General features: G+C 40.3%; 1 protein-coding gene across 1 annotated transcript; it reads right to left on the reverse strand.

The window, feature by feature from the left end:
* Positions 1–14,919: 14,919 nt before the first annotated feature.
* ECI2 (enoyl-CoA delta isomerase 2) lies at positions 14,920–36,223 on the reverse strand. The gene is made up of 10 exons (XM_021696966.1): positions 36,127–36,223; positions 33,026–33,179; positions 31,071–31,169; positions 30,628–30,816; positions 28,557–28,626; positions 22,983–23,085; positions 22,028–22,148; positions 18,092–18,181; positions 16,427–16,570; positions 14,920–15,765 (listed from the first exon to the last, which is right to left on the reverse strand). Exons 1-10 carry the CDS (start codon positions 36,186–36,188, stop codon positions 15,610–15,612), a joined length of 1,188 nt encoding a protein of 395 aa, XP_021552641.1. The 5' UTR covers positions 36,189–36,223; the 3' UTR covers positions 14,920–15,609.
* Positions 36,224–72,089: the final 35,866 nt, after the last annotated feature.

A 72,089-nucleotide genomic window follows, 5' to 3' on the forward strand; every position in this document is an offset into this window, starting at 1 on the left:
CTCCCTGATCACTTTGAGGTGCGATTCCCAGCCAGTGCACGGGCCAGGGCAATGACAGTGAACCTGTCTCCTTGGGTGGAGCATGCTGAGATTAAGGAGTAGCTAGAACAACCCTTATTATTTGCACGTTTGCCCCAAATCTGGGAGTAGCTCTTGGCACCTTCTATCTGGCTCAGGGCTGTGCCATCGAGTGTGGTGGCTTAAGATGATTTAGTACTTCTGCTCAGGGTCCACGGTGAAGAATGGCTTCTGCTGCTCAAGCTAGAATTGAACATTTTGTTTCCTTTGTCAGTTTGGATAAGAGAATACGCAGCAGGTTGGCTTCTTACCTGTGTTAATCTGGACATTTCCGCAGTTTTGGGCGATGGAGCTCTTTCTTCAGTTCTGCTCGAGAACTGTGTGGATGTAAGCGCCCTCCCTTAGGGCCCCGTGGGTCTGTGGAGTCTGAATTACATGCACCCAGGGTGCATGGCCCGTGCGGAGTGCCAGCCGGAGAAAGAGCCCTGGAGGCACGCACACTGGCTTCCCCTCTTCCCTTCGAGAAAGCACCTGCTTTCCTCAGGTCTTGCTCATGTTCAGACAGGAAACCGGAGTTTCTGCCTGAAATCCCTATAAGACTTGGCAAGGTGTTTTTGACTGGCTGATTTCCTCTGGTTTGAAGATCGGATAGCCCTCAGGGTTCCAGGAGAAGGTCCGGGCCATTGTGACTCTCAGAACGCTAAGCGATCAGAGACCAGAAAAGGGATTCCATGGCATCTCCTCAGAGGTGTAGAAAAACATGGAGAAAGAACAACGGCAAGGGGCTCCACCCTTCCAGTTCTTTATTTGTTCTTCTCTCTAACTCCGGCCGGTGGTCATGGGAACGGCCAAGAACAACCACTTCACACTGAAACTTCCTCTCCTAGACAAACCAAAGACACCCAAAAACTACGCACAGCCTGAGGTTCTGCATCACACCTTTGAGACTCTGTCCAACCTTCACAGACTGCTGCCAAACCATCTGATGGAGACACTTTATTCTTACAAGAGGGAAGAGTACAAACAAAATTGTACGTGGGTAGAGGGTGGTGTGAGCTCTTTTAACAAGCACACACTTTATCTTGGTGCAAACTGCTTTTTCTTTTAGCCACAAGTAAGAACTGGCTTTTTTTTTTTTTTTTTTTTTTTTTGAGAGAGAGAGAGCAGGGAGAGGGGCAGAGGGAGAGAGAGAGAGAATCCCAAGCACACTCCCTGCAGAGCACGGAGCCCCACAGGGGGCTCGATCTCATGACCTTGAGATCATGACCTGAGCTGAAATCAAGAGCTGGATGCTCAACTGACTGAGCCACCCAGGTGTCCCAAGAACTGCCTCTCTACATGGCGGGTGTGGTCCGTCCTTGAGACCCATGGCCCCGTGGATAGTGTGCCCATCGATGGACTCCACCATCACTCCTTCACATTCCTTTTCTTTCACTGGTCTTTTATGAATGGAGATAGGTCTGTCACTCCTCTTTCGGCAAAGCTTACCTGTGGAATGATGGAAACTGGACTAGGTGGGAAATTACCACTAAATTTACAGGTGTAAATGTGATTTTGAGATGAGTGAGAGAACTTCCAAGTTGAAGGTGGGGCTTTGACATTTATTCCTTGGCTCTCTTTCCCGCTGCTTCTTCCTCCATTTGTACCACCCCAGAGAGAAGCCAGATACTCCCCCCGAAGATTACAAATGACATTCCCTTTCTGGAGTTTGGAGTGGCCCTCCACTTCTGGAATTCCATCAGGGCAGTTGATAACTGAACTGATTTGCAGAATTGGGTGGAGCCTGCCTCCTGAATTGTTTATGCTTCAGGGAAGGGCAAAGGTAGCTGGTAGCCACTTGTGCCCATGAATTTAGAAACAAAGTAGCAGCTACCACAGTAATGAAGACACAAGTCAGGGGTAGGAAGTTTTGATGGCAAATTTGTCTATTTGTATTCTGGTTAGTCCCTGGTCCCTGAATGCACAGTATTATGAATTGACCCCAACATCCAGATTACACTAACAATTACATAAAAATAGTCAAGGAAAATATAAGGAACCTACTACAAGTGATACATGTCATAGATAGGCAATTCACAAGATGAAATGCAAATTATCAATAAGCATCAAAGATGTTCAAACACTCTGGTAGTCAAGGAAGCAGAAGATAAATCAAGGGGGCATTTTTTAGGCCATCATACTGGTCAAATCTTGAAAGATCAATAATGATGAACATGTAGGGAAATTAATACCCTCCCAATCATTATTAGCATGCTTACTGATTCAGGCTTTTTTGAAGATAATTTGAAAGTCTTTGTCAAAATTTGAAATGTATGTTACTGGCTTCTTAAATGAGTTGAACTGGGCAAAGAGTAAGTAGAAACTAATTTTCTCTCAACTTCCCCCTTTGGCCCATTCTGTTGCTCTTTGCTCATCAGCTTTGGGTGAAACTACAAGCAGATCTCAGAGCTTTCCTGGTCGTATTCATTCAGATAACAGAATGTCCACTCTAATGCCCACATTCTAAACCCTCAACCAGAGTAAAGACCTCTCTGCTCCCCACCACTCTGGCCTGACGTAGACTCAGAGACTGGGAGTCGGCCTGTTTTTTATCGTTCCATCCCCGCTCACTGGCTGCTGTTGGGTTGACAAGGGTGAGGGTGGGAAGAACTGAAAAGATTTCCTTGATGTGAAATATCAGATTGTCACCTGTCATTCGTGCCTTCTAGGGGTGGCAGCTTTCCAAAGCTGGCCTCTTCTTTCCTGGGCATTTGGTGGGTTCCCTTGCTGGAGATCTCTCATTCACTCAGCCTCCTGCTGACGTTTCCCCTCCTCCATCCCCACCCCTGGCCCAGCTTCTGTAGGCTGTGCTCCCAACGTGTTTCAGTGGAGACTGCCTCACTGGGTGACAGAAGCCCTCTTGAGAGCCTATTCAAGATGACTCAAAACTAACCCATTTCCAGGGGGTTCGCATATAACATGTAGAAAACTTGACCCCCTGTCCTTCATACCTTCACCCAGCTGGTGAAAATACAAGTGACTCCCAGCACTGTGGGAGTCTCTGTGTCTCTGTGGCCACAGGCAGCTGTGGTCCTAACCAATTATCTTATACTTTCTGAGGTATTAGGGCTGAACTATGTCCCCCAAAATGATATGTTGAAGTCTTAACCCCCCAGTATCCCAGGATGTGAATTTATTTGGAAATAGGGTCTTGAGAGAGGTGCAGATGTAATTAAGAGGAGGTCAACTGGAGTGGGGTGGGTTCCTAAACCAGTATGACTCTCCTTGTAAGAGGACAGAGACACAGAGGGAGGAGATGGCCATATGACAACAAAGGCAAAGATTGGACTGATGCATCTGTAAGTCAGGGTAACACCAGGGATTGCCAGCAAATATTAAAACCTAGGAAGAGGTAAGGAAGGATTTTCTCCTAGAGGTTTCAGAGGGAACACAGCCCTGATGACACCTTGGTTTCAGACTTCCAGCCTCCCGAACTGGGAGATAATACATTTTTTGTTTTAAGCCACCCAGACTGTGGCACTTTATTATGGCAGTCCTAGGAAATGAATACATCAGGTGTTAGGGGACACAGCCCAGCTCCCCAGGTAGTTCTCTTATTTATTTACTTATTTTTTTTAAAATTTAAATTCAAGTTATTAAATATAGTGTAGTATTGGTTTCAGGAGTAGAATTTAGTGAATCATCACTTACATATAAAACCCAGTGCTCAACACCAGTGCCTTCTTTAATGCCCATCCCCCATCTAGCCCATCCCCCCACCCACCTCCCCTCCAGCAACCCTCAGTTTGTTCTCTTAACTATAGTCTCCTATGGTTTGCCTCCCTCTCTGTTTTTTTTTTTTTTAAGATTTTATTTATTTTATAGAGAGAGATTGAGAGTAAGCAAGCAAGTGGAGGGGCCGAGGGGTAGGGACAGGGACAAGCAGACTCCACACTGAGCAGGGAGCCTGATACGAGGCTTGATCCCGTGACCCTAGGATCATGACCTGAGCTGAAATCAGGATTTGGGTGGGTGCTCAACTGACTAGGCGACCCAGGTGCCCCTCTCTCTCTGTTTTTATCTTATTTTATTTTTCCTTCCCTTCCCCTGTGTTCATCTGTTTTGTTTCTTAAATTCCACATAAGAGTGAAATCATGTATTTGTCTTTCTCTGACTGACTTATTTCACTTAGCATTATACCCTCTAGTTCCATCCACATCGTCGCTAATGGCAAGATTTCATTCTTTTTCCATGGTAAATATATGCCACCTCTTCTTTATCCATTGTTGATAGTGCTGCTATAAACATTGGGGTGCAGGTGCCCCTTCAAATCAGCACTTTTGTATCCTTTGGGTAAATACCTAGTAATGCAATTGCTGGGCTGTAGAGTAGTTCTATTTGTAACTTTTTAAGGAACCTCCATACTGTTCTCCAGAGTGGCTGCACCAGTTTGCATTCCTACCAACAGTGCAAGAGGGTTCCCCTTTCTCCACATTCTTGCCAACACCTGTTGTTTCTTGTGTTGTTGATTTTTACCCATTCTGACTGGTGTGAGGTGGTATCTCATTGTAGTTTTGATTTGGATTTCCTTGATGCCTAGTGATGTTGAGCTTTTTTTCATGTGTCTCTTGGTCATTTGTATGTCTTCTTTGGAGAGATGTTTGTTCATGTCTTCTGCCCATTTCTTGACTGGATTTTTTGTTTTTTTGGGTATTGATTTTGATGAATTCTTTGTAGATTCTGGTTACTAGCCCTTTATCCGACATGTCATTTGCAAATATCTTTTCCCATTCCATAGGCTGCCTTTTAGTTTTATTGATTGTTTCCTTCACTGTACAAAAGCTTTTTATTTTGATGAAGTCCCAGTAGTTCATTTTTGCTTTTGTTTCCCTTGCTTCCAGCGATGTGTCTAGCAAGAAGTTGCTATGGCCAAGGTCAAAGAGGTCGCTGTCTGTTTTTCACCTCTAGTGTTATCAGAATGGGTTCCTGTCTTACATTTAGATCTTTCATCCATTTTGAGTTTATTTTTGTGTATGGTGTAAGAAAGTGGTCCGGTTTCATTCTTCATGTTGCCCTCCAGTTTTCCCAATACCATTTGTTGAAGAGACTGTCTTTTTCCCTTGGATAGTCTTTCCTGCTTTGTCAAAGATTAGTTGACCATAGAGTTGTGGATCTCAGGTAGTTCTCTTAAAGCACCTTCAGTTGCCAGGGGGAGCAGAGATGCTACAGTGCACAGCATTACAACAACTCAGCCTAAAGTAATCTCCACATGCCTTAAAGAATGTTTAGCTTTTTCTTGTTTGTTTTTTAAAAAAGATTTTATTTATTTGTCAGAGAGAGAGAGTGCGTGCACACAAGCAGGGGGAGCGGCAGGCAGGGGGAGAAGAAGGCTCCCGCTGAGCAAGGAGCCTGATGTGGGGTTCGATCCCAGGACCCTGGGACCATGACCTGAGCCGAAGGCAGATGTTTAACCGACTGAGCCACCCAGGTGTCCCATGTTTAGCTTTTTCTTGTATACATAGGTATGTTGTGCGTAGGTGGGTAACTGCCACCTACCAGATTTTTCTCAGACTGTGTGGCCTTAGGACAAAACCAAGACAACAGAAAAACTCACATTTTAACATCCCATTACATACTCATGCCCTTTGACTTAGCAATTCCCCTTCCAGTTAGTGTCTTAGAGAAATTCTTGCACCCATGCACACAGATGCAGGAAGGAGTGTGTGCGCCGAAGCATTGTTTATCATGATGACAAATTGTAAACAGCCTCATGTCATTCAATAGCAGAACGCTTAAATAAACAGATACGTCTGTATTGTGGAATACTATTAAAAAGGAAGCTGATGTTAAAATATTTATAAAATGCCCTGTAGAATATTAAAAAATACGCTGCAAAATAAGAAACACTGGTTCCATTTATACCAAAAGAAGACTGTATACTTGTACATACAGACATGTACGTACATGCAGAGGGAAGAGTTCTGGAAAGAGACACATCACATTCAGGCCAGTGGCTACCTCTAGAGAAAGAGGAATGAAGACGTTCCCTTTAACTATGTACACTACTTTAAGTTGTCTGATTTTATTTATTCCAATGGAAATCTTTTCATGTATTTTTGTAATGAAAACGCAGTTTTACCATAGAAAATGCATTCAGTGTTTATGTGAGGTTGGAGAAGCGGGTTTTGATTTTCTAGTGATATTCCAGTTACATGTTGATTTCAGTTTTGTTCCCTTAGCGTCCCAATGTAGACACGGATAGGTATTGATATCCCTTTAGCCACTGGTAGTGTTCCTGCCAGATAAAACCTCTGCTCATGATCACTGAGGTCCCTCTGTTTCAGAGGGGTTGGGCTGCAGGGGCTCTTCGCTGGTTGGAAGTCAGTTGAAAGTGCATGACGTAGCTGACGTGAACAGCATTCGGAGGAAGAAATGTTTCCTCACAGTCCTGGGTCTGAGGCAGAATCCAGTCATTGAGGGGACATTAGCCTCTGAGACCCTGAATTCTTCACTGGAAGGCTGCTTCATTTCCAGAATGCCATTTCCAGTGATAGCCTTGAAGGTGCATCTGCAAGAGATTACCCTATTTCTCACACTTTCATCGTCAGATTATGAATTCAATAATGGATACCAATGGCTCACTGCTACATGTCTAAAGTCTTCCGTCTAGTTGAAATTTCACCTGACCTTAAAAATGGGTTTTATTTCTTCTCGTGCCACCCCCATCTGCACCTGCAGGGAAACTTCGCCTGCATTAAACTATATTTGTTACCCAGAGCCATCAGAAGAAGAAAGAAATAGAAAAAAGAACTGAAGATTTGTAGTTAGAAACACAGGGTCTTTAAAAAAAAAAGAAACACAGGGTCCTTTTTTCTGGATTTTAAATAATAGGAACTTAAATCATACGAACACTGTAAAATGAAGAATGAGGATCCATTACACTATATGCATTTAGATCTACTGTGCCCACATAACTGTCCCCCAAACATCACAAGCCTCCGTGAGTGACTCTCTTCCTCCTCTTCCTCTTCCCCCACTACATCCCAGCACAACAGTGTAAGGAGCTATCCTGAGATCACTTTAGGATTGGTATGATGATGTTTAATACATTCTCCAAACCAGTCTTTTCAATGACTGGTACCAAACCAAAAAGTAGGACATGGGAGGAAGTTTAAAGCTTTTGTATGTTGTTTTTAATGCTTAAGAAGATGCCTCTCTTGGTTAATTCCCTGCTCCTCCTCTCCAGATACTTTGGGAGGTTGCATAATTGGATGCAGGGAGAGATGAAGCAGGCGGGAAGAGTGGTTTCCACAGAGTGAGTGGGCTCAGGCGGAGAGACCAGTGGGGCAACTCTCTAAGCAGTGTGTGTGTGTGTGTGTGTGTGTGCATGCTGTTCACGTGCCAGCCGGCCACTGATGGCCACCAAATCCATGACTTCCATGTGCAAATTAGAGAAGACATTTATGAAGTGTGAAAGCAACAAATCATTTTAAAGCCTGGAGTTCTAAGTTACCTATTTTTACTGCCTCTGGTACACACACACACACACACACACACTGGCTTGTGTACTTGGCTCAGGTACTTGTGTACCTGATCTATGCTGAATTGTTTTGTGATTACTAATTCATCCACCCACCCATTCTTCCATCCACCCCTCCACCCATCTAACATGTATTGCATTCCATACATTAAAATAAGAAATACAAAACCATCCAAGCAGCTCACAGTCCAATATAGCTAAAATTTCATCTATAAATTGATAATCCATATTATTATACTTCCAATAATTTTTAAAAATTTTTTTATTTATTTAATCTCTACACCCAGCGTGGGGCTCAAATTTACGACCCCGAGATCAAGAGTCACATGCTCTTCTCACTGAGCCACCCAGGTGCCTCTCCTTCCAATAATGTCTTGAGGCATCCTTATAATTTTTGTGCTTTCTTTCAAAACCAGGAAACTTGCTTATAATTTCAAAGAAGGCCAGCAATAAGATCTAATTAAATATTGAAAGTGAGTTCTGAGTTTTTATTTCATTTTGGTGTGCAGTACTAAATACTGGAGGATAAGATAATTTGTAATATTTGTGAAATACTAGTCTCTCTAATTTATTCCTGTTTCCTTACATAAAGGATTTGAAGCAGTTTACAATACCAAAGTATGTGTATACAACAAGACAATAAAAAACAATTCATTTGAGGCAAAAAAATAATATTTTTAGCTGGATGTCATCCAATACCTGAATTGGGTTAATTAATTCAGTTTAATATTATATTAACTTTAGCTGTGGGGTCTGACAACCAAAGCAAACCATATGCTATTCCTATCATTCCAGTGCCGGGGAGAGCTTCTGGACGCCCCACTGCGGGATCCTGAGCTAATAAACTGTAAGAGCAGTATGTGGAAGCTGTTTGGGCCGGCCTGAGACCACTGGGCAGGAGCCCCAGATTCCAGCCCTGTTTCTGACTCACTGGAAGGATTTTCAGGCCTCTAAGGATCAATCTATTCATCATTACATCATTTAGTCAGATTGCCAAGCTATGGCCCCTTGGGCCAATTCTTGGTTCTTTGGGGTCTGTGCCAATTACCTTGTCTGGGAGGGACAAATAATATTTTTTCCCATTTTTTTTTTTTTTTTAGTCTGAGAAAAAGGGAGGCTGGATGAGTTCTGATCTAATTGCTGTGCGGGGTCATGCTGAATCACTGGGGCTCAGCTCCTCTTCCTGCATTAGGTTGATGACAGCATCTTAGTTTCTCGTACACCCAGATGGATCGCAGAGCCATGCATAGAGCAGCCTGCACGCTGGCTTTTGATTCTCAAATTGTTGCTAGTTGGCAAAGAGATAAGCTTGTACCACAATGTAAGATAGTCATGTCACTAAATCCACGATGCAGTTTTACTGACTCCCTTTCCTTCCCTCCCTCCGTCCCCCTCTTCCTTCCTTTTGGTAGCAGGACTGTTTTGATGAAGGATGCAGTGTACTGAATTACATTCTGGCCCAAGCTCTTTGTCCCATTAAGATGAGCCATTTGGTTTGGGGTCAAACGAGGTCCACGTGAAGCAGTGCATGTGACGTAAATGCAGAGTGTGGTTAACATCTCCGGAGATCAAAATAATTGTGCAATCAATTGCCATTGATTTGAGAATCAGGCACGGATTGCTTAAATAGACTTCAGTATTCGTGGTGGTGCCAGCACATTGGTTTGCATGTTCATTCACTCATTCATTTGCTCTGCGTCTATCGGACGTCCAGAACCAACTCAGTGTTGCTCAGTAATATTTTTGCAGGGAAGGGATGGCAGAGCTCAATAGCAATTATGTAGTGGCATAAATATTCTTTCTCAAATGAGTGCCATGTTACTCTTGCTGTGCAAAGATGAAAAGGCATGTCGGATTGCATTAATGTTTCTTCTATTACCAGGTCAGAATTCTGAATTCTCTGGCTTAGAAAGGATCTTAGCAAGACATGAGTTTCCAAAAGAGATTAACATGACCCCAAAGCCAAGTAGCATGTCCCTGTGGAAAAGAAAATCCATCAATAATGCAAATCGTGGGTGGAAGAAATGCCTCTTGTGGAATAAAAACGTGGAGGAACCTCCGATGTCAACCATAGTTGTCAGGTAGGTGTCTAATTTTTGTCTGCCGCCAACATATTTAGAGATATCCAGGATGACCATAAACTCTCTTTATGCCTTAGCTAAAAAATGACTTAATGTGGTCTTTGAGATACGTGGGAAGCCTGAAAACAAGGATGGCTATGTATTAAAGCACATAAGCCCCATTTTCACACACCCAAGTGTCTGGAGGAGCCCTCACTGAGAGAAAACTCAGGGAGACAGGAGCAGGTGTGTAGGTCCCCCGGGAGCCATTGCATTGCAGGCTGGTGAGCAGAGATCTAGCAGGGCTGCAATGGGATTCTTGGAGAGGGAGCCAACCACTGAACTGTAGCTCTTTTACGCTGCATGAGTCAGGAAACACCAGCTCACCCCCAGCATGACCAGCAGCCTAGGGTCCAACAGCATAAACAGTAGAAATTTGGCTTGATCTGTAGTCTGCCAGATTTTACCTGGACAGAAATGGGAGCCATTTCAGGGTCTTAATGAGAGTGGTGACGCGATCTGATCTGAACCCTCCCTGGCCTGTAGGGGGACAAGGGTGGACTCAGGAGAGGGGTGGTGGGCCTCAGACCAGGTGGTAACAGTGGGGATGTGGAATTGCCTGGATTCTGACACCTGAAGTTGTAAGCTTTGGGGGTGCCTGGGTGGCTCAGCTAGTTAAGCGTCTGACTCTTGACTTCGGCTGGGGTCATGATCTCAGGGCCCTGGGATCGAGCCCCGTGTCTGCCTCCGCGCTGGCTGTGGAGCCTGCTTGGGATTCTCGCATCCTCTCCCTCTGCCCCTCCCCGCTCTTGCGCACGCACTCTCTCTAAAAAAAAAAAAAGAAGCAAGTTATAAGCTTTGGTTCCTTGGCAAATTATCTTTGTTGGTTGGTCTTCCTTCCCTAATTATGCCAGACAGATGATGTCTTCATATTTGTTTCTTTAGTATTGCTGCATGTGTTGCTGTACAATACCTAATAAAGAATTTCTACTCAGTACTTAGTAGGTATTCCAAAAATGTTGCCAAGCTGACAGGAGAAATATATAATTTGCTATAAAGACAGAGTTCTCTCTGCTTTGAAGGTAGCAGACACAGGGAGAGACTTCCAGCTCATGAATTTGCCTGTACAGGACACTCCCACTGGGACCATTGTTCTGTGGAAGTAATGTCCTTGTCTAGTTTTCTCCCCCCAGTGTCCTCAGTGGCATAACTTGACAATTTGACTTAAAAGTCCATATTCGAAGAAGGCAAAGATATGTTATAAAAGAATTAGAATGGTGGTATTTTCTTCTTGGACAATACAAGGCACTAAATTTGCATCCAGATTAAGGGTATAAGTTATTTTAAGTGATGATTCCTGATTACTTGAGTTAAAATTATTTGACCATACTTTGGAGGCCTATAAAAAAAAAGAAAAAAACAACTTCACAATCATGGAAAGTTTATATACCTCAATTTCAGGCCATAATGTCTTGACATGAACTAATATATTTTAATTTACATCTTAGTTTGTGTGGTTTCTGGAAAGATAGCTCCATTGTTAGAACGTAAGAAATGATCTATTTATTCACATTTTCCTCTATGAACATTCATTTGCTTTCCTTAAAAGCTAGGACTGGTAAAAGCAGGCATCCTGTACTTGTTCTTAATGTCAGGGGAAAATAATTCAGTATTTTGTTGGCTATTGGTTTTTGCAGGTTACTTTTATCAGTTTGAAGAAGTTCATGACTGTGGCTGGTTTGCTTAGTTTTTATCATAATGGATACTGAATTTTGTCAAATGCTTTCTCTGTATCCATCAAGTTGATCATATTTATCTTTTCTATTAATATGGTGAATTGCATTATTTTTAAAAAATATTTTTATCATGGTAGAATGTACATAACACAAAATTTCCTATTTTTTCCCATTTTTTTTTAGTGTACAGTTTGGGGGCATTAAGTACATGCACATTGCTGTTTACACCATCATCACCATCCATCTCCAAAACTTTTTCATCTTCCCAGACTGAAACTCTGTCCCCATTGAACACTAACTCCCTATTCCCTCATCTCTCCAGCACCTGGCAAACACTGTTTTACTTTCTGTCTCTATGGATTTGACTAATTTAGACACCTCAAATAAGTGAAACCATACAGTATTTGTCCTTTGGTGTCTGGCTTATTTCACTGGGCAGGTTTTCATGGTTCATCCATATTGTAGCCTGTCAGAAATTCCTTCCTTCTAAAGGCTGAATAACATTCCATTGTCTGTATATAACACATTTTGTTTTATCCAAACAAAAATTCCTCACCATTTACTGAAAAGATCATCCTTTCCCTATTGAATGGTCTTGGCACCCTTGTCAAATCATTTGATCATTAAAAACAACAACATTTGATCACATATGCAAAGGTTTATTCTGAGTTCTCTATTCTATTCCATTGTTTATAAGTCTGCCCTTACGCCATCCCACACATGGTGTGTGTGGGTATATATACAATTATATATTATTACATATTGAAGGTCTAATATTTGGCATGTAAATGTTTATGATTGTTATATCTTCTTGCTGTATTGACCCTTTTACCATTATATTATGTCTTTATCTCTTGTAAGAGTTTTTTAGTCTTCTTTGATATGAGTATAGCCATCCCTGTTCTCCTTTGCTTACTATTTGTGGGGAATATTTTTTTTTCACCCTTTCATTTCTTTTTTTTTTTTAAAGATTTATTTATTTATCTGAGAGAGCGAGAATGAGAGAGAGAAAGAGAGAGAGAGAGAGTATACATGAGAGGGGGGAGGGTCAGAGGGAGAAGCAGACTCCCCGCTGAGCAGGGAGCCCGATGCGGGACTCGATCCCGGGACTCCAGGATCATGACCTGAGCCGAAGGTGGTCGCTTAACCAACTGAGCCACCCAGGCACCCCTCACCCTTTCATTTCTAACCCATGCATGTCCCTAAATCTAAAGTGAGACTCTTGTAGGCAGTGTATAATTGAATCCTGGCTCGTTTTATTATCCATTTTATCAGTCTATGGTTTTGGAGAGTTTAATCCATTTACATTTGAAGTAATTACTAACAGGGAAACACTTGCTTTTGCCATGTTTTCTGTATGTTTTACCTATTTTTTTGTCCCTCGTTTCCTCCATTACTGCTTCCCTTTGTGCTTAGTTGATTTCTTGTACTCACACATTTTGATTCTCTTTTCATTTCTTTCTGTGTATCTTCTATGGGCATTTTTTTTTTTTTGTGGTTACCATGGGGATTACATAATAACATCCTAAAGTTATAACAATCTATACTATAGATTATTAACTATATCTTATATGTAGTTACAACAGTCTATAATAATATATCTTTAATTGTTACCAACTTAACTTCAATTGCTGCTCTGTCCCTCCACTTACATTATTGATGTCACATATTACTTTTATATATTGCATTCCCATTAACATAGATATACAATTACATCTTAGGCATTTGTCTTCTAAATCCTATAGAAAATAAAAAGCAGAGAGGCAAACCAAAATTATAAAAACACTATTTTTATATTTGTGCATATATTTACCTTTACTGGAGAACTTTATATTTTCATGTGGCTTTGAGTTACTATCTAGCATCCTTTCATTTCAGTTTGGATGCCATTTAATATTTCTGGTGGGGGCCGATCTAGTGGTAATGAACGTCCCCAGTTTTTGTATAGGAATGTCTTAAATTTCTTCCTCATCTTTGAAGATGTAGAGTTTGCCAGATGTAGAGTTATCAGTTGACAATTGTTTTTTTTTTCTTTCAGCATTTTAAATATGTCATTCTAACTGCCTTCTGGACTGCAAGGTTTCTGGTGAGAAATCTGCTAATCTTATTGGAGATCACTTTATGTGATGAGTGGCTTTTCTCTTGCTGCTTTCAAGATTCACTCCTTGTCTTTGACAGATCTGATTATAATGTGTCTCACTGTAGGTCTCTGTGTTTATCCTACTTAAGTTCATTGAACTTCTTGGATTTGTATATTCACATCTTCCCTCAAATTTAGCCCTTCTTTTTTTTCAAATAATCACCCTGTCCCTTTCTCTCCTCCTCTCTCACCTCACTCCCCTCCTTCTCTGTCTAGGACTCCCATTGTATATACATTGGTTGGCTTGATGGAGTCTGTCACATAAGTCTTTTAGGCTCTATTCACTTTTCTTCATTCTTTCTTCTTTTTGCTCCTCGAACTTGATCGTTTCAAACAACTTCTTTTTAAGTTTGCTGATTTTTTTTCTACTTGTTTGAATCTGCTGTTGAACCCCTCTAGTGAATTTGTCCATTCAGTTATTATAACTTTCAGCCCCAGGATTTGTTTGGTTTAAAAAAATAATAATGTGCACCTCTTTGTTGAGACTCTTATTTTCTTCACATACTGTTTTCCTGATATCCTTTAGTTCTTTGGCCATGTTTGTCTTTAGCTCTTTGAGGTACTCGACATTTGTTTTAAAGTCCTTGTCTAGTAAATCTGATGACTTTTTTTTTTTTTTTGGAATTTTTCCTCCTTTGAGTGGGCTATGTTTTTCTGTTTCTTTGCAGACCTATGACCCTTTGTTGAAAATTGAGCACTTTTGCAAAAACGAGCCCCTCTTACACTGATGGGGAAGACCCTCTCTCACTGTGAGTCTTCAGATCAGCCCAGGAATTCTCAGATCTTTTCTAGGTATGCTTCCTGTCTAGGCCTGTGTTTTTTTTTTTTTTTTTTTTCTTTTTAATTTTCCCTCAGCTGCTTTTAAATGTCTTAATTTCCTGAAGAGTCTCCAGCTTCTTCTCAGGGCCTTAAGTGCTCTATTGGATTCCTTTTTTGTGATCTCCTTCCTGGCACCCGAGGGGCTGTAGTCAGCCTGTACCTTTCAAGTGTTTGTGTGCCGCTGCCTCTTGGGGTTTCTTATCTCACATCCAAACTATGCCAGCATCTCCTGAACTGTGAGTCAGGCAAGACAGCAACCAGTCCCTCAGATGGCCTGCACATGGCCAGAAGGTTGCGAACAAGTTCTGCTCTGCTCCTTCTATCCCAAGGGAGGGAGCTGGGAATTAGGTGAATTTCTTCCAACCTCACCATGCAGGGTAGCGGTGGGGCGGGGGATGGGGGGTGGGGAGGGGAGTAGGGGTAAGAACACCACACAATTTCCTACAAGTTTCAATGTGATTTTTCTTTGTTGGACATTCACTTGTTTGCTGTAGATGTTTAGTTTCTGTAGTTTGATGTTTCTATGGAGAAATGAGGGTATTTAGAAGAGCAAACTATTCCATGCCAGTTTGGTAGCCGCTGAAATTATGCCCTCGTCCTTGTCACTAGATATGGCTCTAATCAAAACCCAAAGTTGCAAGGACTGTTAAGGCGGCTTGTGGGTATGCCTTTTATAACATACCACGTTACACAAGAACAAAGACTACGTACTAAATAATTATGTGATAACTGATCCAAAACACTGCTTTTATTTCCAGTGAAATAACCCAGTTTTCCCTTCATGGCTTTTTTATTAAATTATAGGGTTTAGTGGAACTAAGATTGTTGTTTCTTTTCTTTTTTGTGTGTGTTTCTTTTTTAATACTACTGTTCCATCTGCTTGCTTGCTAGGTGGTTGAAAAAGAACATGCAACCCACCGAAGACCTTCAGTCAGTGATCCAGAGGCTGTCGGTGTTTGGGCCTATTAAGTCTGTCACCCTCTGTGGACGGCAAAGTGCTATCGTGGTGTTCAAAAATATGACTTCAGCTTGCAATGCTGTGAATGCTTTTCAAAGCAGGACCCCGGGCACAATGTTTCAGTGCTCCTGGAAACAGAGATTCATGTCGAAAGACGTAAGACTCCCTGTGACCCAAATCCTATGTAAATTCTTAAAGCTCTCGTGGTAACTGGTTTGTCATCGGGGCTCTAGTGAAATATGATAACCATAAATGGTATGTTAGCACTGAGAAAAGGCACAATTTATTTAGTCCGAGTACTGGATCAGAAATGACAGCACATCCCTTCCTTTGAAATGCGTAACTCTGCTGTAACAGCATCACAGCTTGGCTTTTTGGGATAAGAAGTTCATGACTGCATTCACGCATTCGTCTGACAGCCATCTTTCCTGGAGGATGCTGCTTTCTTCAGCATTAATAGCGTGCAGCTTTTCCTTCTCGTGATTTCTGATGATCTGTTTTGAAATACGCATGGCCTGAAAACACAAAACCAACAATAAGGTTAAGGGCATTCTAGAGGGAATGGGATTATTCTATAGTGCTGATTTTTGTTTCTCCATGGTTCATGGGATCCTGTCACACCTTCAGATGTATGTGTAATATAGGACAGTGCTTCTCAAACTTTAATGTGCATATGATTCATCTTGGTAGACATGGGAGAGGGCCTGGGAGCACACATTTCTGAAAAGCCCCAGAGAGACTAAAGCTTCTGGTTCCAGGACCACATTTTGAGCAGAAAGAATATAAGAGCAGTCAGTCACGAGTTACCACATATAAAAACCAAAGTGCTACACAGTAAGAATCTCCTAAAAATCAACCTATCTGGCTTCTCACCTGGATTCAAGAATAAAAGTGCTCAGCAAATACTGCCCATCCTCCTCCTCAAAGTTATCCCCAGAAAGAACTGTCCCTCTCCCTTCATATGTATCATAGCAATAAAATGCCTGAGAAGTTTTTTAAAAAATCAGTACTTCTAACATTATTATGGTTATTTTTAATCTCAAATTTAGATGTGCTTACAGCCAACCAAGGTATACCTTGTTTTTTAAAATGCTTATTATCTCTTAAGGCAAATAAATTATTTCCATGGTTTCTACTAGGAAAAAAAACCCCCCCAAAACAAAAGACAACACTAACATTCCTGGGGAGCTTTGAATATGCTTTCAGCCTGGTCCAAACTTCTTTCTCAAAGGTGCTATCAGGAAAAACTTCAGTAACAAGTCCTTGAGCATAGGCTTCTCCAGCGGTTAACTTCTTCCCAAAAATGAGCATCTCTACTGCCTGAAACGAAAAGCAAGATTAAGACATTAACTCAATGAAACACAGGTCAGTTAACTTCAGAACTAACTGTTTTCAGGAGACAGAGGGCAGTTCCCTAACGGTCTTCTGAGGTTGCCAGTATTTCTTGTTAAGGGAGAAACTGAAGACCTCAATAGGCAATGTTTTGCAAACTGTGCTGAGAGCATCTCAGGCTCTCTGGAAGGTTTGCAAGGATTTTTGCTTCTCTATGTGTCTGTGCTGGGAAGGCAAAAGCAGGGAGCCACAGGTCCGCAGAAAGGACCTGAAGCAGATGCTGATCCGGTAACCCACACAGCTAGAAATTTCTGTTTTATACACTATAAACAATTACAAAAGAAAACAGAACTAAAAAAAAAAGGAAAATCCAGGTCACAGTGAATGCCAACCAAACTTTAGACACCCTAACTTTCAAACTTCCCTTCCTTGGAAACTGTATGCAGTGGTCCACCTCTGACAGTTTTCTTTACCTGCACAGGTACTACTAATTAGTTCTACCTGACCAAAAGACAGGGAGAAAGGACTAATATTCAGCTTCTAACAAAACTGAGCTCACTAAGCGGATATCCTCTGTATTTCCAGCTGTGCTTCTGGAAAAATATTATTTCATAGTCAAATGCCCTAAGCCTTAGAGTTGGTTCTGCCCAACTTTTCAAAGTTAAAATCTGTAATAATGTGACAGAATAATGAGCTTTAAAAACTATATATTTGCAACAAAAACCTAGCAGTCAATGAAAACAGGCTCCGTTCCAACCCCACCACGTTCAGACCTCCAAGAATTGGCTAAGCCTTCCCTTATCCCCGGCTACCCACTGTTCGGTCTCATCATGATTACCCTGGAGTCATGCACACTGAGCCTGGGCACCCAGGCTTCCGTAGACATGGGGACAGACCTGGGCAGCCACAGAACCCCTCTGGGAGCCTGAACACACGGCTAAACTTACTGAATGAAGAGGCTGCTATGACTGGAAGCAGCTCTGGAAGGTGTAAAACCCCAGGAGGACTCATATCTGCTGGTACCTCCCGTGACTCTCAAAGTCAAGATGTCATCTTATGGCTTCCAGAGGATGCTGCTCATCCACACAGAAATCAAGTGGGGCCGCGAGGTGGCACAGCCCTGGTCCTCTAATGACTCATGCCACACAGCAGTGGAGGACAAGGCACCGGGCACCCAGCTGCAAGAGCAGATCCTAGTCTGCAGAGTCATGGAGAGTTTCTAATTTTCCCTCACACCAGACATTTCCCATAGCCTAGCTCTTCTACATTTGAAAGTTTTAGAGTGGAGGAGCAAATAACTCACTTTTCTTCTGTCTATATTATCGAGGAAAAGAAAAGAGTATAGAATTACTTTTCGAACAGAGGTTATTTTTTTTTTTTTAAAGATTTATTTATTTATTTGAGAGAGAGAGAGAGAGTGCAAGTGGGGGAAAACATCTGAAATCAAGTCACGCAGGCTCCCCCAGAGGTTACTTATTACAACTTATTCTTAAGGTTTCCAAGAGTTACCTTGGCTAGGCCCATTATCTTCGGAAAAGTGTAAGAGGAACATCCTTCTGGAGTTTGGCCAAGGTGACTAAAAGGGGTGTGAAATGTTGCCTATTTGGAGAAAAAAGAAAAGAAAGACAATTACTTTTTGCATGTGATTTTTAAAAATCACTATTTGTATATATCCTCACAATACTTGAGCAAGTTTTTTTAAAAATTAGGATTGCTGTGGTATCATATACACACCAAGTTCACTCTCAGATAGGCAGCTTGGTGAGTTTTAATGAAGGTACACAGTTACGTAGCCACCACCACGTCAAGATGTAGAATATCTCCATCACCCCAAAGGGCTCCTTGTGCCCTCTGCAGTCAATCCATTCCTGTCACTACCAAACCACCACCGATCTGTTTTCTGTCCCTTGTTTTGCCTTCTCTAGAATGTAATATAAATGGAATCATACATTCTGTAGCCTTTGGTCCTTAGCATAAGACTTTTTGAGAGTCACCATGCTATTGTATTGGTAGCTCGTTCCTTGTCATTTCTGGGTAGAATTCCATTGTATGGACATCACAGTTCCTGTATCCATTCACCAGTTGAAGCCACTGGTGATATTTCTAGTATTTTGGCTATGATGAGTAAGACCGTTAATGAAAATTTGTACACAGGTCTCTGCATGAACGTGTTTTCAGTTCTCTTGGGTAAATACTTAGTGGTAGAATTGCTGGGTTGTGTGGTAAATTGTGGTTTAAGACCAAAAGAATTTACAACGTGGTGTGTCATGTACCACTCCCCCCAGTTGCTCCAAACCCTTGCTAAACCTTGTTACTGTCAGTTTTTTAACTCGAACCATCCTGGTAGGTGTGTAATAGGGTCTTGTGGTTTTAATTTACATTCTGTAATGACTAATGATGTTGACCATCTTTTCATGTGCTTACTAGCTCTTTTCATATCTTCTTTGCTGAAGTAACCATTATAATATTTGCCCACTATTTTTAAGTTAGATTGGTTGTGTTTTTATTATCACGACATGGCTGCGGGGAGTGGTACATGATACACCTCTAGAGCCAGCCCTAGTTTTTGTTTTTGTTTTTAAATAGACTCCATGCCCAGCATGGAGCCCAGTGCGGGGCTTGAACTCATAACCCTGAGATCAAGACCTGAGCTGAGATCAAGGGCTGGATGCTTAATTGACTGAGCTACCCAGGCACCCCTTGTTTTTTTATTTTTTAAAGATTTATTCACCTATTTTAGAGAGAGAAAGGGAGGGAGGGCAGAAGGGCAGAGGCAGGGCAACAGAGAACCCCAAGCAGACTCCCTGCTGATCACGGATGCAGGGATGGATCTCACGACCCCGAGATCATAACCTAAGCTGAAACCAAGAGTCAGAAGCTCAACCGATTGTGCCACCTAGGTGCCCCCCTTTTTTTGATTTAAGAAATATTTTTGTGTATTTCTTGATCAATGAGAAGTCCTTATGAAAGGAAATTAATTTATACTTGACAATATGTATACAGAACATTTAGACTTCACTTCCCATTATCAGATCTGGTGCTATTTCTTAATGAATGTTGTTAGAAGACATAAATATATACGCCGTATATAAGTGAAAAGAAAAATATAAAATAAAAACTTACTAATGTCACCTATCACCCCCTCCCCCCCAAAAGCAAGCTTATTCAAGAAGATGTACTGAGAAGTCACAGCCTAAGGAGGATAAGTGGGAAAGCGAAAGAAAACGCCAACCATAGCTAAAGGGCCGCCAATAGGTATGTGAAGAACTGACAGTAAGCAGCATTTAACTTATTTTCAGAAATAGAGCAGTAAATGTAATTAAGGGTCAGGCTCTGGCATCTGACTTCCTGGTGACTCTGGGAGCTTCTTAACCTCTTTGTGCTACAGTGAACTCTTTTGTAAAATAGAGACAAAAATACCTATGTCACAGGGCTGCTGTGTGCATTAAGTATGTATCACGTGCATCAACAGAGTGCCTAGGATGTGGTGAGTACGCAAATACTATTTTTATGATTTCTACCCTTTTAGTACCTCATAGGGGAAATGTATAATTTGCTGACAAAGAAGCTAATGGGCATTGTTAACTCTTGCCCACAATAAAGGATAATTTGGTTGTATGAGTGTTAAACCCACATTTAATATGGTATTTGTTTATGAAGCCAATAATGATAAATCCTATAAAATGCATTCCTCTTCACAGATTTGTTCTTCTGTGTCTTTCTCTGATTTTAAATTGAACCTTGGTTTAATTCAGCTGGGTGAACTCTTAGTAGTGGTCACTACTTGTCAAATATTTTACTCTGGGCCAAATGTTTTAGCATTTGAAGTATCTACGTACGCTTTCTTTCTATTTCAATTCCAATTTGTATCATAGAACCGAAATCCTAGAAACCTTGAAAATATGATGGATGTGACAGTCGTTTTGAATTCTGAGGGAGAACCAGGAGAATATTCAAATAGGATGATATATTTGCCCTCTAAGTACTGAAGAATGAGATCCCTAAGTTCAGGTCAGGAACTCCTGGCCCCACCCCTGGTCAAGACCGGCTGATCAATCAGTCCTCTAACACACATGATGTGACCACAGCCTATTGATTTCTGCCTTTGAGCAGAAGCTTCCACCTATGAAGGTTAGGCAGCCTAGCACTTAGAATCTCATTTGCTATTTTCATGGGATAATTATTAAAAACATTTAGGTCTGACAACATGCCCAACCCCATCAAACTGAATCCAGTAAAAAAAAAAAAAAAAAAAAAAATGAACTCCAGAGATAAGGGTCTTAAAATATGGTCATGTCTATTGGTAGGGAAAACACCTCCAAACAAAGCTAGGAATCTCTTCAGGGGTAAAAACCAAATGTTTCCACAAGGTTGTAGAGCAGGATATTTACGACTACATAAGAAAAAATTACTCTAAGAATCTGATAGCCTTATAAGGGGTTATTAGTTCTACAACAGAAGTTCTAAAACAAACGGTCATCACATCTTTGTTCATAATGACAGAACCGGAGACAGCCTAGGGTTCCAGGAGTCAGGGACTGGTTATCTGTGAGTGGTAAGATAAGAAGTGATTTTTAATTGAACCCTTTATGCTTTTCCACATTTTTCAAAATTTTATTCTACTACAGTATATATTAATACTGTAGTGAGAACAGAAATTAAAAATCAGTGCAATGCAATGGCGAACACAAGGCTAAACTGTTTTGGCAAGTAACTTGAACTTCAATTTATTTATCTGCAAAAAAGGGAGTGAGGGTAGTTAGTGCTTCAAAGTCCCTTCTTATTCAAAAATTCTAATATTCTTTTTTTTTTTTTTAAAGATTTTATTTATTTGACAGAGAGAGACACAGCAAGAGAGGGAACACAAGCAGGGGGAGTGGGAGAGGGAGAAGCAGGCTTCCCGCGGAGCAGGGATCCTGATGTGGGGCTCGATCCCAGGACTCCGGGATCATGACCTGAGCCGAAGGCAGACGCTTAACGACTGAGCCATCCAGGCGCCCCAAAAATTCTAATATTCTAAAATTCTAAATTCCAGACTTTGTTTACTTGGAAAAAAGTATCAAATTATCCACTTGCAGAACATGCAAAAATGCTGTTCCCCCTGCCCCCCCCCCGCCCTGATAGCAAGCTTTCAAGATCTCCTATTTTAGATTAATTGGAAAATCAAAATTTGAGTAACTGTTACGTAATTTGATTAGAATATAGAACCATAATAGTTGAGACAATGTTCACAACAATACTGGTGTTTAGGAAAACCAAAGTTAATAATGAAGGACAAATAAAACAAGCTGAATTAAATTAAGAGTAATTCTTTGGGAAAAAGGGAAATTTAGTCCATTCTACCATAAATTATGCAATCCATTTACTACCAGCCAACAATTAAAGAGAAGTCAGAGGACCTCACTTTTACTTCATGACTTTCTATGTTTCTGGGGGCTGACTTACCCTGTCGGACGCATACACAAGATCAAATAGCCCGAGAATGGTGACGGATATTCCCACAGCTGGACCATTGACCACTGCAACCAGAGGCTTAGGAAAATCTATGAAACAGTCTACAAAATCCCTACAGAAATGGAAATACAAAAGCATAGTTAAATGAGCTGGAGGGGATTATGCTAAGTGAAATAAATCAAGCAGAGAAAGACAATTATCATATGGTTTCACTCATATGTGGAACATAAGGAATAGCGTGGAGGACATTAGGAGAAGGAAGGGAAAAATGAAGGGGGGGAATCAGAGGGAGAGACGAACCATGAGAGACTCTGGACTCTGGGAACCAAACTGAGGGTCACAGAAGGGAGGAGGGTGGGGAGATGGGGTAACTGGTGATGGGTATTAAGGAGGGCACGTGTGGTGATGAGCACTGGGTGTTATATGCAACTAATGAATCACTGAATGCTACATCAAAAACTAATGATGATAATAACATGCTGGCTGGTTGAACATAATAATAAGAAGAAGAAAATGTCCCAACGTGGCATGACTGAAGTACAATAAGGAAGACAGCATGAGTCTGAAATGAACTCTGGCCAGCCTGGATATCCATCTGGATGGCATCTGATGGAAACTCATAGACTGAATCTTCTAAGCTTGACCCTGGTTCAACCGTGTATTCTGGGTAGCCAGGTCAGGGCTATATGTCAGCTGCAGACTTGGAGATTAGGAAGGCTGGCTGAGCATATACAAGAGCTGCAATATTACAGCTTTGTGGGAATCAGGAACCCGGTAGCGATACATGAGTTAGGAGGAGAGAGGCCTTCATGTCCTCTGTGCTGAAACTACTTCACATGTCCCATTACCAGCAATCATGGAAATCATGCATTCCTCTGTGCTGCACTAAATACCACTTTGAGGAATATGAACCAGTCCGCTGGGATCAGACAAATGTCACTCTTACCTCAGTAAAATGGCACCATTTTTAGCTTTCTCCTCTACTCCACCAGGGGGAATATCAGTGAAATTGGTCAGATCATTTCCACTAGAGTAATAATCACCACTTCCTGTAAATAAAATCAACATATTCACCATTCATTCATTCTGTCCATTACTGAGTATCTGCTATGTGCCAGGCTCTCTAGCAAGCACTGGAAATACATCGGTGAACCAGCCATGGCTCTTGCCCTAATTTACAGACAGGTGAGTAAGCTGGACATTGATTTAAAAACATACAAACAAATGTAGGTAATGCAACTCTGATACAAAGGGAAAGTACTCGATGATGATATGAGAGTGTGTAACAGGGGATCTGTTCTAACCTGGAGGTTTAGGGAGGGATGTTTCTAAGGAAGGAACAACTGAACTGAGACATGAAGGACAGGCAAAGTTAGCTAGAAGAAGAAGGGTAGGAAGAATTCATGCAGAGGGAACAGCATTTGCAAAGGTCCTGTGAAGGGGGTAACTCTGGCCACTGGGCCAGAAAAGAAAAAGCCAGAGGGGAAACTGGTGTAGGATGAGGACAGGCAGGATGGACCATGTAGGGCTTTGCTGATCCATTAAGAAGTTTTGACTTTTATTCTAAGAGCCACTGGAAGTGTTTTGTGTTAAAGCATAATTTACATACAAGAACACCAATTTTAAACACTCAGTTCAATGATTTTTGATGATGGCAAATACCTGCATGATCACCATCTGAAACAAGATATAGGAACGTTCTACCATCCCAGAAAGTTCCCTTAAGCCCCTTTCCAGCCATCCCACCCCACCCTGCCCTGACACAACCACTTTCTGACTTCAATCACCACAGAATATTTTTGCCTATTTTAGAAATTTTATAAATGGAATTCTATAGTATGTACTCTTGGGTCTGTATTTTCTTTGCTGAACTGTGTCTTAAAGATTTACCTATATTCTCATATCAGTTCTTCATTCCTTTATATTGCTGAGTAATATTCCATTGTATGACTAGTCAACAATTTGTTTATTCACCTGTTGGTGGACATGAGTTGTTTTTGGCTCCTGTGAATTGGATTACAAATCATTCTGTGGATACATGCTTAATTTATCTGAAGTAATTGCTTAGGAGTGGACTGATATGCCACTGAGCTGGTATGTTTCACTCCATAAAAAGCTGCCAAACAGTTTTCTGAAGCGGTCTCATATTAGAAATGTGTAGAGGTTCTAATTGCTCTGCATCATCACCAATATTTTGTATTGTCTGTCTTTTAGATTTTAGTCATTCCAGTGGGTGAAATATCTCATTGTGATTTTAATTTGCATTTCTTTGAAGCCTAATAATTTTGAGCACCTTTTCATGTACTTATTGGCAATCTGTGTTATCTTCTTTTATGAGGTGTCCAAGTCCTTTATCTAGTTTTTAAATCTGGTTGTTGTTGTTATTAGTTTCTAAGGAGTTCTTTATATATTCTGAGTAATAATCCTTAATCAGATTTATGTATAACAAATATTCCTCCTACGCCAGCCTGTAATACCTGTATATTCATTTTCTTACTATTGTCTTTGATAAGCAGATATTTTAAATTCTGATGAAGTCCAAGTTGTAAATTGTTTCTTTTATGGTTAATGCTTTTTGTGTCCTGTCCAAGAAATCTCTGCCCACCTCCAGGTCACAAAGATATTGTTTTCTTCTAGAAGCTTTATGTTTCTGAGTTTTATGCTTACATAACTTTCAAATTAATTTTTGTATAGGGTGTAAGATGGGGTTGAAGTTCATTTCCCCCATATGAATATTTAGTTGCTCTGGCATCATTTGTCACAAGATTTTTCTTTTTCCACTGAATTGTCTTGGTGCCACTGAAGAAGTTTTAAATGGAGGAGGAATAAGATTTTTATTTGGAAAAAGATTCTATTGGATGTAGTGAGATTGGATAAGGCAAGGGAGAGAGGAGGACAAAAGGGAATCAGAAAGATGAGAAAGGGTTTATTTCATTTCAGACAAGAGTCCACGGCGGCTTGGACTAGTGCAAAGGAGACAGAAAAAATGGCTGACTCCAGAGCTACTGATGAAGTGAAGTGGGACATGGGAGGAGAGAGAGGGACAAGGTCAATCATGAATGTTAGGATTCTGGTCTACATAACAGGGCAGATGTGAAACCACCCACTGTCATCTGGAACACTGATAAAGCTCCAGAGAGAAAAATGTGGGAGGTGATACCTATGAGGAAGTGCTAGGTGGGCACATGGGTCGGGAGCCCTGGGGAGTGTCCTGACCAAAGATACCACGGGAGGAAGCACCAGCATATGGACTTTTGTTGGAGAGTGGGCATGGATGCGGGGTCCAGGGAAAGAGAACAGTGCCCAGAACTAAGCCTTCAGGAACCCTCCCTTTGGATGGCCACGCAGAGGATGAATCTACAAAGGAGATCAGAGACAGCAGATCAGAGGGTCAGGCTGGAAGGGAAGGCAGGGAAGACACAGGTTTAAGACGGGGGAAGAGTCAGATGAAGCCTAAGAAATGTCCCTGGATTTAATGATACAAAGGTCAGGGTGGGGATCTAAGCAAAAGGTAGAGACCACACTGGAATGGGCTCAAGGGCAAGTTTTAAAGGAAAAATTCAGAAGACATGTTTGTTTTGTAGTAGGGCTTTAGACAGTTATATCTAGGGAACTGAGAAACAAAGAGCTATATTTGTTATCGGCAGTATTTTAACATAATAAATTTGTTCTTTAATTTTTTCTTACATTACTATCAGGAGCAAATGGTATCATAAATAGTATTTTCGATAATTTCATGAGTAATAAAACTTCTTTTCCAAACACACTCTATGCTGGTCCTCAACGTATATATAAAAAATTAACAGCTGAGCTTTTCTATGGACTCAAAACGGAAGTGATAGATGAGAGAAAAAAAAAGAAAAGTACCTGGGAGCATTCAGGAAAAGAGGTAGAGAGAAAACCACAACCACTAAAGAATGATGTCATTAGAGGCCGTAAAAAGGACAGACATTGTTAAAAATGCAACCAGAGGGGCGCCTGGGTGGCTCAGTCATTAGGTGTCTGCCTTCGGCTCAGGTCATGATCCCAGGGTCCTGAGATCGAGCCCCACATCGGGCTCCCTGCTCTGCGGGGAGCCTGCTTCTCCCTCACCCTCTGCTTGCCTCTCTGCCTACTTGTGCTCTCCCTCTCTCTGTCAAATAAATAAAGAAAATCTTTAAAAAAAAAAATGCAACCAGAGTACAGGATTGAGACTAGTGAGCAAAACAACAGAAGACAAGAGTTAAGAACTCAGAGAAAATAAAAGATAATAGTCCCAACGGCCCAGACATTCTCTTCTATAACTAGAATTTCTTTCAAAAAGAACAGACCAATTGAAACAAAAACATTCAGAGATATTATCAAAGAAAACTTAAAACAAGGCGTTACTAATCAGTTTTAACAGGATACATACGTTCTATGAAAAAGTGATAAAGAACGGAAAGTATCCCCTGGTCTTCTAGGGGGAAAAAAAGATCTTATAAAAACAAAATTAATGGTAGCCTCAAACTTCTCCGGGGCGACCTCCTATACTAGAAGACAATGGAGCACTATTTAACAGACCATATACTCGGAAAAGAGGTCTGTGGGGTGTCGGGAAATGCATGCTCCCTTCCTCGACTCTCATAAGGGCAACCAACAGACCCTGTCCAAGGGGAATAATACAAGCTAGAGTTATTGATGGGTACCACACAAAGCTATAAAAGCAATTACTAAAAGCAGGGAAAAAACCTTTCAAACCATGAGAAGTAAAACACACACTAAGGAAAAAACAGACCATGAAGTAAAAAACAGTCAAAGGAAGTATTCTAAGTAGTAACCATGTAAGATGCCAGAGCTAAAAGGTAACAGATCTGTCATATACATAAATCTAAACAGGTAAAGGGGCCTTTACAAAAAAAAAAAAAAAATTCAGACTGGATCAAAGAGGGAAAATCTAACAATGTGTTCTATGAGACACAGACTGTAAGAAGTAATTCGGAAAGATAGAAAGCTAAAAGGGTGGTAAAGGTTTGCCAGGCAAGTGCAAAGAGTACTGAGGCAGGTGTTATGGCATTAATATTTGACAAGGTTGACTTCAAGGCAAAAAGCATTAAGTGAGACAAAAGATGACCATTTTATAATAACGGATAACCATTCACAAGTCTTTTAGTCAGTAAGATAAAAACTTGCTTTAAAGCAATTTGTTTTTTTTGACATGAAGGAGAAACTGAAAGAAACATAATAGCAATAAATGCCTTTACGTTACTTTTTTCAGTCTAAGATTAATTAGAAGACAAAAACAGAAATGGGGGAATCTTAACATAAATTAGAAAGGTCAGTCTAACTGATATATTTTTAACTCTATACCTTAAAAGAATGAACTTATTTTTTGAATAGTTCCTGGATGATATAAAAAATTGGCCATTTTCCAGTTCTTTATCTTCAAGGTAGAGAGTTCCATATGGAGCAATATACATAAAACTTAATAGATTTTTTTTTAAAGATTTTTTATTTATTTATTTGACAGAGACACAGCGAGAGAGGGAACACAAGCAGGGGGAGTGGGAGAGGGAGAAGCAGGCTTCCCATGGAGTAGGGAGCCCGATGCGGGGCTCCATCCCAGGACCCTGGGATCATGACCCAAGCCGAAGGCAGATGCCCAAGGACAGAGCCACCCAGGCGCCCCACTAAACTTAACAGATTTTTTAAAAAGTAAATCTAGTGGGGCGCCTGGGTGGCTCAGTCAGTTAAGCATCCAACTCTTGATTTCAGCTCAGGTTATGATCTCAGGGTTCTGAGATCAAGCCCTGCATCGAGCTCCGCCCTGGCTTTGGGAGCCTGCTTAAGATTCGCTCTTTCCCTCCTCCTCTACCCGCCCCCCAAATAAATAAATAAATAAATAGTAAATCTAGTAAAACTGATCATCTCTGATTATAATTCAGTGAAGCCAGGAATCAATAACAGAAATGGAAAACCAAAAACCAACCAAATAAACAAAAACCTTTGTAGAAATTAAAGGAACCATCATTATTGGGGCGCCCAGGCGGCTCAGTTGTTAAGCGTCTGCCTTCGGCTCAGGTCATGATCCCAGGGTCCTGGGATGGAGTCCCGCATCGGGCTCCCTGCTCAGCAGGAAGCCTTCTCTCCCTCTCCCACTCCCCCTGCTTGTGTTCCCTCTCTCGCTGTGTCTCTCTCTGTCAAATAAATAAATAAAATCTTAAAAAAAAAAAAAAGAATTATCATTATCATGTAAAGCTTGGATCAAAGAGGAAATAGAAACCAAAAGTGAAGAATATATAGAAAATAACTATAGTAAAAGCACTATTTATCAAAACTTAACCTTTCAGTGTTCCCATGTATAAAATAAGAGTAATTATAGGGCCTATCTTCACTGGGTTTGTTGAAAGCAAGCTTAGAAAAAAATAAAAATTAAAAAAAAATCTTTAAAAAGAATAGAGTATCTCAGTACTGGAAAATATCTCAGAGCTACTCAATTTCCTATCTGGTAGGAAATTCCCCCAAAATAGAAATTATTAAGAAATCCAAGAAAATGTCTTACCTGTAAAAACAGTTATGGTAGAGTCATCCTTGCTTGCGGCTTCAAGTGCAAGCATGATTTCCTGATACATCTATGTGAAAGGGGGAAACGAGAAAAAGAAAGGAACTCTGAAAATGACAACCATTGCGTGGGATTCACTAAAAGTCAGTCTGTAAGCCTGTCCTCTGCAAAGCGCTAACTGTTAATGTTGGTTGCATTTACATAACCAAAAAGGCAGCCCAAGTTGAAAGGACTTTCATTCGTTTTACAGTTACTTGGTGTGTATCACGTGCCATGTGCGCTTGTGGACACTGGGGGATATATCCACCTTTCCCCAAAAGTGAACAAGTAAGACCTAGTCCTTGAGCCTTTGGAATTACTAGAGAGGGGGAGCTCTAAAGTGGGTGGAAAGTATGACACGGCAGGCAGACTGGAGGAAGCACTGACATCTAGCATGGGTAGGACGGGAGGTGGCCAGAGAAGATTTCCATGAAGCAGTTTGTCAGTTGGGACCTCAAAAAAGAGCACGTGTGTCCCAGGTACTCTGGAAAGTTTTAAAGGCTGGGATTTCAAGACACTCTAATGGCAGCCAAAGACAATAGGTCCAATATTTTAAATCAGCAACGTCTCTGAAAATCTTGGAGGTGTCGTTATAGCTTTTAACGCACTGGTGCCCTTTCTACCTCAGATAAGACATCAGTGTGGGAGAGAATGATGAAGAGGGTTATTTATGGATACACAGACACTGAAAAAAAATATGGACTTGACATAATATGTGAGTAAAGGTGAAATCGTATTCACTGAGGGAGGGAACGAGGAAATAACTCCATTATTATTATGGTTATGATGACGCAGCATGACAGGGTATTTGGCCAGAGCTGGGATTAGGAGATGGATATATTAGGGTTTCGATTTAGGTTTTCCAGCTTATTAGTTATGTGAATTTGAGCAAGTTACTGCTTAACCTAATTATTTTATTGTTAGTATTAAAAGTAGGCTCCTTGTGGGATTTAAAGAAACCTCTGTGTGGAAAGCGTTGACACACACTAGGCATTCTGTAAAGAGTAGATGCTATTACTATCCTCCTCCTCATCACCATCATCACCATCATCACCACCATCATCACCACCACCATCATCACCATCATCACCATCACCACCACCATCATCATCACCATCATCACCACCACCATCATCACCACCATCATCACCATCACCACCACCATCATCATCACCATCACCACCACCATCATCATCATCATCATCATCATCACCATCATCATCACCATCATCATCATCATCACCGTGATTACACAGAAATGAGGCAAGGGCAATGAAATTTTGAGGATCAAATGTTTTACTAACTCAATGGCACATATCCAACTCCATGGAATTCTTATTTAACACCATTTTAAGTGATCACGCTCTTTCTGCTACAATGTAGATGATAAACCCAATGGAAAGGGTTTTAGCCCCTCAAATTTTACTTGCAGTTCAGCACCAAGCATCCAATTAATTCCCTATATTTTTTTCAAGGGGAAGAGGTAGAGTGGTTATTTTTATTATCATTCTAGTTCAATGAAAGACTCAAAGGTCAAAGGAGCTCCTGTCAGGCAGCTCATTTGAAGCAGAGCTGGGTTATGCTATATTTAAGATGAAGGTCTTCTTTCCTTTCTCCCTCTACTTATATAAATAAAGGCCCATGCAACTTGAACAGTACTCACTCTCAAGTCTAAGTGACATGAGCAAAGTCTGGGGAATCTGGTCTATATCAACCTTGGAGAACCTCTACACCTATTCTCTTATATCAATGTATGTTTCATTTGTATTAATTTAATTTATTTGTGCTTCCATCATTAGGAAAGTTGCAGTGATTTTTTGGGCACACAGAACCTACCCAAAGCCAACAAATTCTAAATAACAAATGCCCAACTCAGTTGTATAAAGAAGTAGGCACCATTACTAATCCTCTTGCACAAATCAAACAAGAGATCACAAAAATAGCAATGATGCTGAAACATTCTAGCTGTTCAGTGAAACAGACAGAGGGAGGAAAGAAAAGCAGGACAAACTCCCATGGCAGGTCATGTTACCTGTGTGTTCAGTGCATTCTTTTTGGCGGGACGGTTCAACATGATCTTTGTGATGTGGTCTTCAGAGGTGATCACCAGCGTTTCATACCCAGCTTGTTTTTTGTCTGCTTCAGGCTTCACTTGGCTAGAGGAGTCAGATGAAGACCTCAAACCAGACACCAAATCCACATAGTTCTGCCTAGCAGTTTCCTGAAGAGAAGATGACAAATAACTGCAGCCCATGGTCAACAAATAAGCACTTCGCGAAACTTACGACGCTAAGAAATGGCACCTTGCAATGAAGAAAGTAGAGAGGGCTGATTCAACAGAATCCAACCAGATCTCACAGGTTCCATCTACAATGGTTTAATAATGAGAAGCACTCATCTTCCTTCAGGAATATAGCAAGTAAAATAAAAGCAAAGTAGTAACTAAAATAAAAGCCAAGTAGCAAGTAAATTTACCTTGGGCAGATTGCCAAGAGCATTCCATGCATCCCATTTGGCCTTATTGATCAAGTCGAACAGACCTGGTTTAGGTGTATTACAAGGCCCTTCAGTGGCCTGTGAAGAGGAGAGGGGCAGTTATCAGTCAAATGTCCATGCAAATTGGAGTGTCAAATATTTAAGATCCATAAAATGGACAACTAGCGTGAATGCGCCTTCCCCTCCCAAACACTTTTAGAAGATACATAAATTCATCTTAACCTTCCCCTTGCACTGTCTTTGATGCTGCAGGTAAAAATACACAACAGAAAAAAGACTGGAGAAACAAAATGTGCCATCAGCTATCAGTCCCTAAAGTAAGTTATAAATGCCTGCTTATGAAAACAATGCAAGACAAGGGTTTTGGCAAAGTACTTTTTAAAAACTTCTAATAGTTCATTAGTTTTATACCGATGATCCCATTTTTCACACAGAATCAAAATATTCACGCAAACCATCTTCAAAAGTAACCAGCCAACAAACATTTGGAAACCTACCGTATATTCTGAAAGCCCACTCAAAGATACAAAAAATACCACTTAATTCAGTGGTGGATTTCTGCCAATTGAACAGAGTCCTACTTGGGGTAGCAGGGATAGGAGTGTATCAAAGCCACTGGCCTTCTGGAAACTTAAATGAAGGCCATGTAAATAGGAAGCATAAAAACAACTAAATTTTACTTGTTTGAGAGTAGGTGGAGTGAGTGTTTTGAGATGAGTATCCCATGCCACTTACATAGCCACATGTAAAAACTTCAAATCCTATAATTAGCTAAAAGAGGAAAGAAGAAAGAGGCTTTGAGAAACAAAGGCAGTGGAGGAGGCTTAGACTTTCCAAAGACAAAGAGACACCAGTCACCCTGCAAGAGGGAAGTGAGAGGCAACACGGTCCACAAGCCTCCTTCCCCAACCCAGCCTGGAGTCAGGAAACAATACTTCTCCCAGAATAGATGTGTAATAATGCACAGGGAGTACTGCCCACCAGGGAAGCTCACTCAAGCCCTGGTGTTCAGAGTTTTTGTATGGGGCTCATGGTGTAGGCATGACTGAATACGCCGCCAGGAGCCCTGACTCGAAATCACATTGTTAGACTCTCAGGCCGACAAAGACACTCCTTAGCAGGCATGATCTTTTGAGGGCTTAGGGATTACCTCCCAGAAGTCAAGGGCAAAGTCCTGGCCTCTTTCTGAGCAATGTCAAATTCTTCACTATACACACCCATAGGACACTAAGGGAGGCTGGTACCAACCACGGGAAGAGGAAAATAGATCACACACAGGAGCCCAAAACCAGCTGACTTCCCAAGGTTGTCTTTAGACATCACAACTTAAAAATTTTAGTTTTAAATTTTTGTTATACAAATTTTCAAACATGTAGAAAAGTAGAATATTATAATGAATTCCCAATACTCGACCTAACTCAGTAACTATCATTTTTTGGCCATATTTGCTTTGTCCATTCCTTCCCTTCTCCTTCCTTCTTTTTTTTTTACTCATTTTGGTGAACCCCAAACGCCATGCTATCTCACCCCTACATATTTAGTGTGCATTCCTAAAGAACATCAACATTTTCTTATATAACCATGGTGCCATTAATATAACTCCTAGGTATCACCTAATACTCAGTCCACATTCAAATTTCCCCAGTGGTCTCAAAAAATTTTTTTCAGTTGATTTTTTCTAATCAGAAGCCTTTGGTGGTTATCTCTTTTAAGTCTCTCTGACTCCAGAGTGATCCTGATACGTTACTTTTTGCCTTAACGGTACTGCAAAGACTAATGTACAAAAACTCTCATGTAGACACTCTTCAGAGGAAAGGCAGTAATACAAACCCTAAAAATATGAAAGCTGCATTTCAGTAAAACACACGGCAGATCTGTCTGAGGAGCCTTCTGCTCAAAATGTCTCTAAATTACGTCAGACCTCAGGCATTTACCTGCTTATAGAGCGCATAGAGTTTGAGCTTCACTTCATTTCCTGGGTCCTTCTTCAACAGCTTCACCTGATTCACTGCACTCTCAAAATCCTTCTGACTGGCTCCCATTGCTGTTTTGCTCACGTGCAGCTGAAGTGCTGGGACGCACAGGGAACTGCAAACAGGCAGACTGATTTCTAATTGCCGCCAGTCCTTACATACCAAAATGCTCTGTCTCTCCTGAAATATGTTCTCTATACCTGCCCCTATACAAGCTGGCTGCAAATGGTTAGTGGTGTAGGGGCCAAGGGCAAACAGCCCCAAGATGGGCCATGTTGGCATGAGCAATATTTTGAGTTAAAAGCAAGCAAAGCCCAGCAGATGCAGGAAAAGCTCTGACTCCCCACCAACTGCTTAGGTTTACATTGGAAAGAAGAGCTTGTACTAGGAACAGTGCCATTAACAGAGATTCCCCTTTATCCGAGAAACTTATTTGTGTAATGGGACAATCTTTGTTTTCCCAAGATCTCCTCTCACCTTCCTGCTAATGGTCTTCCTCCACTTTGTATCCTCAGACTCCTAACCCCCTCTCCTTAGCTCAGAATATAAGCTTCAAAATATAAGTCATGTAAGCCACCTGCTGCCCATCTTTGGAATTTCATGTCTATGTGGATTCCCCATATGTATGAAACTAAATTGGATTTTCTCCCGTTGATCTGTCTCTGTCAATTTGATTCTTAATCCAGCTAGAAGGACCTTGAAGGGCAGAATAAATCTCTTCCTTCCCAACAGTGGTTTTCAAAATGATCCCCCCCCCCCCGCTCAAAAAAAAATCAATACAGAGGCTAACTGTAGTAATCTTAAAATAAAGGAAAAGGAAGTTACAATCCAGCACAGCATTTGTAGCAATTCAAATTACTGATAAAAGCAGCGAGAACCTGAATGGCCATGTAAATTTTGCCACAGGCAAGAAAGTAAATGAAAAGCACTGCGAAATGGAAGTGAGCAGGAGACTGAGCCTGAAGAGGTCAGCTGTACAGAATTTGGTCCTTTGTGTCCTAAGGGCCAGAAATCCTGTCTGCCCTCACTGATGGTTAACAAAGTATAAACTATTATCAGGTCAATCCTTTCTGTTCAGCAAAATGTGTGTCCCAACATACAGGTGGAAGTGATGTAGGAAAGAAGGTGGGATTCAGGGCCTACAGCCAAGAAAGAATTCTTGAGACGTCTTTGGTGCATAAAGGTGGTTTTATTAAAGCATGGGGACACGACCCGTGGGTCAAGAGGATGGCTGATTATACACTTTCAAGTTGGGAGGGGGTTAGGGGTAGCCTAAGTCTCTAAGGAATTTTGGAAGCAAGGTTTCCAGGACCTTGAAGGGGCTAGCTATTGTTAGGAAAAGGTCATTTATTACTGTCTAATAAAACCTTAGTCATGAGACCCTTCAGATGTATATCTGTGAGTCATAAGCTTGGGGGGTGATTGTCAACACGTATCTTGAGGGGTAGAGATAAAGGACATTTCCAAAGGAATTTTTATATGTTAAAGTAGACTAACAGGACCCTGGGGGTGGGGCTAAGATTGCCTTTTGCCCTTAGCAAAGTATTAACATCCAGGCAGCTGAGTTCCTAGAGGAAGGTCACTCTGCCTGTTTCAAGGACTTGTCAGTGGGCTGTAAGTGGTAAGGAAATTGAATTTTTCTTCTGCCTTTGTTTCCCACATCAGAAGGAGGGGAGAATGGGTTAGGATACAAGAAATGTTCAAAAAGACGGATGAGCTGTTGTTGGCATTCCAGACAAAGAGCCACTTCCTAGTAGGTGGGGGACCTACCCAGGCAAAATCTAAACCCTGTGGCTGCTAGTCTGTGAAGCTGCCCTGAACAGACATAACTAAATACTCACCCCAGGAAGCTGAACCAGCCAGCTAGGAGGAGACCAGAAACAGCAAGCACAACCAGGTACAGTGTTTAGTAGGCAGAGGAAGAGAAAATTTCAGTGCACAGTACTGGGGCCACAAGCAAAAAACTGATGTTCACAATGATGACCCTGGCATATAAAGTTAAAGTTAATGGGATCAAAGATGATTAAAATAATACAGTTTTAATAACGCCCATACCTGATGTATCACTTCCTCTGCAATAATATGCCTTTCAAAGACTATAAAGAACCCTAGGTTCGGGGCGCCTGCGTGGCTCAGTCGGTTAAGCGGCTGCCTTCGGCTCAGGTCATGATCCCAGGCTCCTGGGATCGAGTCCCGCATGGGGCTCCTTGCTCAGCGGAGAGCCTGCTTCTCCCTCTGCCTGCCTGCCACTCCCCCTGCTTATGCTCTCTCACTCTGTGTCAAATAAATAAATAAAATCTTAAAAAAAAAAAAAGAACCCTAGGTTCAAACTCTGAAATACTAGTAATTCAATAAAGTCTTCAATAATTTTTATATTAAGTAACTGAATTCGTTTCTTTCCAAAAAGGGAAAAACTCTGCATCCTACGTGATGCATGTGAAGTTCCAAACAGAAAACGAAAGGAAAACAAAATGTCTATTAGAAGGCCTCAATGTGCAAGTTCTCACAAAAGTAAAGTGAGTTTTTAAAAAAAATGACAGAACACTACCGTTTAACATATAAAATCGGGAAAATCATTCATAACTCCACCACCTCAATTTTTACATAGATTTTGTATGCCGTCACTTAACATTACAGAAGTGTTCCGCAGGAAGCAAAGAGTTTAACCCCACCCTGACGGTAACGGCTTGCGTTTCTACAGCATTCAGCAGAGAAGCCAAGCGTGCTTAGATGTTCTACCGCATTTTAGCAAACTACGGTGGCAACCTCGCGGCAGCCAGGGTGGCGACGTGCACCCGAGGGCTGGGTGGCGTGTGGCCCGAGGTGAGGGCTGAGGGCAGCTCAGGCCCCCCCGCGCGTCCATCCGGACAATTTCGGGCCCAGCCGCATAAGAGGGCGCGCGTTTAAGGACACTTGCCTTCACTCTCTCCCGGGAAAACCGTAAAAGCAAAGCCCTGTTGCTACCGGGACAAGATAAGAGAGAGGGCACCTCCCACGGATGGCGACCGCCTCTGGACGCCGGGGTCCCACGGGCGACCTTGGACCCCTGGCTCAGCACTTACCTCCTGACCGCTCTCAGGCAATAGCACCGGGCCAGTCGGCCGCTTAGCCCCACCACGGCCATGGCTAACCCGAAAGCTGGGGCGGGGACAGCATTCGGGGGCGGTATTTAGAACCTGGATGGCCCGGAGGCGGTGGGGCGGGGAGCGGAGCGGGACACGATAGGTCAGAATGGGGGACGGGGCGGGACGGGGGCGGTACCAGCGCCCAGGGTGACGCCAGGACCGAGGGCGGGGGGAGGGGAAGAGAGCGAGGGGAGGAGGAATAGGGGGAGGAGGAATAGGGGGAGGAGGAGGAAGAGGGGGAGGGGGAGGAGGAGGAGGAATGGGGAGGAGGAGGAAGGGGGAGCGTCGCAGGGATTAAGGTGGGCTGTGTGGACGCGCATCCACTCCGGGCGGGAACCGGAAAAACAGAGCTTGGAGGCGCAGGCGGTCCGAGCTCCTCGGGGTGCTTTCGGAGCAGCGAAGGTGTGTAATGGGAACACTGGAACTCTGCCAGCGCTGGGGCGGTCGCTTTCTGCCCCCCCCCCCCCCCCCCCCCAGTGCCCCAGCCACCTAAAATGGGCTGTGCGTTAAGGGGGGAAAACAGTGAGGGTGTGTAACACACACACACACACACACACACGATTTACCGCCAAAGATGAGAGGTGTACAGACCTGGTAGAACACCTGGGGATCAGAAATGGTCTGCTGAGTATTTTTAAACCCGTCTTTTCATGTCAGTAACTCTCCCTGGATATTTTTGAGTTCTGCCAAAGCATTTAACAAAGTATTTTCTTTGGGAAAGAATCCTTAAGAGTTGGAAGGGCCTTTAGCCATCACCTCCCCCAGTTCAAGAACAGTAAAAATCACTGCTTTAAACTGGGCTCAAAAGAAAACTACAGGTGCAAAATAGAGTCACTTATGGTAAAGCCCCAGGGTCAGCAAACTAAGACTTAATACCTAACCAAATTTTACCCCCCTCCCCGCCATGTAACCTTTAACCAGTCAATAGGAAATTTACTGATAAATCCCTTCTGTTCTCTTAGGAGGGTGAACTTGCCAAAAAACAATGCATTCTTTGCTAATAATTTCCTTTTTTCTGCTCCCTTTCTGCCTTTAAAAACATTTCCTTTTCTGCAGTCCCACAGAGCTCTTTTCTATGTTAGATGGCTTGATACCTGATTCATGAGTCATTTAATAAAGCCAATTAGCTCTTCAAATTTACTCAGTTTAAATTTTTGTGATTTACAGGGCTCAAGGTACAACATCCAAGTAGGCCTGGGGCCAGTCAGATTTTGAAACTGACACTGAATTACTTTTTTTTTTTTTAAAGATTTTATTTATTTATTTGACAGAGAGAGACACAGCGAGAGAGGGAACACAAGCAGGGGGAGTGGGAGAGGGAGAAGCAGGCTTCCCGCGGAGCAGGGAGCCCGATGCGGTCTCGATCCCAGGACCCTGGGATCATGACCTGAGCCAAAGGCAGACGCTTAACGGCTGAGCCACCCAGGCGCCCCCTGACACTGAATTACTTATATATAGTGAGCCAGACTAATTATAATTCTTTCTGTAATCCCATAGGAAAAATGGTGTTGCCCTATTTTGCTGTTGTGGAAACAGAGGTCAAGAAAGATTCATTACGTGGCTTGCCCAAAGACCTGAGACTTGGAAGTAGTCAGAATCCTATTTCAACTCAGAGCTCAGAGTTGAAGTCCTCAGTAATTTTACTATTTCATGTTGACGGCCCGTGAGTATTTGTGCCTCATCAGGCAGATCTGGGTAATAGTGCAGGCGGGGGCAGGACAGAAAGCCAGGGTAGAACAATTTGGAATTATTCTAAAACTTCATGTAGTACAAGGTGTGGCTGGTAGGCTGAGCTGTCTCTCAAAGACCTGGATCCTCTCCCTGGCGGAGTTAGGTGACCCTCAAAGGCAATGGAAATACACTAGTCAGAAATTGCAGAAATACTGGGAAATTCTCTTGGACTCCAGAAGATGAAACACCTCTCAAAGAAATATTAATATTTTTAAGAAGTCCCTTAATGGTGAGCATTTTGAAGACGTCAGATACTGTTATGACATACAAGAAGGCTGTCATGTTCAGTCACAAGGAATGATTTTTGGTACCATTGTCCCGTTAACTGCATGCTAGGAACCTGGAAATAGCCCAGAATCCCTCTGTCCCACTGACACCTAACTTCTATCAGTTGCCAAGCCCTAGTGATTCTGACTCCTCAATATTTATTCACTTCTTTCCCTTTCCCATCTATCAGTGTCTTAACTCAGGCCCTTGTTGTGTTTGGATTACTGTTATTTGGATTATCATTACTAAAGTTACCATCCCAGCCACTTACCAGTTTTGCTGACTTCAGCACCGCATCTGCAGCCCATTGTCAATCTGCTTCCTCACTGGTCTCCCTAAATTGTAACCCTGACACTATACTCGTAATTCTCCCCAATCTCCCCTCATGATTGAATATCTTATGGTGGGTCCCCTTGGTCTTCTGAAAAAATTCAAACTTCTTCGCCTGACCTAAAGGCCCTCAAGATTTGGCCCTTGCCTCCCAGTCTAGTTTATCTCTCACCAACCCCACACTTGAAACTTCCATTTCAGATGAACTTGGGATGCTCTGTTTCTCTGAATCTTCATATTACCATCTTATCCAGGAAGTTGCCTCTGACCCTCCATTGGGTATATTCTCTCCTTCTGAGCTCCTATAATCCCCCTACTTCTCTTTCTCAGAGCACCTGTGTGTCTGGTTAGGGATTTGTCTCATTACTCACCCAAGGGCACACACTGAGAAGAATTCCATGTACAGTAAACCCCAGGTCCTGTTTCCTGACATGCTGCTTGATACAACATAGTCTGTAAATGTGTGTTGAATGATGGATGAACTATTGAAAGTGTCTCTCTAGGCCATGATTTTCCACCTTTGATAATAGGTTGTGAGTAAATTTCTATGTTTTTATTAAGTTGTCAGAAGAAATTAACATCAATGTTTTTGTGCTTTAAACTATTTCTTTTTCAGGGAGTGGTAGCTCAAGGAGAAGGAATTTGACTATTGCTGGGTTCCTGCATTAAAACAAACTAGAAAATGTGGGATCAGGGAAACCGTGGTATTATTTAAATCTATAAATTTCTGGGGGAGCGGAAATATATTTTCTTCAATTAGTCATTAAAAATCACTAGTCCATGTTCTGTGCTCCGTATCATAACTATTTCTTGCTTAAGTTCTACGACATTGCTTGCGATCGGTTAAGCCTCTGCTGCTATTATGTTTTCTTTACCAAATTAATCCTCTTTTTTTTTCTATGTAGGCTTTGTATCATCTTCCTATACAGTAGTATGTTATTAAAATATATGATACATATATGATATTAAAAATAATATTCTGGAATTGTGTATGTTTTTGCGCGTTCTTTGTCTTTTCAATTATTATGATATAGAGAAGAAACACATTTCAGAAGTAAACATTTGACTCTCTGTATCACCTCTGCCTAAGTTCCCTATGCTTGAATGATTTGTTCATTCACCCACATCTATTTTATCCACATTTATGTGTGTGTGTGGGTGTGTGTGGGTGTGGCACAAACATTAAACCAGTCTTGTGCTGGAGGATTACCCTTCAACCCCTTTTCTCATGCAAAGAAACCTCCCTCAGGTATTGTGCTCTGAGAATGATTGGAACTGATAGATATTACACGTGTAGGAAATGGCTATTGTTTCCAGAGTAATTCCCAGTTTTTCTTGTTCGCACCAAAGTTTAACTTACAACCTGTCCAGATGCATAGAAAAGAACAAGAACAATGGCTATAATAAAAAAAAATGAGCCAAGGGGAGTGACAAAAAGAATCATCAGCGATGTATTCAGCACAACATTAGATAATTTACAATGATCCCAGGGCTCAGAAAGAGGTCAGAGAATGGCATCCCCGGTTGGGGAGGCAGATGACATCCTTGTAGACTAGCAAAGGTTGATCTGGCCTCTCCTTTCTGTATAAGGAAAAAGTAAATTAAAAGTTCTATCCATAAACCACCAAATTGAGACTTTAAGAAGACACAGTCAATCCTCATTATTCTCAGACTCTGTACTTGAGAATTCACTTACTTGCTAAAATTTATTTGTAACCTCAAAATCAATACTCCTGGGTCTTTCACAGTTATTCACAGACATGTGCAGAGCATCAAAACATTGGAGTTTCCCTACATGCATGTTCCCAGCTGAGGGTGAACAAGGTGGTGCTCTGCCTTCTTGTTCCAGCTCTCATACTGTAAACAAGTGTCTTCCTCATGGTCTATTTAGTATCACGTTTTTCACATGTGTGTGTGTGTGTGTGTGTTTATTGGTGGTGGTGGTGTTGATTTGCTGTTTAAAATGGCCTCCAAGTGTAGTGTTGAAGTTCTGTCTAGCGTATCTAACTGCAAGAAGGCTGTGATGTGTCTTATGGGGAAAATATGTGTGCTAGATAAGCTTCATTTAGACATGAGTAATAGTGCTGTTGGCATGAGATCTATCTTAAAGAAATTTTCAATGTATATTAAATAAGTTGTCTTTAAACAGAAACATGCATAAAACAAGGTTATTTATTGATTAGTTGATGAAACGTCATGACCAGAGGCTCACAGGAACCAACTGTATTTTCCCTTGGAGCAATGTGGTTCAGCATTCGCTAATTCAGTGCTTGCAGTGACTTTAGAAAATCTCACTTCCACAAATAATGAGAATTGACTGTACATGCAGCTGTGTTAGCTTGGGCTTCCAGAAGCAGACCTCCAGAAAGGAGTTTATTTGGAAATGACCCCGGGAAACATTGGTGTGGGTTTAGGGAAGTGGGACGGAAAAACAAAAGCAGCCAATAAAGGGTGAGTTAATCAAGCAAATGACTTTTGTGGGCAACTGAAACTCAACCCAGGCACTCTGAGAGCCAATGAAGAACACATGCCGTGGAGTTTAATTCCATTATGGTCCAAGAGCATACTTTGTATGAACTCAATTCTTTTAAATTCGTTTTAAATAAGTTTGTCTTAAGGCCCAGCTTATGGTCTCTCTTGGTGAATATTCCACCTGTCTTAGAAAAAAAGAGTGTGTATTCTATTGTTGTCTGGTAGATATTCTTTAAACGACACTGATTTTCTATCTACTTGTTCTGTAGATTACTAAGAAAGGAATGTTGATGTAACAAAGTATATTTGTGAACTTGTCTATTTTTCCACTTAGTCCTATTAGGTTTTGCTTCATGCTTTGTTAGTTACATACAAATTGATGATTGTATGTCTCCTTGATGAATTGACCATCATTATGTATTGTCCCTTTTTATCCCTGATAAGTAATTTTCCTTGATCTGAAATATAATTTATTTGATATTAGTGTAGACAATACAGTTTTCTTTTGATCGGGGTTTGTGTGGCTTATTTTCATCCTTTTAATATATGTATATCATCATAATTAAAGCAGGTTTCTTGTAAGTAGAATATAGTTGGGGTTTTTTTTGGAATATAGGTGTTTTTTATGGAAATCCAATCTGACAATCTTTTTTTAATGGTGTTTTTAAATCATTTACAATTAATGTGATAACTGATATGGTTGAATTAAGCCTATCATTTTGTTATTTTTCTATTTGTCTCCTGTGTTTTTTTTTTTTTTTTAAGATTTTATTTATTTATTTGACAGAGAGACACAGCGGGAGAGGGAACACAAGCAGGGGGAGTGGGAGAGGGAGAAGCAGGCTCCCCGCAGAGCAGGGATTCCGATGTGGGACTCGATCCTAGGACCCTGGGATCATGACCTGAGCCGAAGGCAGTCGCTTAACTGACTGAGCCACCCAGGCGCCTTGTCTCCTGTGTTTTTTGTTCTTCTGTCACGTCTTCCTGTCTTCCTTTGAATATTTTTTGGTATTCCATTTTAATGTATTTGCTAGCATTTTGGCTATATCTGTTTGTGTTTTTTTTTCCCAGTGGTTGCTCTACAGATTATAATATATATGACTAAGTTTCCAGTCTACTTAGAGATCATATTTTGTAGCTTCAGGTAAAATACAGGACTTGTAACCATATAGGTCACTTTATCTTCCCCCCTTTATCTTATGGTTGTTATATGTATCACATTTGCACCTTCTCAGACAAAGCTGATTTTTTGCTTTCAACCTTTATACATATTTTAGAGAACTTAAAAAAGAAAAATATCATTTAACCAGACATTTATCACCTCTATTGTTTTTCTTTCCTTCCTAAAGTTCCACGTTTTCCTCTGGGAACATTTTCCTTCAGCCTTAATTCCTTTAGCAGTTTCTCTTATAGCAGATAGATTGGCAAGGAATTCTCTGTTTTTCTTCATCAAGAATAACCTTATGTTACTTTCATCCCTGGAGGGTGTTCTCACTGATTATAGAATTTTGAGTTGACATTTCTTTCGGCACTTTCAAGATTTTACTCTACTGCCTTTATAATCTCTGATGAGGAATCCTTAGTATTCTCTAGTGACTGTAGTGTTCGAATTGTTGTTCCTCTTTATGTAATGCATCATTTTGTTATGACTGCTTTCAAGACTTTTCTTTATCTTTGTTTTTCAGCAGTTTGGTTTTGATGTGTATAAGCATGGTGTTCTTTGAGTTTATTTTGTTTGGGGCTAACTAAACTTCTTGAATTTATAAATTTATATCTTTACCAAAGTTGAGGAGTTTTTAGTCATTATTTCTTCAGATATTTTGTCTGTCACAATATCTCTCTCCTCTTCTTTAGGGACTCCAATGATATTGATATTATCCCATGTGTTCCTGTGACTGTTTATTTTTTAACTTTATTTTTTAATCCTTTTTCTGTCTATTCTTCAGATTGGATCATCTCTATTTTTTTTAAAGATTTATTTATTTATTTTAGAGAGAGAGATGGCACACATGAGTGGGGGGAGGGGCAGAGAGAGAGACTCTTCAAGCAGACTCACCACTGAGCATGGAGCCCAACTTGGGGCTTGATCCCACGACCCATGAAATCATGACCTTAGCCAAAACGAAGAGTCAGATGCTTAGCCAACTAAGCCACCCAGGCGCCCCTGGATCATTTCTGTTGATATGTTTTCAAATTTACTGATTCTTCTCTCTGTCATCTCCATTGTTATTGAGCCTACCTAGTAAATTATTTTCTTTCAGACATTCTATTTTTTCTTTTTTTTTTCAAGATTTATTTATTTGTTTGAGAGAGAGTACATGAGTGGGGGGAGGGGCAGAGGGAGAAGGAAGGTAGACTCCTTGCTGAGTGCAGAGCCCCATGCAGGGCTCTACCTCAGGACCTTGAGATCATGACCTGAGCCAAAACCAAGAGTTGGACTCTCAACTGACTGCCACCCAGGTGCTCCAGACACTCTAGTTTTTCATTCTCAAATTTCCATTTGGTTCATTTGACTAGTTTCTCTTTCTGCTGACAACACCTATGTTTATTTTCATTTCAGAAGTGTTCACTTTTACCTCCTGGAGGAGGTTATAGTGACTGCTTTAAATTATTGATTGCTGTTGGTTTTATTCTGCACTGCCTTATGGGTTTGGTCTCTTGCATTTGACCTCTTGGATTTTCTCTGTCTCTGACGCCTTGGCACTCCTGCTTGCTTGTCTGATGGGCAACTCCACCCTCATGGCTCAGTCCTGCATTGGGCAGTCCTGTGTTTGACAGTGCCACATCAAAGGTATGTCTTGAGCCCTCTCAGCTAGGCTATTAGATCTTTGATGACTAGATTAGGACTGTTAATTCTTCCCTCAGCAGTGTCTTCAATCACGCTGGACAATTTGAATTCAATTGAAGTGAGTGGATTCATTGATAGAAAATTCACAGGTCAAAGCCAGCCAGTGTAATACTTCATTACAATGTGATTATTATCTTGAATAATGCTCTTCATTCCAAGTATCTGTGGAATTTCATGGACCAGAAATGTACTGCACATTCCACACTTCTCAACATTTTCAGCCCAATTATAATTGCAGGCAACCCTTATAAATCTAATTCTATATTTTACAGAGACTACATAGGTACCCGGCCAGATGGAATTCATGTCTTTGAGTATTGCTGTCAATCACAGGACGTTCAAACAAAGCATTCATTAACATAATCTGCCATTCATCTGTCATGCTCACCTGCTTCATTAAGATATTGGCAGCATTTACCAAGGTTGGAAAGTTGATCGATTGATTGGTTCATTCATTCACTCATTCTTCAATCCTTCCTCTAGCAGACATTTATTATGTGTCAGGCAGTAGCACAGAACTCTGTTGGAGTGGGGTTGAGGCTTTCATGTTGGTTATCTGTGGAGTGACAAGTTTGTTGAGGAGAAGCTAGGCAATGGTGGATCTCCACTCTTTCTGCTGATACAGAGAAGGGAGGGTGAGCCTGCAGCAGAACAAATCCAGGAAGTCACACACCAGGGAGGAAGGATCTCAGGGCCCCATCCGCTATAACAACAACAACAACAACAACAACAACAACAACAATAAGAGTCAGTAACCTTTAAGTTCAACAATATTAATAAGCCACAATGTACCATGTGTATTATCTGAAATTACCTTAGGGATAGGTACAATTATTCTTGTTGTTTTACAGGTAAAGAATTTGAAGCACAGAGAGTCTAAATAGCTTGCCCCAAATCTGAGTCAGTAAGCGGCTTTCTGATCTGGAAGCTCGAACTCTGAACCACGGTGCTCTCTCTGCTGATCACTCCCACAGTGATCAGAGAACCAAGGAAATGATTGTTGTGCAAACATACAGAGTTTCTGCTGAGCAATAACTTTTTAAAAAGCCAGAAAATACAAATATTGTGTAAAAAGACCAAATACCTTACTATTTAATCTGACAAATTTAATCTATGCTAAACTGAATTTAGATAAATGAATTGATATGAATGGAATGGGATTACAGATTAGAGGGGTGTGAGGAAAACTCAGGAAAATATATTTAAGGGTCTGAGACCATCTGACACTAATATGTGCAGATTTTATTTTCTTAAAGGACACATGAAATTAATGGATTGCAATTATTGTTGATTGTTTTTTAAAACTGTGGTAAAATACACATAACATAAAATTTATCTTCTCAACCATTTTAGGTGTACAGTTCAATATTGTTAAGAACATTTACATTATTGTGTATCCAGTCTCCAAAACCCTTTTCATGTAGCAAAACTGAAACTCTATACCCATTAAATAATAACTTCTCATTCCTTCCTTCCCCCCAGCCCCTGACAACCACTCTTCTACTTTCCATCTATAAATTTGACTACTCTAGGTACCTCATATGAGTGGAATCATACAGTGCTTTTCTTTTTGCAAAAGGATTAATTCACTCAGCATAATGTCTTCAAGGTTCATCTATGTTGTAGCTTGTGTCAGAGCTTCCTTCCTTTTTAAGGCTGAGCAATATTCTGTCGTGTGTGTACATCACATTTTGATTATCCTTCCTCTGTCAAAGGACACTTGGGTTGCTTCCACCTTTTGGCTATTGTGAATAATGTTGTTATGAGCACAGGTGTACTCTGTGTTCAATTCTTTTGGGTATATACCCAGTTGCCGATTATTTTTAACCAAGGATCTCCAAATATTTTGTGACTATCTTTCCTAAAAGATAAGTTCTATGTTGTAGTAAGTGAGGAGAATAGATAATTTCTGCAAATTTTCTGGGAAAAAAAACCGCTCTTGGTTTATAAGTTGTATGAGTTAGCTTTCCATTTTCTACAGAAAAATAAGACTAGAAAGCAATTATACTTTGTTGAACCAAATGAGCTAAGAGAGGTTTGGTCGAGCCAACTGAGTTATGATAATGATCACAACCGGCCCATAATTTATGCCACAGAGCAAGTCAAAAGACTTATGAGTAACTTCCTACTTTGGAGAATGTCCCAACAGGGTAAAGACATTCACCTGGAAAACATGATACTCCCTTTGTCATCAACCTTCAGTTAAATGAGGAGCACCATCCAGACAACTGAAGGAGCAGTATAGGCAATATCTGAATTTTTCCCAGCACTGCATCTGTTTGGGAATGAAGGGACCATAAAAACCCTTTGGACCAGTCTCTGACCGTGATATCCTGCGATTTCCATCTCTTTTCAATGAAAAAAATAGAAGTTTGGTCTGAGAGGAGAGATCACCTCCTTGTTTTACAGGTCTTAGGAGAGTTGAAGAATCTTGTTTTTCTTCTCTTGAGAAGAAGAACAAGGTCAATATTAATCCACATGGCACATTTTTATTTGAAATAGAAGGGATAAGTCAGTTGGGCATATGCAGTCCCATGAACACATGGTTTAGGCAGCACCTGGCTTGGGAAACTGAGCTGGCTGGATTTCAGTACCTATTTGTCTCTTTGCCCTGGCACTACAGATAATGAACATTCTTGCACTACTGTGCTTGTTCCAATCTCTTTCTGGTGGCCCCACTTTCCAGTTACACCATGAGACTGAATAAATATTTGTTTACACAATGTGCTTGTTATTTGGCTCAGCAAGCAGTAAAGAATGACTCAGAAGAATTGGTGGTGGGAGTAGCCGCTGTGGGTGGGTGTAGTCAGGGAAGGCCTTCGGAATGTGGAAAGAATGTGGATACATGGGAACTGGGGAAAGACACTCTATCTTCAGAAGATTTTTATCTATTCTCATTTAGGAGTCAAAGCCCACACTACATGGCAAATAGCAGGCTTTTAGATCAGTAGTATGCACTGTTGTAGGATATACACTACAGTATGCACTATTGATCTTCTTTAAGAACTCCATAGAAGGTAGAGAGTTCTAAAGTTAAGCATCTTACAGGGGATTCTACTATGTAATATATTCAAGGGAATAAGGACTCAGTAAAAGGGTATATATTTAAAGAGAAATAGTACATAAGGTATGAGATGATCCATGGGCTGTTTTCTATTGCTGATGCTGGGTATTTAATGGCAATAAATTCCTTCTTAACTCAAATAAAGTAATGACAGATAAGCCAAAGGCCACAAATCATTTTTTGTTTTGTTTTTGTTTTTGTTTTTATTATGTTATGTTAATCACCATACATTACATCATTAGTTTTTGATGTAGTGTTCCATGATTCATTGTTTGTGTATAACACCCAGTGCTCCATGCAGAACGTGCCCTCTTTAATACCCATCACCAGGCTAACTCATCCCCCCACCCCCCTCCCCTCTAGAACCCTCAGTTTCTTTCTTAGAGTCTATAGTCTCTCATGGTTCATCTCCCCCTCTGATTTCCGCCCCCCTTCATTTTTCCCTTCCTACTATCTTCTTTTTTTTTTTTTTTAACATATAATGTATTATTTGTTTCAGAGGTATAGGTCTGTGATTTAACAGTCTTACACAATTCACAGCGCTCAACATAGCACATACCCTCCCCAATGTCTATCACTCAGCCACCCCATCCCTCCCACCCCCCACCACTCCAGCAACCCTCAGTTTGTTTCCTGAGATTAAGAATTCCTCATATCAGTGAGATCATATAATACATGTCTTTCTCTGATTGACTTATTTCACTCAACATAATACCCTCCAGTTCCATCCACGTCGTTGCAAATGGCAAGATTTCATTCCTTTTGATGGGTGCATGATATTCCATTGAAGATATATACCATATCTTCTTTATCCAATCATCTGTCGAGGGACATCTTGACTCTTCCATAGTTTGGCTATTGTGCACATTGCTGCTATAAACATCAGGGTGCACGTACCCCTTTGGATCCCTCCATTTGTATCTTTGGGGTAAATACCCAGTAGTGCAATTGCTGGGTCATAGGGTAGCTCTATTTTCAACTTTTTGAGGAACCTCCATACTGTTTTCCAGAGTGGCTGCACCAGCTTGCATTCCCACCAACAGTGTAGGAGGGTTCCCCTTTCTCCGCATCCCCGCCAACATCTGTCATTTCCTGACTCGTTAATTTTAGCCATTCTGACTGGTGTGAGGTGGTATCTCATTGAGGTTTTGATTTGGATTTCCCTGATGCCGAGCTATGTTGAGCACTTTTTCATGTGTCTGTTGGCCATTTGGATGTCTTCTTTGGAAAAATGTCTGTTCATGTCTTCTGCCCATTTCTTGATTGGATCATTTGTTCTTTGGGTGTTGAGTTTGATAAGTTCTTTATAGATTTTGGATACTAGCCCTTTATCTGATATGTCATTTGTAAATATCTTCTCCCATTCTGTTGGTTGTCTCTTGGTTTTGTTGACTGTTTCTTTTGCTGTGCAAAAGCTTTTTATCTTGATGAAGTCCCAATAGTTCATTTTTGCCCTTGCTTCCCTTGCCTTTGGTGATGTTTCTAGTAAGAAGTTGCTGTGGCTGAGGTAGAAGAGGTTGCTGCCTGTGTTCTCCTTTAGGATTTTGATGGACTCCTGACTCACATTGAGGTCTTTCAACCATTTGGAGTCTATTTTTGTGTGTGAGGTAAGGAAATGGTCCAGTTTCATTCTTCTGCATGTGGCTGTCCAATTTTCCCAACATCATTTGTTAAAGAGATTGTCTTTTTTCCATTGGACATTCTTTCCTGTTTTGTCAAAGATTAGTTGACCATGGAGTTGAGGGTCCATTTCTGGGCTCTCTATTCTGTTCTATTGATCTATGTGCCTGTTTTTGTGTCAGTCCCATACTGTCTTGATGATGACAGCTTTGTAATAGAGTTGGAAGTCCAGAATTGTGATGCCACCAGCTTTGCTTTTCTTTTTCAACATTCCTCTGGCTATTCGGGATCTTTTCTGGTTCCATACAAATTTTAGGATTATTTGTTCCATTTCTTTGAAAAAAGTGGATGGTATTTTGATGGGGATTGCATTGAATGTGTAGATTGCTCTAGGTAGCATTGACATCTTCACAATATTTGTTCTTCCAATCCATGAGCATGGAACGTTTTTCCATTTCTTTGTGTCTTCCTCAATTTCTTTCATGAGTATTTTATAGTTTTCTGAGTACAGATTCTTTGCCTCTTTGGTTAGATTTATTCCTGGGTATCTTATGGTTTTGGGTGCAATTGTAAATGGGATCAACTCCTTAATTTCTCTTTCTTCTGTCTTGTTGTTGGTGTATAGGAATGCCACTGATTTCTGTGCATTGATTTTATATCCTGCCACTTTACTGAATTCCTGTTTGAATTCTAGCAGTTTTGGGGTGGAGTCTTTGGGGTTTTCCACATAAAGTATCATATCATCTGCAAACAGTGAGAGTTTGACTTCTTTGCTGATTTGGATGCCTTTGATTTCTTTTTGTTGTCTGATTGCTGTGGCTAGGACTTCCAATACTATGTTGAATAGCAGGGATGATAGTGACATCCCTGCCGTGTTCCTGACCTTAGGGGAAAAGCTCTCAGTTTTTCCCCATTGAGAATGATATTTGCTGGGGTTTTTTCATAGATGGCTTTTATGATATTGAGGTATGTACCCTCTATCCCTATACTCTGAAGAGTTTTGATCAAGAGAGGATGCTGTACTTTGTCAAATGCTTTTTCTGCATCTATTGAGAAGATCATATGGTTCTTGTTCTTTCTTTTATTAATGTATTGTGGATGTTGAACCAACCTTGCAGCCCAGGGATAAATCCCACGTGGTTGTGGTGAATAATCCTTTTAATGTACTGTTGGATCCTATTGGCTAGTATTCTGGTGAGAATTTTTGCATCCATGTTCATCAAGGGTATTGGTCTGTAATTCTCCTTTTTGATGTAATTCTCCTTTGTCTGGTTTTGGGATCAAGGTAATGGTGGCCTCATAAAATGAGTTTGGAAGTTTTCCTTCCATTTCTATTTTTTGGAACAGTTTCAGAAGGATAAGTATTAATTCTTTTTTAATTGTTTGGTAGAATTCCCCTGGGAAGCCATCTGGCCCTGGGCTCTTGTTTGTTGGGAGATTTTTGATGACTGCTTCAATTTCCTTAGTGATTATAGGTCTGTTCAGGTTTTCTATTTCTTCCTGGTTCAATTTTGGTAGTTTATACATCTCTAGGAATGCATCCATTTCTTCCAGATTATCTAATTTGCTGGCATAGAGTTGCTCATAATATGTTCTTAGAATTGTTTGTATTTCTTTAGTGTTGGTTGTGATCTATCCTCTTTCATTCATGATTTTATTTATTTGGGTCATTTCTCTTTTCTTTTTGGTAAGTCTGGCCAGGGGTTTATCAATCTTATTAACTTTTTCAAAGAATCAGCTCCTAGTTTCGTTGATCTGTTCTACTGTTCTTTTGGTTTCTATTTCATAGATTTCTGCTCTGATCTTTATTATTTCTCTTCTCCTCCTGGGTTTAGGCTTTATTTGCTGTTCTTTCTTCAGCTCCTTTAGGTGTAGGGTTAGGTTGTGTATTTGAGACCTTTCTTGTTTCTTGAGAAAGGCTTGTATTGCTATATACTTCCCTCCTAGGACTGCCTTTGTTGCATCCCAAAGATTTTGAACGGTTGTGTTTTCATTTTCATTTGTTTCCATGAATTTTTTAAATTCTTCTTTAATTTCCTGGTTGACCCATTTATTCTTTAGTAGGATGCTCTTTAGCCTCCATGTATTTGAGTTCTTTCTGACTTTCCTCTTGTGATTGAGTTCTAATTTCAAAGCATCGAGGCCACAAATCTTTTTAATTGTAGCTTTTTAATTTGCTTAATTGTGGATTTCAAGGCAATGATTTCTTCAAGTTTGTACTTACCTTTATTAATTTTCAGAAACCAGGATCAACTTGTCTCTTGCTACTATTTTGAATTTGTATTAAATTCTTTTTTTTAAGATTTTATTTATCCATTTGACAGAGAGAGAGAGACCATGAGCAGGGAGAGCAGCAGGGAGAGGGAGAAGCAGGCTCCCCACTGAGCAGGAAGCCCAATGTGGGGCTTGGTCCCAGAACCCTGGGATCATGACCTGAGATGAAGGTAGATGGTTAACCGACTGAGCCACCCAGGTTCCCCAAATTCGTATTTAATTTCTAATTGCTGATCTCAAGCCCTTTTAAAAACATATGTTCTGGATAACTTTATTTCTTTTTATTGAAAATTTCCACAGAAATCTGTTAACTTTTTTTGATAAATCACAGATATTGAAAATTTGAGTTTATTCCTTTACGTCTTTAAGAGATGTGTATTGAAGAATTATCATGTACCAGGCCTGTCCTAGGCACCATGGAGATGGTGGTAAACCATATAGATAGAGTCTTGCTTTCATAGAGTTCATATTCTAGTGGAGGGAAGCAATAGGCAGAAAAATAGAATAATTTCAGGTATTGTATAGGAAATAAAACAGGGTACTGATTTTATTTTTTAAAAAATAATCTCTACACTCAACATGGGGCTCAAACTCACAACCCTGAGATCAAGAGTCACATGTTCTACTGACTGACCTAGGCAGGTGCCCCAAAGAGGGTACTGATTTTAAAAGGTGCTAGGAAGGATTTTGCCAAAAAAGACTTCTCAGAGGAGGTCAGGTTTGAGTTGAAACCCTGGAAATAAGCTACACATGTGAATATCTGAGGGAAGAATGTTCCAAGCAGAGGAAACAAGTGACAAGGCCCTGAAGCAGGAAGAAACTTGGGAAACTCAAGGAACAGAGGAAAGACTCATGTGGTGTGAATCTGGCAAGTGACTGGAGAAGAGACAAGGTCAAGAAGGAAGGGTAGGAAATGACCAGAGCACTTTAGGACCTCGTAGATTATTTTCAGAGTTCGGATTTTATCCTAAAATTCAAGAGAAGTCATTGGAAAATTTTAAGTAGGAAGATGTTATATAAAGACCAGTCCAGCTGCACTGTTGGAAAATGGATCAAGGAGGGAAAGAGTAGTTAAGGGGTCAATGTAGTAGTTCAGATAAGAGATAAACCTGAACCAAATGGAGCAGAAAAGATGAAGAGAAGTAGTTCAATTTGACATGTATTTTGGAGGGAGAGCCTAAAAGGCCTTAGGATGAATGGATGGATATGGGAGATGAAGGAAAGATAAGACTTATGGATAAATTCTAGGCATTTGGCTTGATATGGTGGTACAATTCAGATAACACTAAAGCCTAGGACAGGAACAGTTGAGTGAGGTGGGAATGAAGAGAATGAAGAGTGTTTTGTCTCAGGTAATATGCCTTTTAAGATAATGTAGTAATTATATAAAAATATAATGTGATGCAACTGCTATAAAAATGCATATTAGACTTCCAAATGGAGGTGTTAAGTCCCAGTTAAGACAATTAGACTCAACCACAGTTCTTGAGCACCCATTTGTGGTTGGGACTAAGAAAGACCAAAGAGAACAACCCGGTCCCTTTGCCCTCAGCAGCTTCCAGTCTACTGTGAGATTCAGAAAACTAGGTAAGTCCACTTGGAAAGTTAACTTGGTAGTCATAGATTTAACTCCTAGCAAGCAGCTCCTAAAGCTCTGTGTCTTGTAGGAATGGGCCAAAGAGGTAACGTCTCCTTTCCAGGGCTGCCGTGAAGACATAAAGCCATGGCTGACTTTGGTCGCAGGGGCTGCAGGACTGGGCTGTGGCTGGGAGTCTTTCACATTGGCTTTGCCCAGGAACCAGCTGCTTCAGACCTCATCTGCATCTCGCCAGTTGTTTCTGGTTTTAAGGTTTCCACTGAGTTCAGGTGGATTTCTGTCTAAGGTCCAGGAAGTTATTTGTGCTATCACTGTGGTGCGATCAAGGAGAAAGTGGGAAAGACACAGAGAATCCCTTCGAAACTGAGGAGGGGTTCTGAGAAGCTCTGAGAACGGATCAGAGTTGAGCAGACTTTCACAGGTGGAGATGAGTAAGGTGTGGGCATGGTGGAGGTCAGTGCTTAACCAAACTTTCAGCTGAAGGAGAGTAGGGTGTATTCCAGGAACAGTATGATCTTTGTTGAATTAGAAGAAAACATTATTACTGCAAATATAATCTGAGGACAAAACTGTTAGCCTTAAAAGACCCATGTTTGAATCAGCTCTTTGCAAAATATTAAAGTGACTTTTAAAATTATCGTTGTATCAGAGAAGTTGTATGGAAAGAATGGGTGAGACCGACCTAATCAAGATGGAGGTCTTCAGGAAGGCAGCCTGTCACTTACATTGCAGAGTTCAATGTCTATGGTTTTTGGAAAACCCAGAGACCACTAACATTTGTTTTCAAATCCCCTGGTCAACTTGCTCAAGGACAGATTACTTAAACTGACTACTATTTTCTAACTAATTATTTTCATTGGAAAGCATAAAGTATGATTCACCTTTTTCACTGCAGTTATCTTCTGTCCTGTCACCTCCCTCTCCTGTAAATCTTGTCTTTATCTTTGTTGACCAGACTACAGACTGTGTTTCCCCTCATATGAATAAATTGCAATGTAAATAAGTATGTCTCTAAATTTTTCCTTGGCACCTGTCAAGCCCCTCGGGTTGTGGTAGACTGGAATCTAATGCATGTTGGTGTCGACATGCAAACATTCTGGTCTGGCGAGGGGATAGTGTGTGGCAAGAATAGCCTGAATCCTTCCTTCAGGTATTCTAGAAAGCACCCCAAGTAAGATTTTTAGATATTTTCTCTTAAAAAAAAAAAAAAGGAAACTTTTGATCTATTTTTTTAAATTATAAAACTTCCTGTTTCTTCATTTATTTAATGAATGAGAACAACCTGACTTACTTCACATGTTACAAAAATCACTCTGGTGTGGAGAATCGGTCGGAGAGATAGAAGGTATAGAGGTGGAGAGCCAATATGGCCACCATGTTGGTATTCATGGGTATGGTAGCAACTGGCTAGTAGAATAGTGGAGGGGAGTGAAGTGGGCTGATTTGGGGTATATTTGGTGAGTAAAGTGTTCCTGATGGGCTATTGGGAGAATTCAGGAAAGGGGAAGAGTTAGGGTTGGCTTTAAGTTTTTCTGGGCTGAGGAAGACTGAGGGCTAGGTTGGGAGCGTTCTGAGAGAACAGAAAACATGTTTGGTGGATTATAAATCAAAAGTTTAATTTTGAATGCAGTAAGTGTAAAATGATTGTAAGAAATACAAATTACCATATTAAGTAGGGAGTTGGAAAAATAGGTTTGGAGTTCAAAAGTCAGATCTGAGTTAGAGTTGTTTTCTGATTGTTGCTGGTATTTAGGAAAGCCATCAATATTTATGCATAATGACTCCTGTTTTAATATATATATATATTTTTAAGTTTTATTTATTTAGATAGAGAGCACGAATTGGAGGGGAGGGGCAAAGGGAGAGGGAGAGAGAGGACCTCAAGCAGACTCCACACTGAGTACAGAGCCAGACGTGGGGCTCGATCTCAGACCCGGAGATCATGATCTGAGCTGAAATCCAGAGTCAGACACTTAAGCAGTTGAGCCACCCAGATGCCCCCTGTTTTAATATTTTTTATGTATTTCCAAGAAAATTTGAAATATCAAAAATTATATTCTAAAAGTATTTCAGTGAGAAAAACACCAGAGCAGAAGGTTTCCAACATGTAATAGCATTTTTTTTCTGACAGCCATCTCTATGAAATTTATTCTTGCAAATTATATTCCCTAGTGATAAATCACATGCCAGGGGCGCCTGGGTGGCTCAGTCATTAAGCGTCTGCCTTTGGCTCAGGTCATGATCCCAGGGTCCTGGGATCGAGCCCCGCATCGGGCTCCCTGCTCCGCGGGAGGCCTGCTTCTCCCTCTTCCACTCCCCCTGCTTGTGTTCCCTCTCTCGCTATCTCCCTCTCTGTCAAATAAATAAATAAAATCTTTAAAAAAAAAATCACATGCCATTAAAAACTCAAATAGAAAAGTCTCATTTATCTTGTATCCAGATATCTTTCTAATATTTAAAAAATATTTAATAGCTCTTGCTCTTCTGTTGCTGAAAAATTCTATCCCAAAGCCACTAGGCTGGTAGAGTAAGGTCAATATCTGCATAGTGGGGAATGGGGAGGTGGAGGTTTTTACAGTTATATTGTTTTTATGTTGGGGAATGTCCTTGTTTATAAGAAATATTTGCCAGCGTATTCAGAGGTGAGGATTATCACAGCTACAGCTATTCTCAAATGGCTTGGGAAAAAAGTTTTTTGTACTGTGCTTGCAGCCTTTTTGTAAGTTTGATGTTATTTCAGAATTCAAAAAAGAAACGAATATTTTTCAGCTGATTCACTTACACTTTCTAGGTGCACAAATTAAAACATTTTCTGATGCAAGTAACAGAACTCATAAACAAAAGGAAAATGTAATAGGATTTAAGAAGGCTTCATGGAGTCCAAGAACCCGAGAGAGTCTCAGGTGTGCACTGGAACCAGGGACTGAAGGTAATTAGAATACTTTTTGTCTTCACTTCTCTCTGTATATCCTCTTTGTTTTTCTCTCTGCAAACCATTCTTTCCTGCTTCTCAGCCAACTATGACTACCACCTACTTCAAGGTTTCACATATCACCGTTTAGGTACTCAGAGAAAGACTAAGGCAGGGTCAAGTCCAAACATCTGGGGAAGGGGCTTTGCTTAGCCCAGCTCAGGCTAAGGGTTTTTCTCCATCAGTCAGCTGTTGTCAGATGGTGGAGTCCCATTGTACTAACCTGGACATTCTTTAAATGACAACAGGACAAAATGGTAGGGCATAGGGACAGTTTCCAGAAAAGGGGAAAAGTTTCCAAAAATGAAGGGAATTCTACAGACCCTAAAATAAACTTTTAGGGCGCCTGGGTGGCTCAGTCAGTTAAGTGTCTGCCTTCGGCTCAGGTCATGATCCCAGGGTCCTGGGATTGAGCCCCACATTGGGCTACCTGCTCAGCGGGGAGCCTGCTTCTCCCTCTCCCTCTGCTTGCTTCTCCCCCTGCTTGCTCTCTCTCCCTGTCAAATAAATAAATAAAATCTATTAAAAAAATAAAGTTTTAGATGACTAGAAATATAATTATATTGTCCACAAATCATGACTTGTTTTCTTTTCCCTCCTATTCATAGAATTCTTATTTCTGTTTCATCTTCTTGTATTTGCTACCATTTCCAAATATTATAAAATGGTTAACGGTTGTAGAGGCCATCCTTGAAGGTTTTATGTATGAAGCTGGCTTTTGGTTTAAGAGAGGGAATCTTTCTTATATTGATGAATTATCGTTCTGGGTCTAGTTTCTGAAGAGTTCAACAGAAATGGATGATGGAGTTTATTGAAGATATTCTTGGTATGAATGAAAGAATTTGCCTTTTTCCTGATGCCTTGTGTAAAACTAATATATTTCTTTTTTTTTTTTTTAGGATTTCATTCACTTCTTTGACAGAGAGAGACACAGGGAGAGAGGGAACACAAGCAGGGGGAGTGGGAGAGGGAGCAGCAGGCCTCCCGCGGAGCAGGGAGCCCCATGTGGGGCTCGATCCCAGGACCCCGGGACCATGACCTGAGCCGAAGGCAGACGCTTAACAACTGAGCCACCCAGGTGCCCCAAAACTAATATATTTCTTAATATTCAACTGTTCTTGAATTCATAGTTCAAACCAGGGATTGGCAAAATGCAGCTGCTGGGCCACTCCAGGGGGCCTGTGTTTATAGTGTCCTGGAGGTAAACATGGGTTTTTACATTTTTAAACGTTTTTTTTTTTTTGAAAGAAAGAAAGAACATGGAAGAAAAATATGCGACAGAAAACTTACATTCTTATTCACATTTTTCCCCTCATTTTAGCTTTTGTTTATTTTCCTCTTACAACACAAATAACTAAAACATATTTGGATTTTTTGGTCAGTTCTACAAACGTTCTGCTTTCTCATTCATTAACTGCAACTTTGGCTTTTTTTTTTTTTTTTTGCTTTTGCTTTTTTCGAAGATCCTCTTGGTGTTGTTTCCTTTTGTTTTTCTTGCCTTTTTGAGTTATTACTTATTTTCTTCCTTTTAAACTAATTGAAAGTATTTAAGTGTAAGACTTCCCTTTTGAGTACAGTTTTGACCATATTTCATATGTTTTGAATATAGTTTGTAAATAGTAATTTTAAATTCCCTTTTGTCTCAAGAGGAGAGTTCTTTCAATCTCCATGCGGTTGTTTTGCTGTGTGTGCGTGTGTGTGTGTGTGTGCGCGTGCGCACGCGTAAGCATGGACAGTCTCATTTCTTTTGTTCTCTTTTCCCTTGGTCCTTCCCTGCCTTCCTCCTTGTCCTTCTCTTTCCCATGCACACTACATTTTTTGTTTTTTTTTTCCACCTTGTGTGGTGATTTCAATAATAGATGTTTATTTTTGTTTGTTAAATATATAAGTAAACATACATTTCTTGATTTATAAAAATCAAGAGTAAAACCACACTTTAAACTCATCCCCATGCGTGCAAACACATTTATCATGCTTTATTTCTCTAATCCTTTCTTTTTCAATTTCTAGCCTTTTAAAATGTATTCAGGGACTACAAACACAAATTTCTCTTTCTGTCTGGAAGTATAGTTTTTTAAAAAGCTTTTTTTGGGGGGTGAAATACACCATCATTATAAAAAAGTACATAAAATCTATGTACAACCTATCAAATATTTATTACCAATTTTTCATTATTAAAATATTTTTTAAGAATAGTTCTGTGTTTTGTGGTCAATTTAGTATCATCTCTATGATGACTATTTTAACTTAATGTTCATTTTAAATTAGTTTCAATGCTCAGTGTAATTATTTTTATAGTATGCCAGTAATTCTAAATCTATGTAGAGTAATGGAATGAGAACCTAATAAAATCGCCAAGGCTATGATACACCTTCCAAAGATAATGCATGCATTCACATGTACAGTTTGGTACAGTTTGCCTGCCCTTTCCATGGGATTGAAGGGTACCATTCAACATAGTGAAGAAATAGGGACTTTGGTCTCTTGCTTATCGAGTTCCTATCTTTCATTTATCTCATAAGCTCCTGGAGTACAGCTGAAGCCATGTAAAGCTACGTTCGTGGTGAAATTCAATCTTGGATCCCCTTTGTGGTAAGTTAGCACAGAAAAAAAGTTTGATGATTTAGCTGGAACTTTTGTTCACCTTTTTTTTTTGCTTGGATTAGGGAGAAAATTTATAATGCTTCATTTCTTATTCATGTGTGTGTGTGTGTATAAATAAATACCTATATAACCTCCTTTGTGAAATTGTTCTTATTAGATAAATTCTGGTTAACAGTGTCCTTTCAGTAAATAACTTTGCAGCATAGGCTAGGACAGATCACTGATACTCCTGCTGATTTTAATTGACAAGAAAGAAGCCTATACATTTAAAGAGAGATGCTCAGTGAGCCGGAATGGTAGTAAGAAAGAAAGGTACATAATGCAGGCAACGGAAAGTGGCACTTACGGTTTTTTCCTCTTAAAAGAGTGTGTGTGCAAATTAGAACAAGTAGGGAGATTAATTTAGGGAGAAAAAAATTAATGTTCTGAAGAATGAGTGAGGCTGAATGAGGTAAATTTTTAAGTGAAATATGACTGACTTTAATGTTATGATAGAGCAGAACATGGGGAAAATGCAAAGGTTGAAAATGGAAAGAGGATTTATAAATGTAACAGCAAGAATGGGGATAAGTAGATGTAAATTATAAGGAGAACAAAGACTGGTATTTCATGTGAAATTGATCATTTTCATGCACCAATTGCACAGGCTGATTTGTCAAATTTGTCCAGCCTTTCACCTTACCTTCATCTTCTTGCTTCCTCTCCCCTCCACCTTCCCTTTCCTGTTACTGGATCCTTAAATTTGTTTACCAGAGTGTTCCCCAATAGGCAGTAATGGCTTATTTTTAATAAGGCTTTTATTTTATTTTTTAAAGATTTTATTTATTGACAGGGAGAGAGAGAACACAAGCAGGGGGAGTGGGAGAGGGAGAAGCAGGCTCCCCATTGAGCAGGGAGCCTGACATGGGGTTCGATCCCAGGACCCTGGGATCATGACCTGAGCCGAAGGCAGACACTTAACTGACTGAGCCACCCAGGTGCCCCACTTAACAAGGTTTTTAAATAGAAAACATATTTCCTTTTGGAAATATCTAATAAATCTAATAAAAGAACCAATAATGTTGTGAGATTAAGATATTTTATATTGCTGTAGTTATATTATGTATGTATAGCTTAATAACATAAGCTCTTAGTCAATATATGGCAAATTAAAAAGTTAGCCAATCAGCACAGACCCTCAAAATCATTGACTAGCTAAATTATTGAGGCTCTATGCTAGGATTTTAATATATATAAAAACTGTATCAAGTTGAACCCTCATAAAAGATACAAATGAGAGCAAACCATATGTGGTTGGCCTCTCATTGGAAGTTGCTAGCTTGCTAGTGTCAACCTTGTAGCAAGAATTCTACCACAGGAATCTACTCCACAAAATATTCATGAGAAATGCACATCATACTGATCATTTCTTTGGAGTGGTAGAGGAGGTTCTCCTTAACATTAGAAAGCAAACGAATAAATAAAAATCCTCCAAACTTTTTAAATTTTAAGTTTTTATTCAAGTTTTATATGCATGAGATTTGAGGAGCCCACTGATATTATAAGATTTGTCAAGGCAAAGAGCAATCTTCAACATAGCTCCCCTACCATGTCAGGTACTTTCAACTCTTTTAGCTGATTTTGGTATTGCCTTCCATATTTCTAAATGGTATACTTATTTTTGTTTTTTAATTTCTGAGTTTTAGGTATTTGCCTATTGACTTCCCACTCCTGATGATGAGGATTTATCTTACTTCCTTCCCCCTGCCTTCCCCTCTATCCAACTTATCCTGTCCCTTCATCCTAATATAGTCATGTTGTAATTCTAATTAGATTAATATTCAGAGTTTAATTATTCTGATTCTTTTTGCTATTAAGAATCAAACTGTGTAGTAATTGTGATTACTTTTCTCTCCTGGACAGCTTTTTGTTTTTTCCTAGAGATTATGAGGTTCTTATTGTTTGCTTGGTAAGTTTTCCATGTACTTACTACTAACTCAACCCTAAATTCCTCACCATTTATCTAAGTCTCCTCTCAATACATTCATCTGCATGAGGTAGTTTATCATTTTATCTTCCAAAAGAAGTCTCTCCTAAACCTTTTACCTGTTTTAGTCTTGACCTGTTGCCTTCTGTTGGTGCCAGATGTCATCCAAATTCTCCCTTCACCATTGTGGTAGATATTCCCTTTGCCTCTATCTCTAGTGTTGGAAATCTCGTTTCCTATGTTATGTGTCATTCTCTTTCTTGATTTATTTACTTGTTTTTGTAATGCATATCTTCCAGTGGCTTTCTGAACATTGTGTATAGAAAGGAAATTTTTTTTTGAATTTATTTTATTTTATTTTATTTGACAGAAAGAGACACAGGCAGAGATGGAACACAAGCAGGAGGAGTGGGAAAGGGAGAAACAAGCTTCCCGCAGAGCAGGGACCCTGATGCGGGGCTCAATCCCAGGACCCTGGGATCATGACCAGAGCCAAAGGCAGACACTTAACGACTGAGCCACCCAGGTGCCCCAAAACTAAATTTTTGAGATGTGAGCATCTCAATGATCTTCTGTCTACCAGTGTTACTACTAAGAAAGCAAGGATATTCTTATAACTGACCTTTTCATATGTGACCTGTTTATTTTGTCTTGCTTTCCTCTCTGAAAGCTTGTAAGATCTCCTCTCTATGTCCAGTGTTCTGAAACTTCATAACGAATCATCACCCTTTGTTGAGTAAATCTTCACTATCACGTTGGGCCTCAATAAAGGACTACCATAGTGGACCAACTGAATGTTTTCCCCAGTCCAGATTTTCTTTAGAAAACAGTTCTGGACCCATCTAGCATGAGGCCCTGAAGATCAATTCCATGCATAATGCAACATGCATAATAGAACATTCATGATGCAACCTATCCCAAAAGTAGTCGTGAATGTCTTCCACCAGCTATATATAACCTATAAAAGAAAGTTTCCCTAAACTCAGGCACTCAAAGGAAAAAGAGAAAAGCAGCTTGTGTGTATGTTGGCACCATTTAATATTTGCAAAATTGACTCCCAAGAAGTAATTATGGTACTGCAGTGTTTCTCAAATTTTGTTGTGCATTGGAATCACCTTGGGATCTTTAAAATGTACTGATGCCTAGTTCCCACACACCAACATTCTTATTTAATTGCTATGGTGTGAAATCTGGGCATTGGAATCATTTAAAACTCCCCAGTCTAATGTACCGCAAAGTTTGGAAGCCTATAAAGAGAATGGCTGATTGGGAATCCTGGATTGTGGTCTACATAGTTCTATGGGCAAACATCACTAACTCAAGGTAGAGTTGAGGGGGGGTGATTAAATTTAAGTGCTTTGGAAGAATGCAAAAGATCAGACTTGAAGCCCAACAAGTGATGTAATGAAAGTGAACCTCACTGCTAGGCCAAACAAATCTTTTAATAAGTTTTTTTGACATGTAATTTTGTGTTTCTATGAATATGTATTAGGTAATGATTCTGCAAATAATGGCTTTCTATGATATCTTGCTGAAGTCTCGCAAAATACCCCTAAAACCTCAGAAACTATGGGTGACTTCAGTAGTTCTCAGGCATCGACCAGGTGTAATATATGATATGTACAAAATTGGTGTTCTCTGTGTCACTTTGCATAGTTTGCAATGGAGACAAGGGTCGGATGACTCCTGGGAGCAGAGTTATTGCTGATCACTGTGGCACTGAGAACACTTTCCAGTTCGGAAAGTATTATTGAAGAAGCACTTTTCCCAAGTTTCAGTCTACAAAATGCTATGATCAGCCAAGACTGGGCAGTTTCCTTTTTCAAAATGTTTATTTCTTTTACCTAAAATCTTTATGTTTTTCATTAAGGTAATACACAAAGTTTTGAAAGTCAATAGTATGGCAAAGCTTATAATGAAAACTAGCTGTCCCCTGATATATCTCTATCATACCTGAGGCTAGTTTCTCAAAGGCACTGCTTTTAATTCCTTCTGGCCATTAATTCATTTATTTCTAGATAATACTCTTATTTTTAAATTTCTGGATATCTGTATTTTAGTGGTTAGGGATTGATTTTGTGCTACAGAAAATAGAGATTTTTACCCTTTTCTCTCCTCTCCCTTCATTCGCTTTTCCCTTTTCTCCATTCTCCCAGTGGAGTTTTACCACATTTTTTGTTAAATAATCTTCAGTCATTGTTGTAATTATATAAAAATTGTTCACAGCTGAACCACCCTATGTACTATGATGATATTTCCGAATCTTTTCGGCATGGGAGCAATTCAGTAGGGAAAGAAAGGCCCCTAGTTTGCACCAGTGCAAACAGGGATGTCTTTTGTGATTGGTCCAAATGCAGGTTTGAGTGAGAAAAGAATCTCTTGTGAGGAAAAAATAACTTTCCATTCCACGGTGAGGAACCTCCTTTCAGGCATACTCTTCATGCATTTTTTTTTTAAAGATTTTTTATTTATTTGACAGAGAGAGACACAGTGAGAGAGGGAACACAAGCGGTGGGAGTGGGAGAGGGAGAAGCAGGCTTCCCGCCGAGCAGGGAGCCCAATGTGGGGCTCGATCCCAGGACCCTGAGATCATGACCTGAGCTGAAGGCAGATGCTTAACGACTGAGCCACCCAGGCGCCACCCTCTTCATGCATTTTTAACATCATTTTAGGGGAAAACCATCTCTAAAACTGTAACTGAAGTGGGATCTGAGCATATTTCTTGCGGATCTGAAAATTTTCACCTGTGCAGATTTTTGATTCAGCCACACAAGTTCTGATTTATTTCAGGAATTGAAATAAACTCCACCAACCACCACCACGACTACCACCACCAACAAAACAGAAGAGAGCCTATGTTGGGTAATATCATTTCGAGTCTTTTCAATATTTAAATAATCTGTGCTCATCGCTGTACTGTGCACTGAACACATAGACATCTCAAGCTTCATTTTTGTTCCTGATGATATTATATCTTTCAACCCTAAGTACCTAGTAAGCTGCAGCGTCCTATAGCATACTTATGTTCCTGTAACATGTATTGCTTCCTAACATTTCTCAACTACCTGATTTCACACATCACCCCATAAGCAACTGGAGGTCAGGGGCTATGGCCTTTTCGCTTTGAAATGCCTAGTACAGGGCTCAGACCATGGGGAATGCTCAGTACTTTTTTGTTAAATAAAAAGCAAGAGTAAAGACAGATCTCCTGAACAATAGGATTTTCAGTTTTGCCCTCACACAAAACACTAGTTTTTTAGCCCTGGAGATGAACACCAATTTCTGCTTATGGCCCTGGCCCTATGAAGGATAAAATGATAGAACCCCTTTGGTCTTAGTCCCACCAAGGCTGCTAGTGGTCAGGACCACTAGTCAGTTTTTTCTAGGCTAGTAATTGGTAGTAACGGCTCTGACTGAAAAGAAATAAGGGGAGAAGCACAGACTACCTTTTGGAAATGTGATGTCTCCAGCAGGAAGACGCTCTTGACAGAAAACTGCCTTCTTTCCCCAAGAAAGCAGACACCTCCTTGGGGGTGAACACACATGGAGTGATGGTTGAGTGGGACTCCGTAGTTTTAGCCAGATTAGTTGCTCCTCAGTGATGAATAAAATATTGAATACTGATGACCGCTGCTTTCCCAGCTACTCTGAGGAAGTATACTGATTTTTAAAAGGTACAAGTTATCCATTACTGCTATACTTTTAAAATGAGGATAGAAGTATATTATTTAGATTCCAAATATTTGAAGATATTTTTTCAGAGATCTTTCTGCTGTTGATTTTTTTTTCAATGTGAGTTCTCTCTTTTTTTAAATTTTATTTTATTATGTTATGTTAGTCTCCATACAATACATCATTAGTTTTTGATGTGGTGATCCACGATCCATTGTTTTCAAAAAACACCCAGTGCCCCATGCAGTACGTGCCCTCCTTAATACCCATCACCAGGCTAACCCATCCCCCCACCCCCCTCCCCTCTAAAACCCTCAGTTTGTTTCTCAGAGTCCAGAGTCTTTCATGGTTCATCTCTCCCTCCGATTTCCCCCCGTTCATTTTTCCCTTCCTTCTCCTAATGTCCTCCATACTATTCCTTATGTACCACAAATAAGTGAAACCATATGGTAATTGACTTTCTCTGCTTGACTTATTTCACTTAGCATAATCTCCTCCAGTCCCATCCATGTTGATGTAAAAGTTGGGTATTCATCCTTTCTGATGGCTAATATTCCATTGTATATATGGACCACATCTTTATCCATTCATCTGTTGAAGGGCATCTCAGCTCTTTCCACAATTTGGCTATTGCGGACATTGCTGCTATGAACATTGGGGTGCATATGGCCCTTCTTTTTGCTACGTCTGTGTCTTTGGGGTAAATACCCAGTTCTGCAATTGCTAGATCATAAGGTAGCTCTATTTTTAATTTTCTGAGGAACCTCCACACTGTTTTCCAAAGTGGCTATACCAACTTGCATCCCTACCAACAGTGTAAGAGGGTTCCCCTTTCTCCACAACCTCTCCAACATTTGTTGTTTCTTGCCTTGTCAATTTTTGCCATTCTAACTGGTGTAAGGTGGTATCTCAGTGTGTTTTGATTTGAACTTCCCTGATGGCTAATAATGATGAACATTTTTGATTTTTTAATTGTGGTCAAAGAATGTACTTTGTATGACCTAAATCCTTTAGAATGTGTTGAGACCTGTTTTATGGCCCAGAATGTGGTCTGTCTGGTAAATGCTCTATGTACGTGTATTTTACAATTGTTGCATGAAGTGTTCTATAAATGAATTCAGTTAGGTTGATTTAGCTGATAGTACTGTTCAGGTCTTCCCTGGCCTTCCTGATTTTCTGTTTATTTGTTCTAGCACTTACTGAGAGAAGAATATTGACATCTCTCACTATTGCTGGGAATTTTTCTACTTATCTTTGCAGTTCTATCAGTGGTTGCTTACATACATAAATTTCAGGATTCTTATATTCTCTTAATCATTATCTTGACTCCTTTATTATTACATAATGATGCTCTTTATCTCCTATAATATTCATTGCTCTGAAATCTACCTTGTCTGATGTTAATATAAGCACTTCAGCTTTCTTTTGATTAGTGTTAGCATGATATATCTTTTTTCCATCCTTTTACTCCTAACTTATTTGTGTCTCTCAGTGAGTTTCTTGAAAGCAACATATAGGATGACATTATTCATCTTTAATCCAATCTCTGCCATTTAATGTGATTATTGATATGTGTGGGCATAAATCAATCACCTAGATATTTTTTTTCCTTTTTATTTCCCATCTGTTATTGTCTATTTACCTTCTTCCTATTTTTTTCTTTTTTTTGGAGTTATGACTATATTTTATCTCACCTTTTATTACATTTCCTCTTTTATTGGCTTATTGACTTCTATTAGCTATAACTTTTTTGTTGTGTTATTTTAGTGCCTGCTTTAGAGTTGATAGTATACTTCTTTAACTTTTATCATTCTCTACATTCAAGTGATATTGTACACTTCACATATAACATCAGAACCCCACAACTGTAGGGGTGCCTGGGTTGCTCAGCATCCAACTCTTGTTTTTGGCTCAGGCCATGATCTCAGGGTCCTGGGATCGAGCCCCACATTGGGCTCCCCACTCAGTGGGGAGTCTACTTGTCTCCCCCCTCTCTGACCCTCCCCCCCACTCTCTCTAAAATAAATAAATAAATATATTTTTTTTAAAAGTTGGGGGGCACCTGAGTGGCTCAGATGGGTAAGTGTCTGCCTTTGGCTCAGGTCGTGATCCCAGGGTCCTGGGATGGAGCCCCCCATCGGGCTCCTTGCTCAGTGTGGAGTCTGCTTCTCCCTCTGCTGCCTCTCCCCCTGCTTATGCTCTCTCTGTCAAATAAATAAATCTTTAAAAAAAAATTTAAAAAAAGAACCTTGCAACTGTATCCTTCCATTTTTCTTCCCCCCCTCTGACTTTTGTGCTATGGTGTCCCATCTTTTACTTCTACATGTGTTAAAAACTCAACAATACATTGTTATTGTTAATTATCTCTTAAAGAGATATAAATAATAGGAAAAGAGTCATGACATTTGCTCATAGTTACCATTTCTGATGCTTTAGTTCCTCTGTTTAGCCCCAGGTGTCCATGTGGCATCACGTTGCTCCTCGCTGAAAGACTTCGTTAACTTCCTGTAGTGCAGGTCTGCGGGCGATGTATTCTCAGCTTTTGTATGTTTGAAAAGTCTTCATTTCCCTTGAATTTTTAAATTTTAGAATAATTTTAGATGTACAGAAAAGTTATAAAAATAGTAGAGAGATCTCCTTTATGCGCCTTACTGTTTCTCCTATGTTCCTACCTTACATTGTCATGGTATACTTGGCAAACGAAGGAACTAACGTCGATGCATTACTAATAACTAAACTTGAGATTTTATTCAGATTTCACTTGTTTTCCGCTAACAGGTTTTTTCCTATTCCACGATCCCATCCTGGATACTATGTGGCACTTAGTCCTCACCTATCCTTAGTCTCTCCTGGTCTGTGACAGTTTGAGATTGTCTTTTTTATTCTGACGAGACTAAGAATACCACAGAGGAAGTGTCCTTCCTAACATCATATCAGAGGTACATTCTACCGTCATGAATTCTCACTGGGGATGTTAACGCTGATCACAACTGTTAAACTAGTCTTTGTTGCCAGGCTTCTGGACTGTAAAGTCACTGTTTTTCGTTTTTCATACTCTGTCCTTTGAAGCAAGTCACTAAGTCCAGCCCACACTCAAGAAAGCAGGAGGTTATCTTGGCACCTGGGTGGCTCAGTCAGTTAAACATCTGCTTTTTGCTCAGGTCATGATCTCGGGGTCAGGGGATCAAGCCCCATGTCAGGCTTCCTGCTCAGTAGGGAGTCTGCTTCTCCCTCTTCCTCTGCACACCCCCCGCCGCCAGTTCGTGTGCTCACTCATGTGCACTCTCTCAAATAAATAAATAAAATAAAATAAAGAAAAGAAAGCAGGAGGTTATGGTCCACATCCTGGAGAAGGAGTATCTACTTAAATTACTTGAAATTTTTCTGTCAGGAAGATTTGTCTATTCTCCCCAATTTAAAAATTTATGCTATTATTTATTCATATCAATGTGTAGCCTGAAAGCAGCTTCCCAAAGATGTCCATGTCCTAACCTCTAAAGTCTGTAACTGTTATCTTATATGGCAAAAGGGATTTTGCAGATGTGACTTGGGGACCTTGAAATGAAAGATTATCCTGGATTATCTGGGTGGGCCCAATGTCATTATAAGTGTCCCTTTAAGAGAGAGGCAGAAGGGTTAGAGTCAGAGAAAGAGACAATGAAAGCTGAGACTGGAGTGATACAGACAGCTTCTAGAAGCCTGACAAAGGTGAGGATTTTCCCCTATCTTCCAGAGGGAACACAGCCCTACCAACACCCTGATTTTAGCCCAGTGAGAGTGGTTTTAGACTTCCAACATCCAGAACTATAAGATAATGAATTTCTGTCATTTTAACTGCTAAATGTATGGCAATTGTTAAAATAGCAATAGGAAACAGATACAATTAGTATGGACTCATATATAGTTATTTTATACTTTGGGTCACTTTTTGAAAAATATTTTTGTTGCGTAAAGAATTATAGATGGGTGCCTGGGTGGCTCATTTGGTTGAGCCTCTGACTCTTGATTTTGGCTCAGGTCATGATCTCAGGGTTGTGAGATCGAGTTCCGAGTTGGGCTCCGTACTGGGCATGGAATCTGCTTGGGATTTTCTCTCCCTCTTTCTCCCTCTGCCCCTCCCCCATTGCTTGTGTGCACTTTCTCTCTAAAAAAGAAAGAAAGAAAGAAAGAAAGAGAAAAAAAAATTATAGATTGACAGCAGTTTTTTCTTTCAGCAGCTTAAAGGTATTATTTTACTGTCTTCTAGCTTATGAGAAATCTGCTATCATCCTCCTCTTTTTTCTTCTGTATGTAATGTGTCTTTTTCTCTCCAGCTACTTTTAACGTATTGACCTTATCCCTGGTATTAGGCAATCTGACTATGATGTATTGTGGTATAATTTTCTTCATGTTTCTTATGCTCAAAGTTTATTGAGCTTCTTGGATATGTGGATTTATAGTTTTCAACACATTTTTTTAATCTTCAAGTATTTCTTTGAATTTTTTTCCCTGTCACCCTCTCTTTTCTCCTTTGGAGACCACAATTTCATATACATTAATCTCTTTAAGTTGTCCCACAACCTACTGGTACTCTGTACATTTTCTTCAGCCTCTTTCCTCTCTATGTGTTTTATATTTTGGTAGTTTATATTATTTTGCCTTCAGTTTCACTTATCTTTTCTTCTGCAGTGTCTGAATTGCTGTTAGTTCCATCCGGCGAATCTTTCATCTCAGATATTATATTGTTATCTGTAGAAGTTTGATTTGGGTCTTACCACGTTCAGTCTTTTCTCTAGTACCATGAACATATGGAATACAGTAATAATTACTGTTTTAGTATCTTTGTCTACTAAGTTCATCGTATGTGTCTTTTCTGGGTCACTTTGGATGGGTTGATTTTTTTCTTCATATGAGTTACATTTTCTTGCTTCTTTGCATGCCTGGTAATTATTAATTGGATGCTAAACCTTGTGAATTTTGTCTGGATGGGTGCTAGATATCTTTATATTTCATAAATATTCTTGAGCTTTGTTCTGGAATGTGGTTAAGTTATCAAAGAAACAGTTTGCTTCTTTTGGGTGTTGTTTCCAGGCTTTGTTGGGGATGATCAGAACAGGGTTTAGTCTAGCATTGATTTTCCCCACTATTAAGGCAAAACCCTTCTAAGTACCATACCCATTTTCTGTGAATCATGATGTTCTCCACTCTGACTAGTGGGAGCATGCATTGTTCCTGACCCAGTGTGTCACTGATGGTAGTTTCTTCTAATGCTTTTGGGTAGTTTTCTCCTTGCCCTTGGGTAATTTTCTCATGATCATGTACCTGGGGAGGACTATCTGCATGTCTCTGGAATTGTCTCATTGTTCAGCTCTCTCTTTTGATATTCAACCCTATGAACTTTAGCTGTCTTGACCTCCCTGGCCTCCCCCATCCATCTCCTAAACTCAGAAAAATCAATGGGCTCTGACCAAGATCCTCCTTTCTATGCCATGGTCTAGAATATTCCCAGGCAGTAAGTTGGAGGTAACTGTAGGCATCACTTTATTTGTTTCTCTTCTCTCTGGGATGACTAGCTTGTGCTGTTATCCATTGTCTGAAAAGCATTGTTTCATGTATTTTGTTCATTTTTTCCAGTTGTGTCAGATGAGAGAGTAAATCTGGTCTCCTTCACTTCATCTTGTCTGAAAGTAGAAAACTTCTTATTCTTCCCACAAATCATTTTTTAATCGGATGGCTGAACTGTAATTTATTTAAGAAGGCTTTGTTGTTTATTTGTAATTACTAAATAATATTTTATTGTATTGATGTGCTATCACCAATCATTTAATAAGGAACCTGTTATTTGACATTTGGGCTGAGATTTAGTTTTCTGTTTAATAAACAGCCACATATTTGTGACTTGCATAGTTTATTTCCCTACAATATATTTCTAGGTATGGATGACTGACTGTATGGTAAGGGCCAGATGGCTGGTTTGCCCCAAATGCTGCTATTAATTATCTTGAGAGTGTATAGATCTTGTCGTCCGAACATCATTTCCAACAAGCAAGATATGCAGAAATGTTCAGCATTCCAGGTCAGAGGTTCCAGAGGTGGCCAACTTGGGCCATCTCCTTAGTAAAGAAGGATGTCCAGACTTTGATCTCCTTGGAATGTTGGCCACCCAAGGAGGAGCAAAGCTACAGATAGCTGCTAGGCTAGTTGCTACACTATAAAAGCTTACTGCACGTAGATTCCAGCAGGGGGTGCTTTGTCCAGTCTGCTGCTCCTGGACTCCCTATACATAAGTTCGCCCAATAAGCCTATGTCTTGATTGTTGGCTTTGGGTTGTTTGTTGGGTCTTGCTGGGTCATCACCCTCCCTTGGCTTAGAGTTGGCTTGGGTGTGGCTACATACTGGCTCACTGGCTCACATCTCAGTCAGTCATTATGCGTTGTCGGGTTGGGCTCCAGAGAGAAGGAGCCAACTTACATGTTGCCCACATGTAACTTTTTGGATGTCAAGTCTTCCTCAAAATCACCTATTCTCTTGACTCTTTTATGTCATCTTCTTTGGTACATATCTCCTTATTTTGATGGAACCCTCTGTCATTCCAAGTTCCAGAATTATTGGCACATCTGTCACTCTGAAAACATTAACATTTAGGCCATTCTGTGGGCCAGAGTAGTCTGAATTGATATGGTCTTCTTTCAGCTTCAGCACTCCCCATACTATGTTGCTTAATAACATTCTTCTTCTTCACTTAATTTGGTTTATATGTACTCATATTCTCGCTTATACCGAAAAATATTTTTCTACTGTAAAACACAAAGCTTTGCATTACTCTTACCTATAGTAATCATAGCACTCAGAAGTCACCATTGGTTCAGTTCTACCATGAGTAGGCCTGGAGAAAGATGTAGCAACAGATAAAACATTATACCTGACTAATGAGGCATTGTTATTACACTAAGATTTTAGAACTTTCTTCTTGCTTTAGGATGAGTTCTTTCCCTCCAGCATCCTCAGTTTGGATGAACCTGTTCCATCAGTAACTTTTCAGTAGAATTAAACCAAGCTGGGACTCAAGATGACACATACAGCATAATCTTTCATAAGAGGAAACTCCTTGTACTCAGTGGCATTTATACATCAGCCTAACATTTAGGGCCACAATTAATGAGGCAGAAGGAATTTTCTTCAGATGTTTTTAACTATGGAGACTCCAGATTTGAGATAAGATTTGCAGTTAGAACAGGGGAAATTGTTTTAGAAAGTTTTGTTTTTTATTTTTCACTCATAAGATTATTTCTAGAGACAGACACACAGTATAAAGAATCAGGTAGGCCCCAAGATACAAATGTCGTGATCCAAAGGGGCACGTGCCCCCCAATGTTTACAGCAGCAATGTCCACAATAGCCAAACGATGGAAAGAGCCTAGATGTCCATCAACAGATGAATGGACAAAGAAGATGTAGTATATAGACACAATGGAATATTATGCAGCCATCAAAAATGAAATCTTGCCATTTGCAACAATGTGGATGGAACTAGAGGGTATTATGCTAAGTGAAATAAGTCAATCAGAGAAAGACATGTATCGTATGATCTCACTGATATGTGGAATTTGAGAAACAGGGCAGAGGATCATAGGGGAAGAGCGGGAAAAAGGAAACAAGATGAAACCAGAGAGGGAGACACACCATAAGAGACTCTTAATCTCAGGAAACAAACGAGGATTGCTGGAGTGGTGGGGGGGGGTGGGAGGGATGGGGTGGCTGGGTGATAGACACTGGGGAGGGTATGTGCTATGGTGAGCGCTGTGAATTGTGTAAGACTGATGAATCACAGACCTATACCCTGAAACAAATAGTACATTATATGTTAATTAAAAATAAAAAAGAATCAGGTAGGAAAGTCCAGAAGCATCAGGGGTCAGATGTGGTAGAATCAGAGCCCTGTCATAACAGGCCTTTTGACTCTTGATATTATATTTCCACCGTGAACTGGTTAGCCTGTTCAGAAGAATTAATGATAGCTCAAATGCCCAATGTTGCTCTAAGTCATTCTTTCCAAAATTGCTTATTTACTTTGCCTTGAATAAGTTCTTTCTCATTGTATGTACATATTGAAGAACATTCAGTCATCATGGTGATAGAAGAAATCTAAGTGAGCACTTAGTCCTTTTTTAGTTGAGAAATTTAGAGCCAGAAGAGGAGGAAGGGCCTTGCCCAGAGACACACAGCCAGCCACGACTGAAGCAGGAGCTCATCAAGTAGACTGACCACTCAGCCAGTGACTTTCTTATCTCCTTAAGTAAATAAAAAAAACAGGAACAGCTGACCAGAGTGAGCATCTGTGTGTGTATGTATGTGTTGAGCAGGAAGGCGAGGCAGGTAGAGAAGAGGAGACAGGTAGAAATTAGTAAAATAATCTTTAAAATATGAACTAACAAATCTGAAATGACATGACCACAATAGGTTTGGGTACATGTGCTGGACAACTTATTTTCGAAATAAAACACA

Source organism: Neomonachus schauinslandi, chromosome 8 (assembly GCF_002201575.2).
Source record: "Neomonachus schauinslandi chromosome 8, ASM220157v2, whole genome shotgun sequence".
NCBI classification, from domain to species: domain Eukaryota; kingdom Metazoa; phylum Chordata; class Mammalia; order Carnivora; family Phocidae; genus Neomonachus; species Neomonachus schauinslandi.

Excerpts from the sequence above, each read along its gene's own strand:
- ECI2 (XM_021696966.1), bottom strand. The coding sequence starts at position 36,188 with ATGGCCGTGGTGGGGCTAAGCGGCCGACTGGCCCGGTGCTATTGCCTG. Across the intron at positions 23,086-28,556 it reads TACCATAACTGTTTTTACAG|GAAGTGGTGATTATTACTCT; the intron begins GTAAGACATTTT and ends TTTTATTTACAG. Across the intron at positions 15,766-16,426 it reads ATTCAAAGCTCCCCAGGAAT|GCCATGCGTATTTCAAAACA; the intron begins GTTAGTGTTGTC and ends TTGTGTTTTCAG.